This window comes from Gigantopelta aegis, chromosome 5 (assembly GCF_016097555.1).
Source record: "Gigantopelta aegis isolate Gae_Host chromosome 5, Gae_host_genome, whole genome shotgun sequence".
Lineage (NCBI taxonomy): Eukaryota > Metazoa > Mollusca > Gastropoda > Neomphalida > Peltospiridae > Gigantopelta > Gigantopelta aegis.
This window is the reverse complement of record NC_054703.1, coordinates 25,789,587-25,861,675: the sequence shown is the minus strand read 5'-3', so window position 1 is coordinate 25,861,675 and position 72,089 is coordinate 25,789,587. Positions and strand designations below refer to the sequence as shown.

At 38.4% G+C, this 72,089-nt stretch overlaps 3 protein-coding genes across 6 annotated transcripts in view; 1 reads left to right on the top strand and 2 right to left on the bottom strand.

Annotated features, from left to right (window-relative positions):
• The window catches only part of LOC121373518 (kielin/chordin-like protein), a 94,750-nt gene extending 89,083 nt beyond the window's left edge, over window positions 1–5,667 (bottom strand). For all 3 annotated transcript variants that reach the window (XM_041500191.1, XM_041500193.1, XM_041500192.1), the window contains exon 1: window positions 5,544–5,667. In XM_041500191.1, coding sequence (XP_041356125.1) covers window positions 5,544–5,646 — 103 coding nt within the window. In that variant the 5' untranslated portion in view covers window positions 5,647–5,667. The remainder of the gene's footprint in view (window positions 1–5,543) is intronic.
• Window positions 5,668–17,628: 11,961 nt separating this feature from the next.
• LOC121372896 (WAP four-disulfide core domain protein 18-like) lies at window positions 17,629–23,490 on the top strand. Of its 2 annotated transcripts, none has more exons than XM_041499332.1 (3): window positions 17,629–17,736; window positions 19,588–19,740; window positions 23,319–23,490. In XM_041499332.1, exons 1-3 carry the CDS (start codon window positions 17,703–17,705, stop codon window positions 23,432–23,434), a joined length of 303 nt encoding a protein of 100 aa, XP_041355266.1. In that variant the 5' UTR covers window positions 17,629–17,702; the 3' UTR covers window positions 23,435–23,490. The 2 variants fall into 2 exon arrangements, with proteins under 2 accessions (XP_041355266.1, XP_041355267.1); XM_041499333.1 differs by lacking the exon at window positions 23,319–23,490 and adding an exon at window positions 20,861–20,997.
• Window positions 23,491–31,596: 8,106 nt separating this feature from the next.
• Window positions 31,597–69,805, bottom strand: LOC121373517. The gene is made up of 14 exons (XM_041500189.1): window positions 69,708–69,805; window positions 66,812–66,913; window positions 58,278–58,443; window positions 56,670–56,771; window positions 51,609–52,668; window positions 47,926–47,990; window positions 46,647–46,936; window positions 45,145–45,337; window positions 43,460–43,853; window positions 42,628–42,754; window positions 40,400–40,510; window positions 39,263–39,352; window positions 37,579–37,667; window positions 31,597–35,389 (listed from the first exon to the last, which is right to left on the bottom strand). Exons 2-14 carry the CDS (start codon window positions 66,902–66,904, stop codon window positions 35,263–35,265), a joined length of 2,907 nt encoding a protein of 968 aa, XP_041356123.1. The 5' UTR covers window positions 66,905–66,913; window positions 69,708–69,805; the 3' UTR covers window positions 31,597–35,262.
• Window positions 69,806–72,089: the final 2,284 nt, after the last annotated feature.

Genomic DNA, 72,089 nt, shown 5'->3' with positions numbered 1-72,089 from the left:
AAAGACAGACAGAGAGATAGATAGAGAGACGGACATACAGAGAGACATATAGAGAGAGACAGAGAAAGACAGATACACATAGAGAGAGAGAGAGAGAGAGAGAGAGAGAGAGAGAGAGAGAGAGAGAGAGAGAGAGAGAGAGAGAGAGAGAGAGAGAGAGAGAGAGAGACAGAGAGACAGAGAGAGAATATTCTGAAATGGGGAAAAAAAGAAAAGGAATGTTTTATTTAACGACGCACTCAGCACATTTTATTTACGGTTCTCAACAGGATGGCCGCAGGCACTGGTTGGATTATCCGAAATAAATCGTATAACTTTATGTCCAATCAGGTCGCTAATATTTATGGAAATAATGAGTAACGAATGTCTAGTGTTTATTGATATCTGTTCCCTAGTTTACCTCCTGAAGGGAAAGAGGAATCAGAAATAGGTTTGCTCAAAAAGGAAGGAAGGAAATGGTTTATTTAACGACGCACTCAACACATTTTATTTACGGTTATATGGCGTCAGACATATCGTTAAGGACCACACAGATATTGAGAGAGGAAACCCGCTGTCGCCACGCAATGAGCTACTCTTTCCGATTAGCAGCAAGGGATCTTTTATATACACCATCCCATAGACAGGATAGCACATACCACGGCCTTTGATATACCAGTCGTGGTGCACTGGCTGGAACGAGAAATAGCCCAATGGGCCAAACGACGGGAATTGAGCGAGCGCTGTACAGGTTTGTTCAACTTCTATATCCATGTAAGTGATCGGCATCAAGCTATGGGGGTCGGGACGTAGCCCAGTGGTAAAGCGTTCGCTTGATACGCGGTCGGTCTAGGGTCGATCCCCGTCGGTGGACCCATTGGGCTATTTCTCGTTCCAGCCAGTGCTCCACAACTGGTGTAACAAAAGCCGTGGTATGTGATATACTGTCTGCAGGATGATGCATATAAAAGATCCCTTGCTGCTAATCGAAAAGAGTAGCCCATGAAGTGGCGACATCGGGTTTCCTTTCTCAATATCTGTGTGGTCCTTAACCATATGTCTGACGCCATATAACCGTAAATAAAATGTGTTGAGTGCGTCGTTAAATAAAACATTTCCTTCCTTCAAGCAATGGATATTAACAATATTGTGCAACTGTTTTAGGTAAGTTTTCAGATAGATAACCCGGAGTCATTATTTTACAGAGTCAATACATCATACATAAATAGTGGAATTTTCTTTTGTAATGGGATGAAATCAGTTTCTAAACCAAATAACTTCCGGCTGGGTCAAAGTTCGAGCTGCAGCGAACTTTTGATAGAGAAGTTAACACCACAAGTTCTGTGATTGGTGATAAATATGAGTGTGTTGGTTGTAAGAAAAAATAGTTTCATCTGGGCAAAAAATGTATGTAATGTTAGTTTTAGTTTTATTTGTATTTTTTTTTTACAGGAACTAACGGATAAAGAATGTCTAGTGTTTATTGATAATCTGTTCCCTAGTTTACCTCCTGAAGGGAAAGGGGAATCAGAAATAGGCTTGTTCAAAAAAGAAGGAAGGAAATGGTTTATTTAACGACGCACTCAACACATTTTATATACGGTTATATGGCGTCGGACATATGGTTATTGACCACACAGATATTGAGGGAGGAAACCCGCTGCCGCCACGCAATGGGCTACTCTTTCCGATTAGCAGCAAGGGATCTTTTATATGCACCATCCCATAGACAGGATAGCACATACCACGGCCTTTGATATACCAGAGTAACCCATGAAGTGACGACAGCGGGTTTCCTCCCTCGATATCTGTGTGGTCCTTAACCATATGTCTGACGCCATATAACCGTAAATAAAATGTGTTGAGTGTGTCGTTAAATAAAACATTTCCTTCCTTCAAGCAATAGATATCAATAATATTGTGTTCTAGTTGTGTCGTTAAACAAAACAAACTTTTTTCCATATATTATATTTAAGAGAGCGAAGACAACAGGTCATTTTACTTGTATTGTCAATAATAGTTTGCACGCGGGATCGCCATTCCCCAGGTTCTTTGGACACTAGACCAAAATGTTTATGTAAATAACTTCTACAATTTCCTCATTGACATGGTACAAAGTGGGCTTAATTAAGGGAGATGTCTTCTGCTTGAGGGACCCCGCCCTCTACCGACTTCGGTCGGGCGGCTAGTGCTCCCTTGCATTTGCCAGCGCGGGCGGCCCCCTCTCCCTCCCACCCCTACCCTTTTCCTGTCCTGGACATGACAGACGCGCTACAACAGGTTGTTCTGAAATGTGCACGTACAACCCTATGACCTGACCTGACCTGACCTGCTTGAGGGTGATAGTTTTAGTTTTAACAGTACTGAATTTGACACGACTCTTTTTGGCCCAGCTATTTATAAAGTTTTAGATCAGAATTTAACGTGTTACTAGCGGCTTATGGTTCATCTACTTTAGTGTGTGTGTGTGTGTGTGTGTGTGTGTGTGTGTGTGTGTGTGTGTGTGTGTGTGTGTGTGTGTGTGAGAGAGTGTAAAGAGAGAGAGAGAGAGAGAGAGAGAGAGAGAGAGAGAGAGAGAGAGAGAGAGAGAGAGAGAGAGAGAGACGGAATGGATTGTCAAAATTTGTTAAAACATTTCCTTGCAACTATAAAGAGTTGATCCATTTTAAACATTTCCTTTATTATCATAATTTGAATTTTCAAATAAAAGTATTTTGTAATTTAGTTTAGGTAGGGTACTGAAATAACAAATGTTCAGAATTCTAAACAGGAAAAAAGAAGAAAAAAATGTTTTATTTAACGACGCACTCAACACATTTTATTTACGGTTCTCAACAGGATGACCGCAGGCACTGGTTGGATTATCCGAAATAAATTGTATAACTTCATGTCCAATTAGGTCGCTAATATTTATGCGAAGACGACAGTGTAGTATTTCTCATCTTCTCATGTATATACATGTGTAAAAATAAAGTGGAGTGTTAGTTTAGTTTTATTTGTATTTAAATGCTTTTACAGGAACTAACGGATAAAGAATGTTTAGTGTTTATTGATAGTCTGTTCCCTAGTTTACCTCCAGAAGGGAAAGGCGAATCAGACTTCTACTTCTATATCCATGTAAATGATCGGCATCAAGCACTGGAGGTCGGGACGTAGCCCAGTGGTAAAGCGTTCGCCTGATACGCGGTCGGTCTAGGATCGATCCCCGTCGGTGGACCCATTGGGCTATTTCTCGTTCCAGCCAGTGCTCCACAACTGGTGTAACAAATGGCGTGGTATGTGATATACTGTCTGTGGGATGATGCACATAAAAGATCCCTTGCTGCTAATCGAACAGAGTAGCCCATGAAGTAGCGACAGCGGGTTTCCTCTCTCAATATCTGTGTGGTCCTTAACCATATGTCTGACGCCATATAACCGTAAATAAAACGTGTTGAGTGCGTCGTTAAATAAAACATTTCCTTCCTTCAAGCAATGGATATTAACAATATTGTGCAACTGTTTTAGGTAATTTTTCAGATAGATAACCTAGAGTCATTATTTTACAGAGTCAATACAGCATACATAAATAGTGGAATTTTCTTTTCTCTTGTAAAGGGATGAAACCAGTTTTCTAAACCAAATAACTTCCGGCTGGGTCAAAGTTCGAGCTACAGCGAACTTTTGATAGAGAAGTTAACACCACAAGTCCCGTGATTGGTGATAAATATGAGTGTGTTGCTTGTTCAAAAAATAGTTTTATCTAGGCAAAACTATTTATCTAATTTTATTTTATCTAGTACCACTGTGTCAAGTAGCCTTGTGCTTGAAACATGTATGGGATACCTTTAAAACAAGTACTAAAATTTTATGCGGAATTAGGGTTATCTCAGAAATGAGCAGCTTGACCTCCAATTTTTTTCTGATTCACTTTAAGGGGGAGGGTGGTAGTATATATATCCGTGGTGTTTATGTCGATTGATATGCTGAAGGTAGGAGTTTTAGCCACATATGTTACTATTGTCGTCTATGGAATTTGATTTGGTAGTATACACCTTGTACATAGATTGAAATTATGTTCAACGAACAGCACCATAAATTGTCCGAACAGTATCGACTTGAATATTTTCAAGCTGCTGAGTTTGTTTAACGACACCACTAGAGCACATTGATTTATTAATCATAGGCAATTGGATGTCATTCATTTGGTAATTTTGACATATAGTCAGCATTACCTTGCGGAGCACTCACTCAGGGTTTTGAGTCGGTATCTGGATTAAAAATCCCATGCCTCGACTGGGATCCGAACCCAGTACCTACCAGCCTGTAGACCGATGACCTACCACGACGCCGGTCTGTTTATGTAAATAACTTTTACAATTTCCTCATTGACATGACACAAAGTGGGCTTAATTAAGGGAGATGACTTTTGCTTGAGGGACCCCTCCCTCTACCGACTTCGGTCCGACGGCTAGTGCTCCCTTGCATTTGCCAGCGCGGGCGATCCCCTCTCTCACCCACCCCTACCCTTTTCCTGTCCTGGACATGACATGCTTGCGCTACAACAGCTTGTTCTGAATGTGTACGTACAACCTTATGACCTGACCTGACCTGACCTGACCTGACCTGCTTGAGGGTGATAGCTTTAGAGAGAGAGAGAGAGAGAGAGAGAGAGAGAGAGAGAGAGAGAGAGAGAGAGAGAGAGAGAGAGAGAGAGAGAGAGAGAGAGAGAGAGAGAGAGGGAGAGAGAGAGAGAGCTATCGTCAGCGAACAATGGTATGTTTGATTCTATTCCATTCACTATATTGTTGATCTATATCAAAAATAGCATTGGACCGGAGCCTTGGTGAATGCCTGCAGGGAATCGTTTTAGTACTTGAGAGATGTCCATTGATAACTACACGCTGTTTGCGGCAAGACATAATTTATATACATGTGTATAGTATATATATACTTTGATATCTATCTATCTATCTATATATCTATATATATATATATATATCTATATATATATATATATATATATATATATATATATATATAGATAGATAGATAGATAGATAGATAGATATCAAAGTAACTTTTTTTTTCATCCAGTCGCTGTCATCATTAGAGCTACGAGCTATTTAAGGAAAATCTTATTATAATAGTAAATAATATAATTTACCGCTAATTATAACTGAATGTTAGTAGATAAATACTACAAAATATTTAATAAATATATTGGCAATTATATCACATATTGTACGGCTGATTATTATTGAATGTATAATTAGTAGAAATTCTACAGGATATTTAATAAACAGATTGGCAATACGTCATATATTTTTACCGCTAATTATTACTGAATATTTAATTAGTAGACTGGCTAAAAACGTCATACTTTTAATTCTTACTATATATTTAATAAACAGATTGACAATACACCATGTATCATGCATTAATTTCGCTTGCATACATTCGCTTGCACAGATTGACAATACACCATATATACACCATACATTAACACCTCAAACATACATTAACACCTGTTATTATTATGTAATACTTAATTTGTAGACTGGTAAAAAACAACAACATCATACCTTTGATGGTTATCACAAGAAGCGTAAATAACGCGATCACCGGTGCAGGCTCCATGCCTCGTTCAAAATAGTATCCCTTAATGCCTCGCGCGATGAGGAACATCCGTTTTATACTGTCACTTAGTTGCTGTCAACTCGGAGTCTCTGAGGGTTTTTTTCTGATACCTGTGTCAAGTCAGTTATAAATGACATGGTAGACCATGTTATGGAGTGTATGACGGATCCGTCGTGTCGACCCAGCCGTGTAGAATTAAATTCTTCATAAATTACAAACACAGATACGAGTAGTAGTAGTAATACACTGAAGAACCAGTTAACAGTACTTTGAACCTGGCGATGGAGGGAGAATGGGTGGAGGAGGGGGTGCAGGAAAGTCACTGACTCTAGGGCCGTACCTGACTTAAAAGAATTAGAGGGAAGTAAAAAAAAAAAACAAAATTTAAAAAAAACTGGACATAGTGAGAAAGGCTTTTCTTAGCTAGATAAAAATAGCATTTTAGAACTAAATAAGACATTTTTAATTTAGGCCTATTAAGGCACGTTAAACTAAAAAGGGCACTTTTCAACTGGGGAGGACAGTCATAAACTAAACAGAGTACCTTTAAACTAAAGAAGGCACTTTTAAATAGAGTACCTTTAAACTAAAGAAGGCACTTTTAAAGTAAACAGAGTGCCTATAAATTAAAAATGTCACTTTTAAACTAAACAGAGTACATTTAAGCTAAAAACGGCACTTTTAAACTAAACAGAGTACATGTACCTTTAAACTAAACAAAAGCACTTTTAAAGTAAATAAAGTGCCTTTAAACTAAAAAGGGCATTTTAAACTATTCAGAGAACCTTTAAACTAAAGAAACCACTTTTAAAGTAGAGAAAGTTTAAAGTTTATTTTGTTTAACGACATCACTAGCGCACATTCATTCATTAATCATCGACTGTCGGATGCCGACACGTAGTCATTAGAGGAAACCCGCTACATTTGTTTTCTAATGCAGACAGGAAAGCACATACCACAGCCTTTGACCAGTTATGGTGCACTGATTGGAACTAGAATTTAAAGTAAAGAGGACACTTTTAAATAAAGGAAGGCATTTTGCGTATTTCACCACCAGATACATAAAGTTAAATAATTATTAAAGGCATATTGTTACAGACAACTGACCTATTTAATAGTCTAACCTGAACAAAAATAATTTGATTTGTCCCTAAATGTACGTTATTCAACCATCTTCATAACCACCATACTCCATTTATTAATGACATTTTGGCAATGGTCCATAATTCAAAAACTAAAATTCCCGAGAGGGATGACATGGATTTCACTTCATCATGGTTCAGTTACTGTGATGCAATAGCTAGATTTGTTTTCCAACAATTAATGCTATTTTTATTTATTATTAATTTTTTAGAGAAATGTGGTCCTTAAATCCGTGACAGTATGCCTTTAAATCCGTGTCAGTATGCCTTTAAATCCGTGACAATATGCCTTTAAAATCACCGACCTTAATTCTTGAAGTACCAATCTAATTAAAATTAGCTCCACTATTACATGTGGATCTAACACCAGCCAGTTGGAGCTCATGTCCACCAATCAAAACCTTACTTGCAGAATCCTGCCAGTGATTTAAAACTAACAACACTGCGTAGTCCCCAATGTCCAGGTAACATTTCGTCTGTAAATAATAATTTAAATATTGACCAATCACACTTCGCCTTTTATAACGTTATTTGGGAGCATACAAATTCTAAAAATATCGGGCGAGTCTATTTTAGTGGCCGCAGTACAGCGAACCATACCAATACGTACCGGGTGGGTTATCAGTCTTCAATTTTACATTACAAATTATTTATTTATTTATAAATTAAAAAAAAGTAAATCAGTCTTCAGTTTTACATTACAAATTATTTATTTTATAAAATAAAACATGTTTTAAGGCATTCGTAATTCACACGAAACATGTCGTATACCCTCAGGATAATTCAAATTATTTTTAAATCACTGGCAGGATTCTGCAAGTAAGGTTTTGACTGGTGGACATGAGCTCCAACTGGCTGGTGTTAGATCCACATGTAATAGTGGAGCTAATTTTAATTAGATTGTTGAAGTACGTACTTTGTTGATAGTGTTCGTGGAAGCAATCATGAATTTACCGGCCTCGGTGGTGTCGTTGTTAAACCATCGGTCTACAGGCTGGTAGGTACTGGGTTCGGATCCCAGTCGAGGCATGGGATTTTTTATCCAGATACTGACTACAAACCCTGAGTGAGTACTCCACAAGGCTCAATGGGTAGGTGTAAACCACTTGCACCGACCAGTGATCCATAACTGGTTCAACAAAGGCCATGGTTTGTGCTATCCTGCCTGTGGGAAGCGCAAATAAAAGATCCCTTGCTGCCTGTCGTAAAAGAGTAGACTATGTGGCGACAGCGGGTTTCCTCTAAAAAAAAAAAACAGTGTCAGAATCACCATATGTTTGACGTCCAATAGCCGATGATGAAAAAAAAAAATCAATGTGCTCTAGTGGCGTCGTTAAATAAAACAAACTTTACTTTGACTTTCAGTCATGAATTTACCAAAATATCCTACTAAATCACCAGAGTGACAAGGATATTTGCAATTAATTTATTATATTCAGTAGTGGATTCGGGGGTGGGGAGGGGGGTGTCCAGGGGTCCGGATCCCCTCCCTCCCCCCTTTAAAAACCGACCATGACCTTTAAGGGAAAACGTGATTATATTAACTGTTGTAAATGCTTAAATAGGAAAAAATATCACATTTGGACACCCCCCCCCCCCCTCCCCTTTCAGAAATCCTGCATCCGTGATATAATTATATACATTCTAACAAACTTTGATATGACTAGACGTCAACAAAATGTAGCTTTCGTTGATCTCGCCGGAATATGGCTGAAGATGGGCCTGGCGCTGTTAAAATATGGCCACACATCACAGTTATCTTCCCATTTGATTTCCCAAAATCCGGAAGTATATCCGCGCAAGTAGTCAGCTGTTTGACTGTGATTATCTCATGTCAGACAGTTTTGAAGAGACAACTATGCAAACGCTAACCCTAGCCCTGACCCTGACCCTAACCCTGACTCTAACCCTAACCCTAACCCTAACCCTAACCCTAACCCCTACCCCTAACCCTGACCCTGACCCTGACCCTAACCCTAACCCTGACCCTGACACTAACCTTAACCCTAACCCTAACCCTAACCCTAACCCCTAACCCTAACCCTAACCCTAACCCTAACCCTAACCCTAACCCTAACCCTAATCCTAACCCACTGAAGTTGACAGGGGAGAACATGTAGTTTGGAAACATGTGTAACTTGTAAAATGGCTGTACTCCGGCCAGATTTAGAGGGAGTGTTTGTTCATCCTGGAAGAAAGAGCTGGACAACAGGAGCTGTCCTTTTCAGGGTACGCAGGACAAAGTGTATACAAAAGCCATGGTCCTACTGATATTAATAATATAATAATAATATTAATACTAGTATATAGAAACATATAGCGTGAATAAGTGTGGTCTGTGGCCATATAACATATGTTCCATGTCGTCTTGTGCCAGATCTGTAGGTGGTGGTACGCCAAATAGTATCTGCGCGGGTCAAAGTTCGAGGTGCTGTTGAAACTGTTTATGGTTTCCAGTTCTGCCATTGGTAATAAATGTGACAGGGTTGGTTGTCGTAAAATGTTTCATCTGACCAGCAAATGACTTTACTTTAATTGGAACTAGTACCAGTGTATCAGAAAGAAAGAAAGAAAGAAAGAAAGAAAGAAAGAAAGAAAGAAAGACAGAAAGAAAGACAGACAGAAAGAAAGAAAGAAAGAAAAAAAGAAAAAAGAAAGAAAAGAAAGAAAGAAAAAGAAAGAAAGAAAGAAAGAAAGAAAAGAAAAAAGAAAGAAAAGAAAGAAAGAAAAAAAAGAAAGAAAGAAAGAAAAGAAAGAAAGAAAGAAATATTTTATTTAACGACGCACTCAACACATTTTATTTACGGTTATATGGCATCGGACATATGGTTAAGGACCACACACAGATATTGAGAGAGGAAACCCGCTGTCGCCACTTCATGGGCTACTCTTGTCTCATACATTTTTTTCATACATTATATTTTAGAAAGCGAAGACAACTGGTCATTTTACTTGTATGATTAATAATAGTTTGCAGCCGGGATCGCCATTCTCCAGATTCTTTGGACACTAGACCAAACTGTTTATGTAAAAAAAAAAAAAAAAAAAAAAAAAATATTTAACGACGCACTCAACACATTTTATTTACGGTTATGTGGCGTCAGACATATGGTTAAGGACCACACAGATTTTGAAACCCGCTGTCGCCACTACATGGGCTACTCTTCCGATTAGCAGCAAGGGATCTTTTATTTGCGCTTCCCACAGGCAGGATAGCACAAATCATGGCCTTTGTTGAACCAGTTATGGATCACTGGTCGGTGCAAGTGGTTTACACCTACCCAATGATTAGGGGGGGGAGACGTAGCCCAGTGGTATAGCGCTCGCTCGATGCGCGGTCGGCGTGCGATCGATCCTCGTCGGTGGGCCCATTGGGCTATTTCTCGTTCCAGCCAGTGCACCACGACTGGTATATCAAAGGCCGTGGTATGTACTACCTTGTCTGTGGGATGGTGCATATAAAATGAGAGCGTATTTATGTCCAAATGTCTGCCTAGGTCTCTTGCAGTCAGAGTACTCGGACTAGATAACAACATTTATTCATGTTAGCATTACTGCCAAACGGCTATATAGGGGTGCAAACGAATCACTACGCATTTTTACACGGATGACAACTAATTCTGAGGGTAGAGTGATAAGAAATACATGGTAAAAAGGTCTCAGCTTAACACATTTTGCCCCAATATCTGTATAATTTTTACCCGTTTTTTAGGTTTTGCTTCAGCACTGCCCCATTCCCCCCCTCCCCGCACCCCTGTCTTGTACGCTTATGCCTATAGCAGTATTAAGGTACAGTGAAACCTGTCAAAACCGGCTCCTCTGTACACCAGAATTCCCTAAACACCGGACGTTTTTTGTGGTCCCTTTTTAAATATCTGTACATAAGAGAACGTCTCTAAACCGGATACCTCTTAAAACCAGACTATTTACTTGGTATGGAGGGTGTCCGGTTTAGAAGAGGTTCACTGTATTAGCCACATATTGTCGTCTAAGGGATTTGATTTGGTGGTATACACCCTAATGCTCGGGATAGTAAAGACGCGATGTGGTTGTGTCACATTTGATTCAGTGCGATTCGTTTTTGGTTAGTACCATACTCGTCACACCCAGACACAGCTATGGAGTATGGCGGGCCTTAGACCTACAAATGTTTATGTTCACACTCCAGGCACGGCGGGAATAGACAGACATTGGGGGGGGGGGGGGGGGGTGGGGCTGAGTGAGATCGAGGGCGCAAAGCAAAGTTTTAGGGGGTTCGGGGTTATACTCTTCAATAAAACTTTGAACATTAGATGTCCTGAAGGAAGGAAGGAAGAGAGGAAGGAAGGAAATGTTTTATTTAACAACGCACTCAACACATTTTATTTACGGTTATATGGAGTTGGACATATGGTTACGGGCCAGACAGATATTGAGAGAGGAAACCCGATGTCGCTACTTTATGGGCTACTCTTTTTGATTAGCAGTAAGGGATCTTTTATATGCACCATCCCACACCAGGATAACACATACCACGGCCTTTGATATACCTGTCGTGGTGCACTGGCCGAAGATAGAAATAGCCCAATGGGTCCACCGACGGGGATCGATCTCAGACCGACCGCGCACCAAGCGAACGCTTTACCACTGGACTACGTCCCGCCCCTAAATGTCCTGAAATGAAATTTCCTGCATTCGACAAGTAAAATTCATCTCTGCCGTAAGATTTACTACTACTAATATTTTTTATTCAGAATTAGAGCCCCCCCCCCCCCCCCCCCCCCCAGTCCCAGGTCCGCCGTGCCTGCACTCTTTCCATACCAAGTCTCTCTTAACATTGTATACTAATTCAAACAAGAAACTAAATTTTAGCGAAAATTGTCTTGTTATATTTAATTAGAATTATGTTAGATATAATCATTCTGACACACAGTGAGGGCCCCTGCGCGTGCTGTAACCTCACCGTGGTGCAGGGGTGTAACATTCTCTTTGAGAATGGCCAATACAGCACACAATGGAAGTTTTGAGTAAAATTCAGTATCCGTAAAATTCTGTGATATTTGTGTTTTTGCACAGTTCTTTACACTGTTTTTGTTTAAGTCTTGAATTTTTATATTGATGTTGATCATCACTTTATTTATTTGCATTACCATAGTTTGACACCCAATAGCCGATGTATTTTTCGTGCTGGGGTGTCGTTAAACATTCATTCATTCATTCACAGTGAGGGCGTGACGTACCCCAGAGGTAAGGTCCCAGTCGGTGGACCTATTGGGCTATTTCTCATTCCAACCAGGGCTCCACAACTAGTGTAGCAAAGGTCTTGGTATGCAATGTCCTCTCTGTGGGGTGCTACAACTAAAAGATCCCTTGCTGCTAATCGGAAAGCCCTGTTGGGCTATTTCTTGTTCCAGCCAGTGCACCACGACTGGTATATCAAAGGCCGTGGTCTGTGGGATAGTGTATATAAAAGATCTCTTTCTGCTAATGGAAAAATATATCGGGTTTCCTCTCTATGACTGTGTCAAAATGACCATATGTTTAACATCCAATAGCCGATGATTAATAAATCAATGTGCTCTAGTGGTGTCGTTAAAAAACACTTTAAACAAAATATTCCTTCCTTCCCTTTCTGACACAGTCGTCAAAAGAAATCCGCAACAATCACATAAGCAGAAAGTGATCTTTGTAACGCACTTTCCGACAGACATGACAGGACATACCACGGCCTTTGATATACCAGTCGTGGACTTCTGGTTGGAATGGGGAAAACATCTAAACAAAATCTCGCCTCCAAACAGTATTTTAAAAAGTGTGTTTTCTTTAACGACACTAGAGCACATTGATGTATTAATCATCGGCTATTGGATGTCAAATATTTGGTAATTTTGACATAGTCATAGAGAGGAAACCCGCTAATTTTTCCATTAGTAGCAAGGGATCGTTTATATGCACCATCCCACAGACTGTATAGCACATACCACGACCTTTGATACACCAGTCGTGGTGCACTGGCTGGAACGAGAAATAACCTAATGGGCCCATCGACGGGGATCGATCCCAAACTGACCGCTCACCACTGGGCTACGTTCCGCCTCCTGTAAGTGGACCAAGTATTTTACCATAACGATTTATTTTTAGAGTTATCATTTCTAACGCCTTTACTTCATATATACTGATAGAAAAAAAAAGGATCACACCAACACACACAGAGAAAAAACCCTCATTCACAGTGTCAGGACTCAGTTTCACAAATCCATCATCCATTAGTGTCAGGGCCCAGTTTCACAAAACATCGTAAGCATATGCGTACGAGACGAGGGCAGGAGCGGCAACTCCTTCACACCCCATACTCCCCAGTGCTGGAGCAAAACCTCAAATTCGGGCAAAACTTATACAGATATTCGGGGAAAATGTGCTAACCAGAGATCTTCTTATCATGTATTTCCATCATTCTACCCTCAAACTTAGTGGTAATCCATGCAAAAATGCGTAGAGATTCGTTTGCAACCCTATATAGCTGTTTGGTAGTAATGCTAACATGAATAAATGTTATTATGCAGATTCGGGCATTTTCTTTTAATTCGGGCAAAAACCAGCCTGACCCTTACAAAAATGGAAGCCCGTACGCCTATGATCGTAATCCTAGTTTTTCACGTAAACGTATGACTAAACCACAATTCTTATACTACTAACACTACAACAAATATGGTTTGAATTACACATATTTCATATTATCTTGTTCTTCCGTATTGGTGTCAGTTTCTGCATGAAACAGATGTCAAACATATGTAAACATATGACCGGTGTAACTTATAGTCGCTGACGTAAAGTTACGATGTTTTGTGAAATTGGCTACAGGAAGTTAACCGTGTTACTAACATTCAGTCTGACATTACTGACATTCATTCTCATATTACTGACATTCAGTCTGACATTACTGACATTCATTCTCATATTACTGACATTCAGTCTCACATTACTGACATTCAGTCTCACATTACTGACATTCATTTTCATATTACTGACATTCAGTCTCACATTACCGACATTCATTCTCATATTACTGACATTATGTCGCAAATTACTGTCATTCAGTCTCACATTACTGACACTCAGTCTGACATTACTGTCATTCAGTCTTACATTACTGACATTCAATTTCACATTACTGATATTCAATCTGACATTACTGACATTTAATCTCACACTGTCATTCAGTCTCACATTAGTGACATTCAGTGCCACATTACTGACATTCAATCTCACATTACTGACATTCAATCTCAAATGATTGACATTCAGTCTCATATTACTGGCATTCAGTCTCACGTTACTGCATTCAATCCCACATTATTGACATTCAATCACATATTACTGGCATTCAGTCTCACATTACTGACATTCAGTCTCACATTACTGACATTCAGTCTCACATTACTGACATTCAATCCCATATTACATCACTGTACTTTACATTACATATCCATTTAATCTTTCTGTAGTAATAAAGACCATTCTAACTGTGCAATATCACAATATGACCGGCCTCGGTGGCGTCGTGGCAGGCCATCGGTCTACAGGCTGGTAGGTACTGGGTTCGGATCCCAGTCGAGGCATGGGATTTTTAATCCAGATACCGACTCCAAACCCTGAGTGAGTGCTCCGCAAGGCTCAATGGGTAGGTGTAAACCACTTGCACCGACCAGTGATCCATAACTGGTTCAACAAAGGCCATGGTTTGTGCTATCCTGCCTGTGGGAAGCGCAAATAAAAGATCCCTTGCTGCCTGTCGTAAAGAAGAGTAGCCTATGTGGCGACAGCGGGTTTCCTCTAAAAACAGTGTCAGAATGACCATATGTTTGACGTCCAATAGCCGATGATAAGATTAAAAATCAATGTGCTCTAGTGGCGTCGTTAAATAAAACAAACTTTACTTTACTTTATATCACAATATTGTATTGAACATACGTGTTATACAAAATCTCGCGTGTGTTCGTGACGTCATGTCTCCAGTCAGAACGCTCAGCGTTCTATTCATTCCCCAAAATCCAACTGACCTTTAGACGAAGTAAGTTGTGTTATTTAATTAAACTTCTTTTAGCCATAATATATAAAGGACATTAGGTGGTATGTAATAAATACAGGACTTCATACCAGTTGGTTTTCCATGTTATTAAATATTTATTGAACTCGTTTATAGTGCGTAAGATTTATACCACTTGACCGCTAGCTACGCATTCTCGTGGTATAATATTCTTGCGCACTGTAAATAAAGGAAAGAAGAAGGAACTGTTTTAACATTTAACGACGCACTCAACACATTTTATGTACGGTTATATGGCGTCAGACATCTGGTTAAGGACCACACAGATATTGAGAGAGGAAACCCGTTGTCGCCACTTCATTGGCTACTATTTTCGATTAACAGCAAGGGTTCTTTTATATGCACCATCCCACAGACAAGGTAGTACATACCACGGCCTTTGATATACCAGTCGTGGTGCACTGGCTGAACACTGTAAACGAGTGCAATGAACAACAAGAAAAACAAGTGGTATATGGTCCTGTATATTTGTTTCACTCGTTTATAGTCCACATTTATCCCACTCGTGGAATAATAATCTTGCGCACTATAAACTCGTGCAATAAACAACATGAGGAAAACGGACCGGCCTCGGTGGCGTCGTGGCAGGCCATCGGTCTACAGGCTGGTAGGTACTGGGTTTGGATCCCAGTCGAGGCATGGGATTTTTAATCCAGATACCGACTCCAAACCCTGAGTGAGTGCTCAGCAAGGCTCAGTGGGTAGGTGTAAACCACTTGCACCGACCAGTGATCCATAACTGGTTCAACAAAGGCCATGGTTTGTGCTATCCTGCCTGTGGGAAGCGCAAATAAAAGATCCCTTGCTGCTAATCGGAAGAGTAGCCCATGTAGTGGCGACAGCGGGTTTCCTCTCAAAATCTGTGTGGTCCTTAACCATATGTCTGACGCCATATAACCGTGAATAAAATGTGTTGGGTGCGTCGTTAAATAAAACATTTCTTTCTTTCTTTACATGAGGAAAACAACTAATATGCGGTTCTGTATCTTTTTTCTCCCAGTATATTAATTATATCGCAATAACTTATATACTTCTGGTACTTTCTCATGGTGGTAACAGCCAATCCTCTGTTAGTGGGCTCAACCTAGACTTTCAAAATTAACAAGTCGGGAAAAGAAAATAACTTTAGCACATTGCAAATTATGAACAGGGCTGTTCCTAGCTTAAAATAAGGGGGGAGGGAGAAACAAAGCACAGTAATAGAAGGTGTTATGCAGGCAGGCAAAAAGTCACTCTTGAATTGAAAATGGTACTTTCTCGTTTTTTGCTGCTTTGTAGATGTGGAACTGTTACAATGTTAGCTAAGGACAATAACCTTAGAACTCTAACCGGATAGGCAAAGACGCCCGCTCTAATACACCAACAACCCTATGTTTGACGTTAAATACCTTTACATCGATTATTTTGCAGTTCGCTTATAACAAATATTTGACATATTAATGACTAATACACACATTACAGGAAGAAACCCGTCAGGACAGAACTCAGGATCGCCATTCCCCAGACTCTTTGGTGATACATGGAGGGCAGCACTAACGTATTTAACAGGAACATAATTGAAACGGGGCGTTGTCGGCTTTCTTCCTGTAGTGGGTGTATTAGTGGTTAATATGTGAAACATTTGTTATCGGCGAACTCGAAAAAAGTATTTAACGTCAAACAAAGGGTTATTGTTGTATTAGATCCGATCCGAAAATAACTATTTATATGACTTTGGACACTTTTTAAATCGGGCATTTGTAAATTTAAAAAAATCCACTTTAGCCCTAAATTTAGTCATGGAGGAGGGGGTTTCTCCACTAGGAGATTGGGGCACCCGCCACAGAAAGTTTATTTAGTGGGTGGGACGAAATTAAGGGGTGGCATCAGTCATATCGGGAGTTTCAGTGTGACCGAAACTTGGGGGGGGGGACCGAGGGGGAGGGGGCAGGCCCCCGGACAAACCTAACTCCCCCTACGGCCGAAACCGCCTACGCCCTACGGCACCTATCCTATTACCTACATACACATACAAACACACACACACACACACAAACACACACACACAAACACACACACAAACGTACACACACACGCACACACACATACCACACACACACATACACACACGTACACACATACGCACACACACACAGACACACACCACACACACACACACACATCACACCATACCACACACGTATACCACACCATACCACACACACACACACACACACACAAACACACACACGTACACACACACGCACACACACACATACCACACACACACATACACACACGTACACACATACGCACACACACACAGACACACACCACACACACACATCACACCATACCACACGTATACCACACCACACACACACACATACACACACTCACACTCACACACACTCACACTCACACACACACACACACTCACACACACTCACACACACATACACACACACACACACTCACACACACTCACACACACACACACATACACACACACATACACACACACACACACACACTCACACTCACACACACACACTCACACACACACACACACTCACACTCACACACACACATACACACACACTCACACACACACATCACACCATACCACACACGTATACCACACCATACCACACACACACACACACACACACCACACCGCACAACACACACACACACACACCACACACACACACACCACACCGCACAACACCCAGTGAAAAGTTATAGATCCCAAGCCTGATTATGGTATTCTTAATAATTTGATTTTTGAACTGTTGACAGTCTAGGTTTGTTAGTGAACCACACAACCCAATAAATAGACATACAACGTGTCAGTTCCGTGCTTCCTTATCGACTGTGAGAAGTGTTTTGGAGTCATGAAAGTTCTTCTGTTAGCCGCGTGTATTGCAGGTAAACTACAGAGATAAGACGTTACAGTTTTGTTTTGTTTTGTTTAACGACACCATTGGAGCACATTGAATGATTAATCATCGGCTATTGGATGTTAAACATTAGGTAATTTCGACATATAGTCTTAGAGAGGAAAACCGCGACGAGAAGGAGAAATAGCCCCATGGACCCACCGACGGGGATCGATCCCAGACCGACCGCACATCAAGCGGACGTTTTACCACTGGGCTACGCCCCCCCCCCCCCCCCCCCCCCCCCCCCCCCTTAAGACATAACAGATAAACTGCCTTTCTTAGACATCAGTTACGAAAGAAAAGGAATATGTGTTTATTTAAGGCCCAAAACACATCAGGTCTGGATCTGGGTCTGGGTCTGGCGAGTGTGGAGTATTTTGACGTCTTGGTCTGTAACTGTTACGTGTTATCAATATATATTAATGCGTTCAAGGGACATACCCTAGTTTTTAAACACTAACGTATATTTTTTTTTTAATTATAATAATCGTTTTTGATAACTTAAATCATAGTTTACTTAGATTTTATTGTTTAGATTCTCAGTTTCCTTACATTCGAAGTGTTATGGGTCATCCTGGTGTTTTTAATATCACAAAATGCATTTCTCATATTTTTAAAAACGCACGTGCGTCTGAGAAGTAACAGTTATGGAGTCAAGTTTTAGTCTGTTTTCAGAGGGTATTTCGCCATTTCAAAGTCACAGGCTCGTGTTTCACTCAATTGTATCTTTATCCAAATGTGTTACAGATTTGTAGATTAAATATACTTAGTGTTAATTTTCACGGGTTGAAACTAGGGTATGTCCCTTTCATATCTTTAGATAAATTTACTTCTTTAAACATCGACAATATTATAAGTATGAGAAATTCACATTGATTAATATGTACCTTTCCTGATGGTTATTAAGAAACATTAATTAGTAAGGTTCGAACATTGTTCAGCTGCCAGTCTGGCAGTGTGAAAATGTAGCGCTTGGTCTATGACGTCTGTTGCCAGATCTGTAGTTGATGTCAGCACAGACGACGTGGTGTGTTTTGTCAGAGAGAGAGAGAGAGAGAGAGAGAGAGAGAGAGAGAGAGAGAGAGAGAGAGAGAGAGAGAGAGAGAGAGAGAGAGAGAGAGAGAGAGAGAGAGAGAGAGAGAGAGAGAGAGAGAGAGATAAACAGTCAAGAGAGAGAGAGAGAGAGAGATAAACAGAGTCAAAGAGAGAGAGAGAGAGAGAGAGAGAGAGAGAGAGAGAGAGAGGGAGAGAGAGAGAGAGACAGACAGAGACAGACACTGAGAGAGAGAGAGAGAGAGAGAGAGAGAGAGAGAGAGAGAGAGAGAAAACATGCAAAGTAGCAATGGATCGTTTATATGCACCATCCCATAGACAGGACAGCACATACCACCGCCACTGATATACCAATCGTAGTGCACTGGCTGGAATGAGAAATAGCTCAATGGGCCCACCGACGGGGATCGATCCCATACATAGATAATATACACACACAAACGCACACACATCAGGCACGGTAGACACTAGGAGCTGACTGAGATCGAGGGCTCAAAGAAAAGTTTCTAGAGGGGTCACTGTAACATTTCGAAAACTAAATGTCCTGAAATGCAATTTCCTGCATTCTACAAATAAAATTCATCTCTGCCTTAAAATTTACTACCATTAATATTTTTATTCGAAATTATTAGGCCTACTACCCCCCCCCCCTCCCGCTCCGCCGTGCCTGCACACACATGAAAATATTTTTAATCAATCGTCATTCCTCGATACCTTTTCTGTTTCAATATCTTTGTTTTTGCTTGTTTTTAAATGATTAATTTTTGTCTTCTTTTTTTTTCAGTTGCGTGTGCCGCACCACGTGAGAGGGCAGTTTTCGGTATCTGTGTTGAAATGTGTACCAGCAACTCCTGCCCGGCGGGACAGAGCTGTCGATCAAATGGGTGTGGCCATACCTGTCAATCAGATTCCACATTCGCCATTAACCACCTTCCTCGTAAGTATGCGATCACTTTAAGACACCCCCATCCCCCGCTAAAAACACCCAAAATATTTAACACAGAGTATGGATCTCTTGACAGGGCCGTGCCCCAAGCTTGCTGTCAGTTGAGCTATCTCAGTATCACCCGAGCTCGGGGTACATGGAACGTGCAGTGTATGCCGGGTAATCATTCCCTATCTGGGGTCATAACCCCGGCGTAATTAATCCAACCGCTATTGCTTTATCCGTATGACCAGCGTGCATTCTCACACTGGTGAAGAGGGTGAAAATTGGTGCATGTGGCTTTAAACCTTTCCATTGATGCACTCAGTCTTGGGTTGGAAAAGGTAGTAGAATGAAATATCCCCTATTATCTCAGGTGGGACACGAACCCATTACCTACCAGCCTTAAATTAAAAAAATGTTTAGTGTAAAACCCTGCGTTACAGAAGATACCGAGATGCGAATAATATATCCAGAAGTCTTAAGCGACAAGTCAAGTCAGATCGGGTCGGGTCAGGTCATAGGGCATAACGTGCACATTTAGAGCAAGCTGTTGTAGCGCACGCCTGTCATGGGCACAGGTGTCGACCCATGCTGGCTCCTCCGTCCAGGACAGAAATGGGTTTGGGTGAGTGAAAGGAAGTGAGTACCAGCAGCCCGAACTGAGGCCGATTTCACTAAACATCGTAAGTTTACGTCTACTACTAGCAGTTACATACCGGGCGTACATTTACAAGTATTGGGCATCTATTTCACGAAGAAAAATTACATTACGGAAGCTGGAGCATTTTAATGACAAAAGAAAATGAAATATGTGTTCTTCTAACTATATTTGTTGTACTATAATAGTAATAAGATATAGAATAATACATGAGTGGCCGTTAGATACCATTTATATAACAACGAGTTGTTTTAAAAGTTATCTAATGAGCATTTGTCGTGCTATCGAATTTTGAATGTCCAGTAGGATTAAGTCCAAAATATAAAAATTGCGCAGTTTTCCTGGCGCATAACTTGGAACGATTTATCTAAGGAATGGAGCTGTTTGAATAATTTTGACTCAGTTTGCCGAATTGTAGCTGACTTTTAAAGCGGCCGGTCTACTAGCTTTAAATATTTTTTCTTTTCGCAGAATGTGGGCTAGTGATGTGCGCCCTCTATTGTCCAAACGGGTTCGCCACTGGAAAAGACGGATGCCCCACCTGTTCTTGCAATCCTCCCTTAAACATTCTGTCGCTTTAATGCGTGAATAAACATACTTTAATCAATGACAAGTGTTTAAGTGAAATTGAAGTTGCACCTTATTTAGCCCGAGTACTCTGACTGTAAGAGAGCTAGACGGACATTTGGGACATTTGGACGGTTATCAGCCCGAGTACTCCGACTGTAAGAGAGCTAGACGGACATTTGGACGGTTATCAGCCCTCTCTTACAGTCAGAGTATTCAGGGAACATCTCATTTAGTCAGTCTTCAATGTGGAATCGGTACAGGTGCGTGTGCAAGGGGAGGGTTTCGACACAAAACCCTCCCTGCTCAAGCAAATTTTCGTTATTTTCAGTATATTTTCATGGGAAGTATGACTTTTAAAGAGACATACCCTAGTTTTTAAACACTAAGGCATATTTTTTTCCTATTAGAGCCGTTTTTGATAGCTGAAATCATACTTAGATTTATTGTTTAAGATTGTTCCGTATATTTGAAGTGTTTTTGGTCATCCTAGTGTTTTTAATATCACAAAATGCATTTCTCATATTTTTAAAAACGCACGTGCGTCTGAGAGGTAACAGTTATGGAGTCGAGTTTTAGTCTATTTTTAGAAAATGGGCAGAATTTTGAAAATAGCAATTAGTAAAAAAGTTAATAGAATAATAAAAAAAATAAAAAAAAGGTTACAAGCCAAAAATAAAAAGAATTGACTGCTCGGCCGAATATTTATATAATTTGGAGCATTTTAGAAGGACAGTCCAAAATTAAATAAGAGAAAAAATTGAGGATCGGACTATTTAATAATATTTTTAAAAAAGAAGTAATTTCGACATAAAATTTTGAACGCAGATCTAAAAGTTTAAAGTCCGATCGATATGTTCACGCGAGTGGCCTCGTTAAGGCCGTTTGGGTGCACAGCTTAAAGGGACGAGATGGGTTGCATCCCGTCAAGAAAACCCCTAGATTGACAGTCGACAGACGTTGAAGGCGTAGTGCTGTGCTGAAATACAGATCTTGAGAAGCCGGATCCGTCTGAACGAGAGAGAGTATCAGACTAGGGTATAGTCCAGTCGTCATGGTTTGGTATAGTGGTGCGGACGGGCCCGACTCCGGAGGATACGAGATGGTATTACTATAAAGCAAGGTAAAGTCTAGAAAAAGAGTAGTAGGGGCCGACCCCGCTTCCTATTTCTTCTTAGAGTGGGGCGGTCAATCTTCCAGTGCTGTTAGGACAGGCTCGGACATGTAGAGACTAAACGCGAACAACCGTGGCGTTCTGCAGAATGGCCGTCATACGAGTCACGAAAATAAAAACTAGTCGACAGTCAGACGGAGAAATGACGTGGAGGCAAGGAATCTCGCTAAAAAAGAATCCAACCTGGTGGTGCAGACTGTCGAAACGAGAAGCGTTCCAGCGTTCAATCAGTTCCAATAGCCGCATACATCCCAGTAGAAAACTTCATTTCGCTGACAAAAACATCGAAATGAAGGACCCCCAAGTCGAGCACACGAAAGCACGTGCAGTGTGCACAAGCGAAACAAACACGTCTTACCGCATGGAGCTCCAGACTGGGAATCAAAAAAACAACTTTAAGCTAATATTGATAAAAGCACTAAACCTAGTACATGGGTGTTTTGATTTGATAGGTACTAGTATTCAATAACATTAGAAGTGGACTACAACAAAATTCGACTTTTAAAAGATGTGGCGACATTTTTGACGGGTGCGCTTAGATTAACAACTAATCTGCCGTAGGAGTCGTATACGACGAGAATCGAGTTGTAAGACAAATAACTGGATTAGTCGTTGACGTCGGGAGATCGGCGAGTTGGACAACTCCGTTGTGACAGTTGGTAGTCTGAACCTAGCACAACGTTAAATGAATGTGATATGATAGAACACGATGACACAAGTCAAATAATGGAAAGAAACTGAACTGCAGTGCTCTGAAAAGCTTACTAATACCAAAAAACTTTAGTTTTGTGTAACGACACCACTAGTTCATATTCATTTATTATTGTAAACTGACTGCGAGTGTGTTCTCTATTGTGATTGGTTAATTACATGCCCTTCGGTCAAAAATGACATTTGCGGGATCAAATAGACAATAACACCCGCAAATCTAAAAAACTCTATATGGTTATCTCCTAAATCATCAGCTGTTGGATGTCAAACATATGGTCATTTTAACACAGTCATAGAGAGGAAACCCGCTACATTGTTGCATTAGTAGCAAGAGATCTTTTTTATGCATCATCCCACAGACAGAATAGCACATACCACGGCATTTGATATACCAGTCGTGGTGCACTGGCTAGAACGAGAAATAGTTCCAATGGAGACTTATTAATACATGTATCATTTAATATTTTCTTTTCACAGAATGCAGTCTGATGTTGTGCGATCTCTACTGCCCGAACGGGTTCGCTACTGGAAAAGACGGGTGCCCAACCTGTACTTGCAATCACGGTTCGCCCTTTCACATTCTGCCGATTTAACGAGTGTATAAACATAATTTTTAAAAACGACAAATGATTAAATGGAAATAAAATTATACTTGAATTAGTTGTCAACGAGGAACGAGTGCTAAATTGTTCTACCTGTGTGGCGGGACAAGAGGCCAGGCGCGTGTGCAGGAATTTTAACAGGGGTGGGGTGGGGGGTGGGGGTCTAGACTGTGAATCACAGTGTGATAAGGGAAATTTATATAGGAGGGTCGAGTCATGCTTCCCCGAAAAATTATTTTTTAAAAATGGAAATTTACTCGGGGGTGGGGGGTGGGGGGTGGGGGGGGGGTCATCCCTCAAAACCCTCCCCTGCAGAACGCGCTTGGAGAAATATAATCTAGGCCCCTCTCTCTCTCTCTCTCTTCTGTCTCTCTCTCTCTCTCTCTCTCTCTCTCTCTCTCTCTCTCTCTCTCTCTCTCTCTCTCTCTCTCTCTCTCTCTCTCTCTCTCTCTCTCTCTCTCTCTCTCTCTCTCTCACTTTCTCTCTGTCTATCTGTCTCTGTCTCTGTCTATGTCACCGGCCTCGGTGGCGTCGTGGTTAGGCCATCGGTCTACAGGCTGGTAGGTACTGGGTTCGGATCTCAGTCGAGGCATGGAATTTTTAATCCAGATACCGACTCCAAACCCTGAGTGAGTGCTCTGCAAGGCTCAATGGGTAGGTGTAAACCACTTGCACCGACCAGTGATCCATAACTGGTTCAACAAAGGCCATGGTTTGTGCTATCCTGCCTGTGGGAAGCCTGTCTGTGTAAAAGAGTAGCATATGTGGCGACAGCGGGTTTTCTCTAAAAAAACAGTGTCAGAATGACCATATGTTTGACGTCCAATAGCCGATGATAAGATAAAATATCAATGTGCTCTAGTGGCGTCGTCAAATAAAACAAACTTCTTCTTCTTCTGTCTCTGTCACTTTCTGTCTGTCTCTCTCTTTGTCTGTCACTTTCTGTATCTCTCTCTCTCTCTCTCTCTCTCTCTCTCTCTCTCTCTCTCTCTCTCCTCTCTCCTCTCTCTCTCTCTCTCTCTCTCTCTCTCTCTCTCTCTCTCTCTCTCAGCTGCCTCTCAGAATTGTTTGTATAGGTTAGGTGAAAAAGAAAGGAATGTTTGTTTAGGAATGCTGTCCGTGTTGGTGCCCTAAGGACTTGAGGCTGGTAGGTACTGGGTTCGCAACCTGGTACCGGCTGCCTCAGAATTTTGAATTCTTTGTATAGGTTAGGTGAGAAAGAAAGGAATGTTTATTTAAGAACGCTGTCCTTGTTGGTGGTGTAGAGACACATGGACTACTACCAAAAGAGCAACAAGATCTCTTCTATATGCAGAGGCGGGATGTAGCCCAGTGGTAAAGCGTTTGCTTGATGCGCGGTCGGTCTAGGATCGATCCCCGTCAGTGGACCCATTGGCTATTTCTCGTTCCAGCTAGTGCTCCACAACTGGTTTAACAAAGGCTGTGGTATGTACTGTCCTGTCTGTGAGATGGTGCATATAAAAGATCCCTTGCTGCTAATCGAAAAAGAGTAGCCTATGAAGTGGTGACTGCAGGTGTCCTCTCAATATCTGTGCGGTCCATAACCATATGCCTGACGCCATATAACCGTAAATAAAATGTGTTGTGTCGTTAAATAAAATATTTCCTTCTTTTCTTCTTCTATACACCATGCCTCAATAGCCTCTATTGGAAACACACTTATCTGCCCTTGATTTGCATGTGTGCTAAGCGGCCTGAACATCCATTAAATTACTTCCAGCGCATCATCTTGTCTCAATCAGCATCATGCTCACCCGATACTAAACAAGCCTTTTTTTCTTTAATTAATTCTAAAACTGCCTTTATAAAACACTCCAAAGGCAAGTATCAAATAGCTAGGGAAAACACAAGTATGATATACAAGTTGTGGTACACAGGTTTTAAGACCGAAAACCATTTGCAGTTTAATCAGAAGCAAAAAAAAGAAGTTTGTTTTAACGCCACTAGAGCATATTGATTTTTATCTTATCATCGGCTATTGGATGTCAAACATATGGTCATTCTGACACTGTTTTTAGAGGAAACCCGCTGTCGCCACATAGGCTACTCTTTTACGACAGGCAACAAGGGATCTTTTATTTGCACTTCCCACAGGCAGGATAGCACAAACCATGGCCTTTGTTGAACCAGTTATGGAACAGTGGTCGATGCAAGTGGTTTACACCTACCCACTGAGCCTTGCGGAGTACTCACTCAGGGTTTGGAGTCGGTATCTGGATTAAAAATCCCCCGTCTCGACTGGGATCCGAACCCAGTTCCTACCAGCCTGCAGACCGATGGCCTAACCACGACGCCACCGAGACCGGTCAGAAGCAAAAAACAACGAGAACACTTTAAAATAGCTTTCCGATATCTAGTAGTTTATTCCCATGCAGCAATAATGGGGACAATACAATGAGGTACAATTGTTGACGAAGTAGAACTTAAATATTCTGAACAAAACAAGAAAACTGTATATAATCACACTTAACATCACATAATATTAAAACCCTGAAACCCTTAAAAAAACAAACAATAATAATAATAATAATTTAAAAACATAATTAAAATTAAGCATGTAAAAAAAAAAAAAAAAAAAAATTAAATCACATTAGGCTGGCCAGACATAATTAGAACTTACGAGTAGAATTTATTTTATTAGAATTCAAATCACTGAAAAAAAGTAATAATGATTAAAATAGACACTTGGGGATATTTGATGAGCAAACCTCTGCGAGTCCGTTTGGAAAGGTTACCTTACACCAAATTAACAACCAATTTAAAAGAAGATTATCATTATTTTTTTTTATTTTTTTATTTTAATGAAAGCAAAAACCCCAAAGGAGTGGCGATTTACATTTTACCCTTTCTGAAAGTAACTAGTGTGTCAGATATTTTAAAAGATTTTAAATGTTATAGTAGCACCCCCATTTTCACAGTACTCGGCCAAATGACAAATGTTTGAGAACGTCACTAGCCCTCACAGAAGCTTCGACTAGTGCCCTATGTATTACAGCTATACAGTTGTTAATTTCCACTATCCCAGACCAAAAATGCACTAGCCAAGATCAATGGCTAGTGGATTTGTCGAACCCAGAGTACCGACACCCTCATACCTGCCTTGGGAGAAAATATTACATGAGATACTTGATATCACACTGCGATATCACATGCATGTGAGATAACAATTTAAAGACATCCCATGTTGTTCCATGGTGATGATCTACATGCTGAAGCCACACCGGCTAATGAAATTAATACCAAAATCAGTTTGTGATGTACAAGTTAAAAATGTGCAAGCAGCAGCACGGTAAATTTTAGCTGCAAAAAGATGTTTAAATTATTTTACTACGCTCGCGTCCGTTACATACCATTTACCTTGATAAAGTATTAAATAAAAACGTATCTCCACTAACATTTAGTCATTAGGTACTTTTTTAAACGAGCTGTAAGGTAATTGGTATCTGACGGAACTTCATCTAGATCCCTCAGTATAGAGATATTGGACATATACACACATGAAGTGCAACCTCTTGTTTGTGGATACCTTAACATAAAGGACAACCAGTCCTTTGATTAATTAAAATCATTAAAGAAAGCAATATCAAAATATTGGACTCCATACTTGCTGGATGCCAATACAAAAGCATAACAAACATCGTAAACCCGCAATCATTTCATCTGAAGTTGATTTACATATGGCAAGTAAATTAAAGTTCAAGCACGCTGTCCTGGGTAGACACCTCAGCTATTTGGGCTGTCTGTCCAGGTACCCGAAGCAATCTTAGCACTAAGATGACATTAGCTGCATAGCTACCATATGGACTTAAGACGATCTTAGTGCAAACGTAGCTTCGTAAAACGGGACACAGGGCCCCGAAACAATTTTGGCATTAAGATCACCTTACTAGCAATTGCTTAACTACCGTATATACTAAAAGTGATCTTAGCACTGTTTTTTTTCTTTCTTTAAACTTATTTTCGTGCTTATATCCAATTAAGGTTCAAGCACGCTGTCCTGAGCACACACCTCAGCTATCTGGGCTGTCTATCCAGGACAGGTTAATTGTTAGTGGTTAGAGAGAGAGAAGACAATATAGTGGTCTTGCACCTACCCATTTGGTTGTTAAAACTCGCTCTGGGTAGGAGCCGGTACCGGGCTGCGAACCCTGTACCTATCGGCCTTATGTCCGATGGCTTAACCACAACACCACCGAGACTGGTTATATCTTAGCACTAAGATCGCTTCATGGAACGGGACCCAGGACAGTGGGTTAATGATTACGAGAGAGAGAGAGAGAGAGAGAGAGAGAGAGAGAGAGAGAGAGAGAGAGAGAGAGAGAGTGAGTGAGTGAGAGATTGAGTGAGTCTTTATAGTGGCCTTAACACTAGAAATAAAGTTTTGATTCACGTAAAGCTACATAGACAAACAGCTGAAAAGTAATTAAAACTCAACTGACCAATCAGGAGGGTTTCCAACATAACCAGGAACCAACAAACTGAATGACACAACAGATTAACCAATCACAAAGCTCAACAACAGAAAAACCCAACAACATAAAAGTATAAAGATAAAAATTCAAAAAGCAGGTTAAAAAAAAAGACCGTATTGCAACTCGGTAGCGGACATTCAACGGCCGTCCAAATAGTGTAAAATTATTACTATTTCGATGGCCTCACTCTTCGAAGTTGAAATGACCGTGACTTTGTATTTATAAAAAACACCTGCCTTTGATTCATTTACAATTCTTTCCATGCCTGACATTTTCGACTTTCCCAATACAGTCCGATGGACTAAAACATTTCTTGTATCGATTCTTTCCAAGTTACCAAAGGTCAAAGGTTACAACTGAGAACTAAAGGACATTACACACACATCTTTCTGCATTTAACAAACATTTTACAGTTTTAGACCTCTGCAGAGACAGAACAGAACAATTTATCTACTGCATATTGTTTAACACACATTATTGATAAAAAGTGGATAAAATATACAACAGTACAGATTTTTTTTATGACAGATTACTGTTAAAAAATATGAAACTTGTCCAAAAATACTATATCTAAAAAATACCACCACACAAAAATATTATATTTATATTGGAAATTCACACAAGAAATTTGGAAGTGACTGGACAATATGCATGTATGTGAAAGTGAAAATTAAAATATTAAGTAAAGTTTGAAAAAAATTATTAAAAGAAAAGAAATGAGAGAAAACTTATAGTTAAAGTCAATTATTTTATAAGAATACAATAAAAGATTTTATTCTGAAGAAAATAAAACTGGGGAAACCATGTCAACATCTACACCAACATTTTCAATGACTACACATTGCTCAGCTCTGAAAAGTAGAAATGTATGTTGAAAGACAAAAAGATTTATTTTTTTAATTACGTTAATGCTCAGTTTAGCCAATCCAAACTACATCTACAGTACAATTACATATCACCTGTAAGATTCTTTTAAGCCGTGATGCATTCAAATTTCTTTTAAGCCGTGATGCATTCAAATTTATTTTGTCGATCGCTATAAATTATTAAACATTACTTTATGGCTGGATATTAAAAAACCACAAACAAACAAACAAACAAACAAACAAAAACAAGAACCAAAAAACCCCTTGTTCATACGACCTGCATATTCAACTATTTCTTGCAAGGTCTTTAAGAAGCAGGGACCATATTTTCAAAACTATCTTTGCACTTAGAAATAGTAAAATCATTGTAAGCTATGAAAAAAAAGTAGTTTGTTTTATTTAACGACGCCATTAGAGCACATTGATTTTTTTATCTTATCATGGACTATAGGACGTCTGACAGTTTTTTTAGAGGAAACCCGCTGTTCCCACATAGGCTACTCTTTTACGACACTCAGCAAGGGATCTTTATTTGCGCTTTCCACAGGCAGGATAGCACAAACCATGGCCTTTGTTGAACCAGTTATGGAACAGTGGTCGGTGCAAGTGGTTTACACCTACCCACTGAGCCTTGCGGAGTACTCACTCAGGGTTTGGAGTCGGTATCTGGATTAAAAATCCCATGCCTCGACTGGGATCCAAACCCTGTACCTACCAGCCTGTATACCGATGGCCTAACCACGACGCCACCGAGGCCGGCTTGTAGGCTATGATGTCACTATGGCGTGTGCTGTAGTCACATCATAGCCTGCTGCAGTCACATCATAGCCTACGATGGTTCTATTATTTTTTTAGCGCTTCGAAAATATGGGCCCAATATTTTTAACAAATACATGTACAACCTTGGCCGACGGTTCAATACATACTGTAAAATACTATGGATTAAAGGCATACTGTCACAGATTTAAGGACCTTATTTCTCCAAAAGTAGATAATAAATGAAAATTACATCAATGTTTAGAAACCAAATCTGGCTACTGAATCACCGTAACTAAACCATGATGGAGTGAAATCCATGTCAATGCTCTTGGTAATATTAATTTTTAAATTATGGACCATTGCCATAATTCAATTATTTTTTTACAAAATATCATTAATAAGTGGAGTATGATGGTTACATAGATTGTTGAATAAAGTACATTTAGGGACAAATGAAATACATATGTTTCACATAATACTTTGTTAGGCCAGTTAATAGGTCAGTGGTCTTTGACAATATGCCTTTAATTTCATATGACTTCAAAGAAAGTTTTGTTATCCCTACAGCACAGAAAGTTTATATGTCATGATTCAACTCTAGAATAATCAAACAAAAGGTTCTGAGGCATCAAATTTAGGAATAAAAAAATTATTCTTGACACAGTAGCTGATGACTATCTGGCTCAAGGTTATAAAACATTTAGTGAAATATCTTAAAATACCAGTGAAATAAAAGTGTTATCAGTCACTCAGTGACAGTCATTATAAGAATTGTTGTAATTTTTTGCTAATTTATTGACGTATAACTTGTATAAAATTGCATAGCGCAGTGAAGCAATTTTACACTAAATTTGTGACTGTTATAAATCTTAACAACTTATTTAGTTAAAAATACAGTCACAAACTGTATAAAATTGCATTTAATTAAAAATACACAACACGCAGATTCTACCGACCTTTCCAGTTTTATGTAATGACATCTGACTGATGTAATGATGTCATTTTCTGAGGTATATCAAAAGATAACATTCAGGGTTTTTTAAGAGACGTCGTTCAATCGGAATAATGTAAACTACATAAAAGCAGGAAGTTCATTATTATATTTAAATGGTTAGCAGCCACACAAAGTAGCTAATACATTTACCAATCAAATAATGAATAACAACATAAAACTACATTGATGGTACTGCTATAAATATTATATATACAAGTTAAAGGCACATTCCTGAGTTTGCTACATTGTAAGGTGTTTCCGACTAATAAAATATTTCAACGATTAAACTTACATATTAAATATATTTTCTTGTTTAGAATATCACAAAAAAAATATTTTAGGAAATAGAATGAAATTTAACCTAGTACAAATATTAGAACGATCAGAAACACGTTTAATATACAGCCACTAATATATTATGTAATTACAATCGTTAAAAAGTCTGTTAGTCGATAACATCTTAAATAGTGCAGCAAACTCAGGAATGTCCCTTTAAATAAATATTGCTGTACAATTCATGTTTATTAAATATTTTCAACTTACGTCAATGAAACTGCAGAGAGTTAATTGTTAAGTTAAGAAATGCATCTTGATTTATAAATAATCCGCTTTATTAACCAAAAGAAAACTGGTAACAATACATGATCATATACTGTGTATACAGTATACTGAATATTTTAAGCAAAGAACTTCTGCAAATCTATGTCTTATATGTACTACAATCATCGAAGACGCAAAAACCAAAATATTATGTACCTTGTTCACACAGATATAATAATTGTCCATATTAAAGAAATGAAAATTCATAAAAAATATATAATTCAGAACGTTGCAAATTGTTTTTTAAATGTATATAACTATACCACACGTGTGTTCAAATTAAATATAAAACAATATACGTTAAGCTGTTTCTCAGATTTATAACTGACAATATTAAACAAGTGAAAAGTGGAAAAATTAAAGCTGGGAATATACTCTATCAGGGTTTCTGCCAGAGGGTAAAATGGGTATGGCGCCATACCCAAATTTTTATTTTTTTAAGTTAACATTTTGACAAAATTAATGACTCTTGATCATTACTGTATGAATTTCTTAAGCCTAACCCTAAATGTAACCCACTTTCTTTGTGGAGGAGGACTCCCTGTTGACTGTGGTTGCATTCAATAACATAGCGCCATACCCAAACATTTCTTTCTGGCAGAAACACTGTCTATATACCGGTAATAAGAATTTTAAACTTTGATTAATTTTCTTTAAAAAACAAAAACAGACAACCTTACAAGTATGTGTGCCAGAATAAAAATGCAAAAAGCTTAGAATTACGAAGTCTATTCACAGATCTGTCAAGAATTGGCTATGTTAAATAAAATTTAATTGAAATGGCAAAAATACAAAGTTGGTGATATAAATATAAATATATACTTAGAATTTTAAACTTTACAGAGTTACTCCCAAAGACGATGTATTGTATTATATGCACTATGAGGAAAATGCAACCAAAAAAAAAGAGCTTGTAATCACATAATCTTCTTGCGTATCTGCAAATAATTTACCAAAATTACACAATTTAAAATATTTTTAAAAATACAAACTGTAATGTATGCTTAGAATGTTAAACCTTAAAAATTTTAATATTGCAATTAAGAAGATGCATCATAAAAAGATGCTATTAGATAGGCCCCCCCCCCCCCCCAAAAAAGTAGCTTCAAGTTACATTTTGATATAGACAAAGATAAAGTTTGTTTTGTTTAACGACACCACTAGAGCACAGTTTGATATAGAGGTCACTAGCTACAAGTATCATTCCCGACACTCAAACCCACAGCTACATTTGGACTAAAGGCTGTCAACTGCATATTATATGGAACAATGACTAACAGATAGGACCAAACCAATGACTGCCATGCTTACATCTGGACCATTAGCTATCAACATTACATCTGTATCCAATGACTAGCATGCTTGTATCTAGGTCCAGACCAATGATTATCATGCTTACATTTGGAGACCAATCGCTAACAACATATTTGGAGACCAATCGCTAACAACATTACATCTGAAATAAACCACAGGCAAACCAATGGTCATCATGCTTACATTTAACCCAATGTCCAGCTGGCATTGTGGTGTAAATAACAAAGATTTAACTTTAAAAAGGTTGAAAGTAAAAAAAACAAAAAATTGAGGTGACAAATATGTCCAGCATAAACTGTATGTAACACTGAATATAACTGGAGGTTTTGAAATACAGTAAACAGTCCCACACAGCCTAAGCAATTATTTCCCCCGATTACAGACAATACTTAAATACAACCACGACAAAAGTTTAAATAGGGTAACAAAGCTATATATTTATTAATCAAGGACCTTAGTCTCAACAAATCTTTTACTGTCAAAACAGTATTTCACTTCAAACATGTAGATAGGCACAAAAACAACTGAAGCTGAATAGCTCTTGACCAAACTCGACTGATGATAGCCACATTGGCATTGAATTTCCAAATATTGTTTTCGGAGAATCCGCCGGAATTGTAAAAAGGACGTAAACGTTGTAATATTTTGCAATTCCATCTCAATCTTTTACATCCAATTAAAAATGTGTGATTTCCAGAAGCAAGGAATCCAGTTCCAGCCATGACAGCAATTAGGGACGGAAACTGGCATCAGTACCTTCACACAACATCAGCAACTTTCGAGTTTAAATAGTACATGCATAAACGAATGACAGGTTATGGGGGAAGGGGAAGGAGGTAGTTAATATAAAAAGCTGTGAATTTATCACTTCAAAATCGGGCAAGAATAAACATATGATACAGCCTTAATGTAGAATTGCAGGAAAGTTACAGTTTGTTTTGTTTAACGACACCACTAGAGCACATTGATTTTTAATCACTGGCTATTGCAGGAAAGACGCTGAATATGAGGCATTTAGAGAGAATATCAATAAAACTCCAGCATATACTAACAATATATGTCAGACCAATAAAATGGAAGTCTTTGTCTTCAATGTGAAGCATACACCTACACTAAAAAAAAAAAACAAAAAAAAACAATCCTTAATAATAGGATTTTGTAAATTTTAATATTAATTTTTTTTATAACTTGATTTGATTTCAATATTTTGAGAGAAAAAACAACAAAACAAACGTATAAGAAATTACATCCATAATCCATTAAGACTTGATTTTCTTTCAAAAAGAAAACAAACAGAAAACCAATTTCATTCTGGGTAACCCACAAAAATCATAAGAGGAATACGAAAACCTAGTCCACACTGAACAAACAAAAGAAACGAAAATACCAATTTAGTTTTCCTTATTTAAATTAATTCTATTTGAATATCATTATTTCTTCGACTCAATGTCTCGTGAACATTTTACATCCACTTTGACAAGTCCATTTATCAAATTAACTGAATTGAGTTTTTGAATTGAAAATATCCAGGAAACATTTTGCAATGCAAGTTTCAAAGATTGCTAAACAATTTTCTATTTATAAAATTAACTTAATTAATTTATCAAATAAATTGAAAATATCCAGGGAACATTTTGCAATGCAAGTTTCAAAGATTGGTAAACAATTTTAAAACATTAAACAGTAGTTGCTAATCAATTTTCAATCGACTAGAAAAATCGCTAATCAAGATTTAGAAAAATAAAATGTTTCCTGGTATCGGCGTTTCATTTGCTGTTCTGTATTAACTAGATGGACACTGAAGCGCAGACCAGATAAAATTGGATGGACGCTGAAGCGCAGACCAGACAAAAACCTATCGTAAATATATAGCAAGTAAACCAGACAAAACGTATCGTAAATATACAGCAAGTAGGTGCAGCAAACTAAATATCGCCCTGCCCACTCCCTCACACAAATATTTCTATTACGAGAACAAAGCAACCCACTACGCTGAGCACTAGCAATCTGGCCTTTTTAAAAAATAAATAATCTGTATACGAGGAGACCGTCTGGAGTTTGGTGCCAACGTTTAAGATGTTTCCAACCAACGGAGCCCTTTTAATGACTGAAAATGTAGACACCTTGGAGGAGAGGGCTCAATGGAAGATTTTAAGCAATACATCTGTTGGGGTGTTTAGACCACACCACTGTTAGTCGGCTATGCCATCACTGCAGTGTTTGACAAAATATTTCAAGAAAATCTCTAGTCTTTACAGAAACATTGGCTAATGCCCTATGTATTATAGTAATGCAGCCGATAAGCTTTAATGACTGAAAATGTAGAAAACTTGAAAGTAAATGACTGGCTGGAAAATCTTAAGCCATACATCTGTTGGGATGTTTGGATCACACCACTGTTCGTCGGCTGTGCCATCACTGCAGTGTTTGACAAACTATTTCGAGAAAATCTCTAGTCCTTACAGAGACCCCAGACCAAAAATTAACTATCCGGCAGTCGACCGAGGGGCTAGTGCATTTGTGATACTTGCAATAGGCTACAACAGTTTTACGCTATCGTAGCACTAAGACTCTGCGAAAGGAAAATATAAGTCATTGGATAGTACTAATATTATTAGGCCATATGGGTAATAAGTAATTGTGATTTGGTTTGTTTAAATAAAAAAGGCTTTATCGGTCGGAAACATCTCACAAGGCTACGGAACTCTGCTCAGCCTCTGTAACTCTGTAAATCTACTCTGTAGATAATATATAAATAAGAGGTTTGAAAATACTCCGCGGATATATAAATAGCTATTCTGACACGAGCTGTTCCTTCGACCCCGCCTGTATGTCAACCCGACAGATGGGGCACTTCTTGTTTGTCGACAGCCACTGGTCGACGCATTCGATGTGGAACAGGTGCATGCAAGGAAGACGTCTAGAAAGAAAAAGTAAATCAAAACAAAATTAATAAAAGAATGGGATTATAATCATTGGCCATATGGATACATTTTGTACCAAGTACAATGTCCGGTTTAAAGAGGTATCCCGTTTATAGAGGTTAATTACTGTACTGATTATTAAAAAAGGACCGTGAAAAATGTTCGGTTTTGGGGGAATTCTGGTTTACAGAGGGTCCGGTTTTGTGAGGTTTCACTGTATATGCCCCATTTTTAGCAGAGTTATGGCCCTTGAACTTGGGAGATAAGAAAATTGTTGGACCCGGCTTTCACCTGTAGGGGACATGTATTGCTTTAGCAGCACACTCAGAATGCTTGTTACAATACAGTACTGTATTGTAACAAGCATTCCGAGAGTGCTGCTAAACCAATACATATCCCCTACCGGTGAAAGCCGGGCCCAACAATTTTCTTATCTCCCAAGTTCAAGGGCCATAACTCTGGTAAAAATGGGGATATCTCTATTAAATTCAAACCTGATCTGTAATAGTACATGATAGATCTATACATAAAATTTCAATATCTTGAAGCATTCCGGAAAAAAGTTTTCATATCTCCTAAGTTCAAGGGTCATAACTCTGTCAAAAATGAGTAAATCGCCATGATAGTGAAACATGATCTGTAACTACTTGATAAAGTTGTCAGGGCTTCTAGATTATGGTAGCTCCACTCCCATGGCTAGTAATATTCAATGTTGGACTAGTAAATAACTACTGTTGCCATGCCAGACAGGACTTCTAGATTATGGTAGCTCCACTCCCATGGCTAGTAATATTCAATGTTGGACTAGTAAATAACTACTGTTGCCATGCCAGACAGGGCTTCTAGATTATGGTAGCCCCACTCCCATGGCTAGTGATATTTAATGTTGGGCTAGTAAATAACTACTATTACCATGCCAGACAGGGCTTCTAGATTATGGTAGCCCTACTCCCATGGCTAGTGATATTCAATGTTGGGCTAGTAAATAACTACTATTGCCATGCCCGACAGGACTTCTAGATTATGGTAGCCCCACTCCCATGGCTAGTGATATTTAATGTTGGGCTAGTAAATAACTACTGTTGCCATGCCAGACAGGGCTTCTAGATTATGGTAGCCCCACTCCCATGGCTAGTAATATTCAATGTTGGACTAGTAAATAACTACTATTACCATGCCAGACAGGGCTTCTAGATTATGGTAGCTCCACTCCCATGGCTAGTAATATTCAATGTTGGGCTAGTAAATAACTACTATTGCCATGCCAGACAGGGCTTCTAGATTATGGTAGCCCCACTCCCATGGCTAGTAATATTCAATGTTGGACTAGTATATAACTACTACTGCCATGCCCGACGGCTAACAGGGCTTCTAGATTATGGTAGCCCCACTCCCATGGCTAGTAATATTCAACGTTGGGCTAGTAAATAACTATTACCGCCATGCCCGACGGCTAGTAAAAATCAAAGTTGTCAAATGCTGCATTTAAGTCGTATTTTGTAAATGTGAATATCTTGTCCCCACACCCAAACCCCAATGTTAGTGTTTTAAAGATCTATCTCCCTCTTTAGGTGTCATATCTGATTATTACTATTATTGAGTAAAATTGTAATTGTGGGGTTTTGGTGGGGACAGGATATTCATACTTACAAAATAGACTTAACTGCAACATTTGACCAAAATAAATTTCACTAGCAGTCAGACATGGCAATAGTAGTTACTTACAAGCCCAACACTGAATACACTAGCCATGGGAGTGGGGCTACAATAATCTAGAAGCCCTGTAAAAATACTACCACCCCTCACCCTTAAAGTGAATGAGAAAAAATTAGGGGTCAAGATGCTCATTTCAGTGGTAATGGGTAGTGTCTATGACAACCGTAGTTCCGCACAAAATTTGAGTACTTTTTTTTTTTAAATTACCCCATACATGTTTCAAGCACAAGGCTACTTGACACAGTGATACTAGATGAAATAAAATTGCATACATTTTTTGCCCAGATGAAACTAATTCTTTTTACAACCAACACACTCACATTTATCACCAATCACAGGACTTGTGGAATTAACTGCTCTATCAAAAGTTTGGTGCACGCCGAACTCTGACCCAGCCGGAAGTTATTTGGTGTAGTATTACCCATAGTGATTTTTAGGACATCTGTAGCTGGTGACAACTAAAACGTACCTGACATCTTCTCCGTCTTCGAACTCGCAGAGACAAATTGTACATTTCTCCATGTGATACGGGTCATCAACATCAGTACACCGCTTCGTCTACACAGAGAGGAAGGAAGAAACATTTTATTTAACATCACACTCGAACACGTTTTAATTAGTTATATAAAATGAATATTCCAAACAATAAAATATATTTTATGATCATGTTTGGTCCGTAAAGTTTTGATTTCATTTCAACTTATTTCCGTGCTTATATCCAATTAAGGTTCAAGCACGCTGTCCTGGGCACACACCTCAGCTATCTGTCTAGGACAGAGTGTTAGTGGTTAAGTTTTAAGTTTGCTAAGCATCAGTGATGGAGAAGAGGGTGTAGTGGTCTTACACCTACCCACCATGTCATTAAAACTCGCTCTGGGTAGGAGCCAGTACCGGGCTGTGAACCCTGTACCTACCAGCCTTTTGTCCGATGGCCTAACTACGACACCACTGAGGCCAATCAGTTTTGATTTGGTCCAGGAGAATTTGTAGCTTGCCTGACATTTTTTCCAGCTGGGATTTTAGCCAATTTCAACCCTGTACATATTATACTGTAGATCATAATATTAATGCGAAAAATGTGAGTTCGCATTGATATTATGCATTTATTTCTCTGTTTACCGGCCTCGGTGGCGTCGTGGCAGGCCATCGGTCTACAGGCTGGTAGGTACTGGGTTCGGATCCCAGTCGAGGCATGGGATTTTTAATCCAGATACCGACTCCAAACCCTGAGTGAGTGCTCCGCAAGGCTCAATGGGTAGGTGTAAACCACTTGCACCGACCAGTGATCCGTAATTGGTTCAACAAAGGCCATGGTTTGTGCTATCCTGCCTGTGGGAAGTGCAAATAAAAGATCCCTTGCTGCCTGTCGTAAAAAGAGTAGCCTATGTGGCGACAGCAGGTTTCCTCTAAAAACAGTGTCAGAATGACCATATGTTTGACGTCCAATAGCCGATGATAAGATAAAAAATCAATGTGCTCTAGCGGCGTCGTTAAATAAAACAAACTTTACTTTTATTTCTCTGTTTTGTCCAGCAAAAACACTAGGGACTAGACAGGTTAATCGATGTGTACACTGACATGTTAGCAAGTTTATCTCATTGAAGACACCTGCAACTTAAGATTTAACTGAAAAATGCACAGACATAATATTTCATATGGAGGCCACTCGCATTAATTTCATATCGCGTTTCAGTCTGCCCACCGCCACTCACATTAATTTAGGGAAAGAAAGAAAGAAATGTTTTATTTAACGACGCACTCAACCCATTTTATTTACGGTTATATGGCATCAGACATATAGTTAAGGACCACACAGATATATCGAGAGAGAAACCCGCTGTCGCCACTTCATCTGCTACTCTTTTTGATTAGCAGCAAGGGATCTTTTATATGCATTATCCCATAGACAGGGTAGTACATACCACAACCTTTAATGTACCAGTTGTGGTGCACTGGCTGGAGCGAGAATAGGGACTAAACAGGTTAACTGATGTGTACACTGACATGTTAGCGAGTTGATCTCATTGAAGACGCCTGTAACTTAAGTTTTAACTGAAAAATACACAGACGTAATATTTCACAAGGAGGCCACTCGCATTAATTTAGGGATGTGTTATTTTTGAGGACCTACATTAGTTCTGAACACGTCTCACCTTCTTGTACTTGTGGGGAAGAGTGTTTTGCTCTATCACCACCTGACTGGCCCCGATGTTCCCGTTGCCTCCTCTTCCGTCAAAATTGAACTGTGAAAACATAAAAACAAACACACGCTGAATACATGGGCTACCATGGAACATTGCTTATTTCGGGAACACGTTAAACAAACACCGTCTCGTCTCTTTGAAATGGTTATGAACATGTTCCCAGCACCAGAACAGTTTCGAAGGAAATAAATGGTTGATTTAACGACGCATTCAACACATTTTATTTATGGTTATATGGCGTCAGACATATGGTTAAGGACCACACAGATATTGAGAGAGGAAACCTGCTGTTGCAACTTCATGGGCTACTCTTTTCGATTTGCAGCAAGGGATCTTTTATATGCACCATCCCACAGACAGGGTAGTACATACCACGGCCTTTGATATACCAGTCGTGATGCACTGGCTGGAGCGAGAAATAGTCTAGTGGGGCCCATTGATGGGAATCGATCCCACACCGACCGCGCATCAAGCGAGTGCTGTACCACTGGGCTACGCCTCGTCCCTACGCTAAACGAACACATTCTCCTCTTTCATGGCAAGGATTACACCAAAAAGGAAAACGTGTCGCTCGGGTGCTAGAAAAATCTGTCTGACCCGAGGGCTAGACGATTTCTACATAAGCATTGACGTCCTAACTCATGCTTTACAACAACTGACGTCGTAACTCATGGTTTTCAAAATAATTTTCGAAATTTCACGTTGTATCATTATTTAAAAACATATTTAAACAAATTAATATTTTCAACTTTATAGTTATTGTTAAGCTGTTACATTTTTATGTTTTTATGTGGACTATATTTTTTCGCGTATGATTAAATGGGTTTGTTGGTGAAATGTTTACGAATCGTTCTACAATAAACAAACCGTAGCTTGCAAAATTAATGTTTTGTTACTGTAATTAAATGGGCAAGAAAAAGAATCAATCACTGTTGTGAGGTATACATAAGGCAATTCCAACCCGAGGTAAACCTCGGCCCTCACAAAAAACATTTTGTCCCTCGGGATGTAATTGCCTTATCCAAACCTCACAACGGTGACAGATTCTATTAATATGCAATACTGAATAGTTCAGAAATAACATACCTCAACTATTGGACCGTGATACACCATTCCACCGAGCCTCATTTGCATATTTCGTGGCAACCGTTGAAACGACGGAAATACGGGGAAAGGAGGCATGTCTGGCATTGGGGGCTGCAAGAAACATTGTTAATAAATCAAACATTCTGACTGGTTGTTACTTTTTTCAGTTTAATAATTAAATAATAAAAAAATAAAAACCTAGAGGATTAATGCACCAAGTTCGAGAACAATTCAATCAAAACTATAGAAGAAGATAAGTCTTGAGAGAAAAATACTGATGGATGGACGGATAGAAAAATACTGGCCATATCATTATTAGCAAAACTCTGCTAATAAACGTCAAAGTGAAGATACAAATCAGTTTATCATTTCTCCCATCAGTTTTTCACTTTTTCTGCTGAAATTAATATTTTCTTTTCTTAAGTAATAATAATAATATGTAGAGAGACACTTAGTATGACGTCAATTCGGACGTACATGTGTATATCTATTATTTCATTTTTACTTTTCTCCTTTCAATCTTCTTTTTATTTCCACTTTTGTCACTGCTTCTTCTTTTTATATATTAGTACGTATATTATTTGTAGATTAACATTTAGTAATGATTGTTTACTAAGTACTTTGCAGTGTTCGAGATTAACGGTATCCCGATATACGTGGGATACCAGAATTTAATTTTGGATACCAGACTTCAATAACCCAGTATCCCACCAGGATACCATATAATGTTCTTGGTTTTATTAATCCTGCATTTTCATTCAGGCCATCCCATTGGCTGTTAAGATGTTCGGACCAGTCTACTAACCGTAGGGAATATGCACTAGTTTTGAGGACAGGTGATGTTGAAAAGAAATAGTTTTTTTTAATCCTGCGTTTTTATTTTTCGCTGAAACAATGAAAGTCGTCATTTACTGGTGACACAAGTAACAGTATTTTCAAGTTTGTACCCAGTCTAATGCTATGCCATAATAATATCTGCCCCAACTCATACCCAGTCTAATGCTACACTGGAGCAATAGCGGCTTAGCAACAGACTGGGAACCGCTAAGTCGCTATTGTTTCTGTTGGATGTTTCCTCCCTTCAAATTTTATTTGAGATATTGTTTCCACATATGCAGAAAATTGATACATAGAGGTTATTACCCTCATGTATTTCGGTATCGTCAATATCATATATTAGGAATAAAAATTGTATTATGCTCGCCAGAGGCTCGCATAATACATTATTTTTATTCCTAATATATGATATTGACGATACCGAAATACACGAGGGTAATAATCTCTTTATCATATAAGCTCAAGCTTAATACGTGTTTTTATAAACTGTACACGGAACTTTAATTCCAGTCCGCCATTACTAGATGTAAGAATATGTTGCATGGTGTATTTTTGAATGGAAATGACGTCAAACACGAATGACATCATTTTGGATGTCCTTGCATCAAAATAAAGTTATGCCTAATGTTTTTTGTTTTCTGAACGCTGGACAGCTTTCAGTGTCAAATTGTCATTGAAATGTTTTTATTTGATGACTGTGAATGCATACATCAATCATGGAGTGTCACCCAAGTACGTTTGCTTAAATGTCAATAAACCTTGTGCCGAGACCTCAACTAATTTACATCTAATTTGCAAAGTTATCAAATTCTTAATGTATGTTATCTTAAAAATATCACATATTTTGATTGCACTGAAAATGTAAGATATTATATGATAAAGATAGGTTTATCATTAGTAATGTCAGAAACACTTATAGATTACTGCTAAATATTAATTTATGTCAGCATTACTAAAAAATAGATGCAGCAAATCTTTTTGCCAATTCTGTTTGATTGCGAATTTCGTGATTTCCGTGATTTCGATTGCAGCTTAGCAATAGACTGGGAACAAGAACAGTGTCGTCCAAGTTTGTTACGATGTTATTTATGAATTTTATTTAAGTGGGATACCAAATTTTCAGGTAGGATACCAGATTTGAAATGTTAGTATCCAACTGAAATACTGCCCAAAATTTTTAATCTCAACTACTTCTTTGTGAGGTAGTGAATTCAGGCCCCAACCCTGACACTATCATAACATATTTCTGGGGCAATAAACTATTTTTAAAAATAATAAATAAATAAATAAATAAATATAAATATATTAAATTTAAAAAAATAAAATAAAAATTATTAATGAATTGATAATACAAACAAGACATTATAAAATGCACAGTACAAATGACTTACCATTAGGAATGACGGCATATGTAGAGGTGGCCACGGGTGGATGCGTGACGCAGGGTTCAGGTGGTAGTGGTGCAGGTGATGGTGTAGATGCTGCTGAGGCTGACCGGGCATCGCCTGGCTCACAGAGCTGAGACAGAGAGAGAGAGAAAAACGATAATGAAATGAAATGGTTATTTAATGACGCACTCAACACATTTTATTTACAGTTATATGGCATCGGACATATGGTAAAGGACCACACAGATACTGAGGGAGGAAATCCGCTGTCGCCACTTCTTAAGCTACTCTTTTCGATTAGCAGCAAGGGATATTTTATATGCACCATCCCAATAGACAGGATAGCACATACCATGGCCTTTGATGTACCAGTCGTGGTGAAAAAAAAAATAATAATAATTTTATGGTAAAATTATTAACCTGTGAGATACGCCAGAGCTAGTTCAGGCTGGTCAGAATATTTCACCAAATTATTTATTAATCATTAAAAAGAATGGAAGTTTAGAAACCCAGCTATTTTCTAACAAAATTTCAATTATTACATAAAATTATTTCGGCAAATTATCTATTAAACATCAAAAACTGTAGAAACACAGTTTTTTTATAACAAAATTTCAATTATTACATACAATTATTTCACCAAATCAAACCTAAATGTGTTTCAAACTCTCAACTGGCAAATTTGGAAAGTACTAATTTCCTTGTATTTCCAACACTGTATTTCCAACACAAGTGTTATTTCATGTACAAATACAAATACCGATTAACACAGACTCGGTTGATATTTTCCATATTAAAAAACACTTGTGACGAATCCTTTATATATGTAACTTACTTAGGATTGCACTGTCCCATCTCACTACGCGGGGTCACCGACTGTGGTCCGGGGTTGCCCGCCCCGCACGTTCCTCCTCCTCTTCCCTGCGAGTGCATGGCCATGAGATCCGGCACCGACTGGGCATGTACGGGGGGAACCACCGGGATCGGACTGTGTGTGGCGGCCATAGAGTCGCGGGGCTGGTACACGCCCATGCTTCCCGGGTCGCCATGGTGACAGGACAGGTCCGGGTGCATCAGCCTCTGATGCGGGTGTGGGTGGGGTTGGGGCATGGTCATGGGGATGTTGTGAGGAACGGAGAACGGGGCGGGGTGGTAGTGGTGGTGGTGGATGTGCGCTCGTAGAGGCTGGGCCGTCGGCCGGTGAATGTGAGCAAGATGGTTACACGAGCCTGGAAGAGAACGACAGATGGAATTAAATTAGTGGACGAATAACACTGAAGTAATTACCAGGGTCTATATTTCCGAAGCAATCTTACTCTGGTAAATCGTAAAAAGCATTGTAAGGTACGACATCACTATAGCGTATGCTGTAGTGACATCACAACCTCCAATGGTTTTACGATTTCGTAGCTCTAATGTAACTATGAAAATCCTTAGCCAGGAATTTATCCAAAGGTACACCACAAAACTGTTCACTTTACTTAAGTAATCATACAATGTCAGAAAAATAAAGAGGAATAATGATTGATTACAGGATAAAGATAATAACCAGTTGATGTGAATGTGAGCAAGATGGTTACACGAGCCTGGAAGAGAACGACAGAGTGAATTAGTGGACGAATAACACTGATGTAATTACCAGGGTCCATATTTTTTAAGCAATCTCAGTCTATGAAATCATAAAACAATCGTAAGCTATGACATCACTGTGGCAAATGAATGAATGAATGAATGAAGAACACTGAAAGAAGGATCTGCCAGACTATGAATGAATGAATGAATGAATGAAGAACACTGAAAGGAGGATCTGCCAGACCATGAATGAATGAATGAAGAACACTGAAAGGAGGATCTGCCAGACCATGAATGAATGAATGAATGAATGAATGAATGAATGAATGAATGAATGAATGAATGAATGAATGAATGAATGAATGAATGAACAAATGAGTGGATAGAAAAAGAAATTGAAAGATAGAATCTGCCACATCATGGAATGAATGAATCAACAAATGAATCAGTGAATCAACAAACAAATGAGTGGAGAAAGTTGAAAGAAGGGTCTGCCAGATAAAGAATGAATGAACGAACGAACGAACGAACGAACGAACGAACGAACAAACAAATGAGTGGACAAAATAAGAAACTGAAAGATAGGATGTCATATTGAGAAATGAATGAATGAATAAATGAACAAATTAATGAATAAATTAATGAACAAAGAAACAAATGAATGAATGGAGAAAGTTGAAAGGAGGATCTGCCAGCTAATGAATAAATGAATGAACAAACCAACAAAAAAACCCAACAACGAATGAACGAACAAGCGAACAAATGAGTTGACAGAAAAGAAATTGAAAAATTGGATCTGCCAGATAGTGCCATATTTTATTTATGGTTGTATGGCGTCAGACCAGATAGTGGAATGAACAAATGAACGAATGAATGAATGAATGAAGGCAGCGGGATGACATTTTTTCTTTCTTTAAATATATAAAAACCCTCAACAACTATACTTACTAACACACGGACTGTTGTGCATCCGATGTGAGTGCGGGTGGTTGTGGGTTGCGTGGCTGTGACTGCTGTGCATGTGGGCTGCGTGCAGGTTATTGCTGTGGGTGTGGGGTGTCGACGTGTGCAGGCGACACGATGCCTGGTCGTGGTGGAACGAGCAGCCGAACGGGTCATTACAGTCCACAACTGGGGGGTGCTGTGGAAAGAAAACCAGTCTGTTAGAAATATGTTAGTTTACCGCTAACCTAAGCTAAAAACTAAGCTAAAACCAGTCTGTTAGAAATTTGTTACTTTACCACTAAGCTAAGCTAAAACTAGTCGGTTTGAAATGTTACTTTACCGCTAAACTAAGCTAAAACCAGTCTGTTAGAAATCTATTACTTTACTGCTTACCTAAGCTAAAACCAGTCTGTTAGAAATCTATTACTTTACTGCTTACCTAAGCTAAAACCAGTCTGTTAGAAATCTGTCACTTTACCGCTAACCTAAGCTAAAACCAGTCAGTTAGGAATATGTTATTTTATCGCTAACCTAAAACCAGTCTTTTAGAAATATGTTACTTTACCGGTAACCTAAGCTAAAACCAATCGGTTAGAAATCTGTCACTTTACCACTAACACCAGTCAGTTAGAAATATGTTACTTTACCACTAACCTAAAACCAGTCCGCTAGAAATCTGTTACTTTACCACTAAGCTAAGCTAAAACCAGTCAGTTAGAAATCTGTTACTTTACCGCTAACCTAAGCTAAAACCAGTCAGTTAGAAATATGTTACTTTACCGCTAACCTAAAACCAGTCTTTTAGAAATATGTTACTTTACTGGTAACCTAAGCTAAAACCAGTCAGTTAGAAATATGTTACTTTACCGCTAACCTAAAACCAGTCTTTTAGAAATATGTAACTTTACTGGTAACCTAAGCTAAAACCAATCGGTTAGAAATCTGTCACTTTACCGCTAACCTAAGCTAAAACCAGTCTATTAGAAATATGTTACTTAAATGCTAACCTAAGCTAAAAACAGTCCCATTAGAAATATGTTACTTTATTTGTAACCTAAGCAAAAATCAATTTTTAACTGACTAGAAATATCATTAATCTTGAGTTTAAAAATAAAATGTTCCCTGATTAGAAATATGTTATTTTATTTCTAACCTAAGCAAAAACCCTTCTATTAGAAATCACTTCATTGACTGCTAACCTAAGCTAAATCCAGTCTATTAGAAATCTGTTACTTAACGTCTGACCTAATTTAAAACCAGTCTATTAGAAATCTGTTGTTTCATGTCTAACCTAAGCTAAAACCAGTCTATTAGAAATCTGTCGTTTCACCTCTAACCTAAGCTAAAACCAGTCTATCAGAAATCTGCTGTTTCATGTCTTAACTTAAGCTAAAATCGGTCTATTAGAAACAGCAGCAACACAGTCCTCATCAAAACATTACAAAATTTCTGTAGCTAACAAACTGTTAATTTCGAGCCCTGCTACAAAGTAGTAGCATACTTACCCCACCACACGTGTAGCTGTGATCAGTACAGAAGGAGTGCCGTCCGCACGTGTGAGCCGGCGTCGGCTGGTGAAGTGGTTGAGAGTGGGCCGGCGGTGGCAGAGGGTGAAAGTGGTGGTGCCCGGCGAACGGCCGGGGGAGGTTGCCCGGGCCCGGGGCCGGGGAGGGGATCGGCATGGGCACGTGAAGACGAGTCTGCGAGTGGGTGGGCACCACGTGGGTGTCCGACAGGGAGGACGACGTTGTGACTGTCGTCGTTCTTGTTGGCTGAGAGTTTCTTAGAATGTGCTCTGAAAATAAAGACAAATAAATATTATTAAAGGAAGGAAATGGTTTTATTTAACCTTTAGACTACTGGATTAATTTTTAACAAAAACCACGTTGAGTGGGTACAAGTTTATAATTTTTACTCACATATATTCACTTAAATGTTTTATAAATAAATGAAATAAAGTTCATATATGAATCGGTAAGTATTATTTTCGTGTCTTTTTTTTGTAATTTTTATTATTTTAGATCGGCTAATGGTGATTAAAATAAGGCAAAAAATCGAAAAAGTTGCGTTTACTTACGGGCATTTGTGGCCAGCTGTCCAGTATTTATGTCCATTATTCCCGATAACAGTGGTTTTCTGACCAGAACTTTTTTTAAAAAACCGAACTAAGATTCATATTGCAATATTTGGTAATTTTCGTTGTTGGTAAAACGATCAAATTTATTATCAAATTAGCTGTCACAATCAGCTATCGATCCCTGAAAATGACCGCAACGTGCCACCATTGTTGTCAAGCGAAAATACTTGCCGAAAACCACTTTTTGAACTCAAAATTTCAAGGTATTTTCAATTGAAAAAATCAAAACAAAAGCCACTATTTTGAAAAAAAATCTTTTTTCTTTAATTATATTTCCGTTTCCGTTGAGTGTCGTGTGCAAAACGGCGGGAAATATGAATTGGGGAATGCACTGTATACAGTGTACAGTATATCGACTGACGTGACGTCGGGCGAGATATCTCGCCTGCAGTAGTCAGAAGGTTAACGACGCACTCCACGCATTTTATTTACGGTTATATGGCATCAGACATATGGTTAAGGACCACACAGATATTGAGAGAGGAAACCCGCTGTCGCCACTTCAGGAACTACTCTTTTCGATTAGCAGCAAGGGATCTTTTATATGCACCATTCCACAGAAAGGGTAGTACACTGGCTGGAACGAGAAATAGTGCAATGGGCCCACTGATGGGGATCGATGCCAATCATGAACCTGAAGTCCTTACCATCGTCCGACTCTGTAAGATCAACAACCACGGTTGCTCGCCCAGACGGTTCCATTCTTCTAGGCCTAAAAATAAAGAAGACAATTACAATGATGTAGGCTAGAAAGGAAGGGAATGGCTCAAAATCCATATTGCAGACTCAAAATCCATATTGCAGGCTCAAACTCCATATTGCAGGCTCAAACTCCATATTGCAGACTCAAAATGTTCTATCATACAAAAGCGCAGCGATTTCTTTGACTGGTCATCAGTCTCATATCGCGGTACACTGTCTACTGGTAAGCAACAGCCATTAAGAAAATGGTTTAGTGGAGGTGCAATAATTAAAAAACCCTGAAAATAAAGGGAAATGGGGTTTTTTTTTAATAAAAAACATTTTTATGGATTTATTTTACGATAAAATACTTTTTTTTAAAGCGGAATTCCGCAAAAAGCAGAAGAATCACATGCCTGATATTGTGGATTGCATAACAATTTTTGCTTTTAAAGGGACATTCCTGAGTTTGCTGCATTGTAAGATGTTTCCGACTAATAAAATACTTCTACGATTATACTTATATATTAAATATATTTTCTTGTTTAGAATATCAGTGTCTGTATATTCAATGTGTTTCTGATCGTCTTAATACTTGTAAAAAGCCCAAACTGGATTTTATCTTCAAATAATATTGTACGTACGAAAAAAACTATATTTTAGAAAATAAGATGAAAAGTATTGATCACACTACCTCTGTTATGTAATATTTGACTGCCTCCCCCCAAGCACTCTCGTAAAGCAGTGATCACACTACCTCTGTTATGTAATATTTGACTGACCCCCCCCCCTACAAGCACTCTCGTAAAGCATTGATCACACTACCTCTGTTATGTAATATTTGACTGACCCCCCCCCCCAAGCACTCTCGTAAAGCATTGATCACACTACCTCTGTTATGTAATATTTGACTGACCCCCCCCACAAGCACTCTCGTAAAGCATTGATCACACTACCTGTTATGTAATATTTGACTGCCCCCCCAGCCCCCACAAGCACTCTCGTAAAGCATTGATCCCACTACCTCTGTTATGTAATATTTGACGCCCCCCCACCCCAAGCACTCTCGTAAAGCATTGATCCCACTACCTCTTATGTAATATTTGACTGCCCCCCCCACCCCAAGCACTCGTAAAGCATTGATCACGCTACTTCTGTTATGTAATATTTGACGGCCCCCCCCAACCCCAAGCACTCTCGTAAAGCATTGATCACACTACCTCTGTTATGTAATATTTGACTGCCCCCCCCAAGCACTCTCGTAAAGCATTGATCACACTACCTCTGTTATGTAATATTTGACTGCCCCCCCCCCCACAAGCACTCTCGTAAAGCATTGATCACACTACCTGTTATGTAATATCTGAATGCCCCCCCCCCCCAAGCACTCTCGTAAAGCATTGATCACACTACCTCTGTTATGTAATATTTGACTGGCCCCCAAGCACTCTCGTAAAGCATTGATCACACTACCTCTGTTATGTAATATTTGACGCCCCCCCCCCCCCACCCCAAGCACTCTCGTAAAGCATTGATCACACTACCCAGGGCTTCTAGAATTTGTATAAAAATCCACTAGCCATGGAATCAGTGATTTTAAAAATTTACTAGCCACAATCGAAAATTAACAAGCCCTACTTTAAGTAAATACAATTTGACCGATAGTAATAATCGGATATATTATATGTTACCTAAAGACGGAGATAAGAGTTTACAAACCCTTAGATTGGGGTGGGTGGGTGTGGACAGGATATTCACATTTACAAAATAAGACTTAAATAATCAGCATTTGACAAAAAAACATTCACTAGCAGTCGGGCATCGCGATAGTAGTTATTTACTAGCCCAACATTGAATATCAGTAGCCATGGGAATGGGGCTACCATAATCTAGAAGGAAATGTTTTATTTAACAACACATTCAACATATTTTATTTACGGTTATATGGCATCAGACATATGGTTAAGGACCACACAGATATAGAGAGGGGAAACCCGCTGTCGCCACTTCATAGGCTACTCTTTTTCGATTAGCAGCAAAGGATCTTTTACATGCACCATCCCACAGATAGGATAGTACATACCACGGCCTTTGTTACACCAGTTTGGAGCATTGGCTGGAACAAGAAATAGCCCAATGGGCCCACCGACAGAGATCAATCCTGAACCATAATCTAGAAGGCCTGATTTAATGCAAGAAATTTAGAAGCAATTTTACAAAATAGTCTTAAAATTACTCTTTATGTAATGCTGTTAACTACACCCACTCACCCCTGCTACATAATGTTTGGACCTACACCCACTCACCCCTGCTACATAATGGTTGGACCTACACCCACCCACCCCTGCTACATAATGGTTGGTCCTACACCCACCCACCCCTGCTACATAATGGTTGGACCTACACCCACCCACCCCTGCTACATAATGGTTGGTCCTACACCCACCCACCCCTGCTACATAATGGTTGGACCTACACCCACCCACCCCTGCTACATAATGGTTGGACCTACACCCACCCACCCCTGCTACATAATGGTTGGTCCTAAACCCACCCACCCCTGCTACATAATGGTTGGTCCTACACCCACCCACCCCTGCTACATAATGGTTGGACCTACACCCACCCACCCCTGCTACATAATGGTTGGTCCTACACCCACCCACCCCTGCTACATAATGGTTGGACCTACACCCACCCACCCCTGCTACATAATGGTTGGTCCTACACCCACCCACCCCTGCTACATAATGGTTGGTCCTACACCCACCCACCCCTGCTACATAATGGTTGGTCCTACACCCACCCACCCGCAATTTTTGAAGCTCAATAGACAATTTGGCGAAATGTTTTTCTCACCTAGAGCTAGACCAGTAGGTTCAATTCTGAACAGTGTTTCTGCCAGAAAGAAAATTTTGGGTATGACGCTATGGAATTGAATGCAACCAGTCAACAGGGGGGTATGGGCCTCCCCCACAAAAGAAAGCGAGTTACATTTAGGTTTAAGGTCAAGAAAATCATACAATAATGTTAAGAGTCATTAATTTTATCAAAATGTTAACTTAAAAAAATAAAAATTTAGGTATGGCGCCATACCCTTTTCACCCTCTGGCAGAAACCCTGCAGAAAGATAATCCGTATTTCCAAAAAGCACTGCTTTAATGTCGAAACCTCTGTTATAAAAGAACATGGTTGGGCGAATATGATCATACAAAGGACAACAGAACAGAAAGTGGACTGTATCTTCAAAAGGATGGCCACAACGACAATAAGAATTATCATAAATGCGTCTTAAAAATCTGTGGGCATTTAGATCACTGCAATCTAAACGGAGTCTACAATGTATTATTTGGTTTGAGCGTGATCCAAAATCTAAAAAGTATTTATGTGGTGTTTGTTTTAGTGGAAATATTGCCTTGTTAAATTTGTTAAAAGAGTTTCAATTTCTAATATTAATATCGAGGGCATTCCAATCCCGAACAGCTGACGGCAAAAATGATTTCTTACACAGTTCTGTTCTAGCATGAATGTTTCTCAATTCATCAGCATTTCGAAGCGGATAATTCCTCACTGTCATTACTGATGGGGCACTAATGTTGATAAATAATTAGGAGTCATACCCCTAATCATTTTATAAAAAGTACACTACCTCTGTTCAATTTTCACCACTTCCACATCACTGTCATCCGAGGCCGACAGATGGACGTCCGGAACTATCGGCGACGTGGCTCTCAGCATGCTCGACCGATCTTCACTCTTGTATCTATGGTAACCCGTCGGATCGCTTTCATCGATGGCACCCACCTGACTGAACGGCGGGTCTCTCTCCGGAAACTGGGTTGCCGTTTCCCGGGAAACCTGAGACACGGCAACGTTACTGTTACAGTGCCGTTTTAATGGCCCCCACTTCCGTTTCCTCTGATCGGCCATGGCTCTCTGACAATCGCCCCCCGGCGTAATCCCGGTCTGCGAGATAACGGGCGAAGGAGCTACCCCCGACGGCGAAACTGTGACACTGTCGGGACTCCCCGACTTCGACGCCGACGAAACAAAAGCGTTTTTGTGCGTCACCTTCGAGATGTGACACTCTTCGTTCGGTGGAAGCTGACGGTGAGCATTCTCTGAGCTTGGCAATGACATAACATCCACGTCGGAATCGCCCTCGCTGATACTCCCCAACTCCGACAAACTGATATTCTGTCTCGCCGATCCCGAACTTCCCGTGTTCGGTCTGTCGCTATGTAAATTGAAAATATCGAACTTCTTCTTCCGGTTCTTCCTGTCTTTATACCGCTTCAGATTCTCTGGTGTCGGCAGATTGAACAATGAGTATGGATTCAGCGGTTCGTACAAACCATCATTCGCCGAAGGCGGCTGGAAAACCTCGTCCGATCCCGAGTCGTCCATGGTGGTGTCGCCGCAGTCGTAGAGCGGGAGGTGCCGGTGAACGGAATGGCCGACGCCGGTCGCCGACTTCTCCATGAGGCAGTGCGGGGGGGAGTGCGAGGCCAGGGGCATGCTGGTCCACACCTCACATGGGCTGTCTTCGCCCGAGGAGTACACATTGACGGCGGGCAACTGGTGGGTGTCCCGGTTCGTCCACAGCGGGTGGCCAGCAGGTGCCTCGTCCGTCAGCTGTGACAGGTGACCCATGTAGCTGCGGAAGTCGTCCGTGAGGCTTGCGTCCAGCGAAGATCGCCGAGTCAGACCTGAAGGAAATATAAAGGACACCAAGTTAGGAGCATGTACATGTGTGTGGTGTATATGTGCATGTTTTGTGTATGTGTGCATGAGCGCATTTTTTGTAGACGTGTGTGTGTATGCAGGGCTTCTAGAATTTGATAAAAATCCACTAGCCATGGGATCAGTGATTTTAAAAATGTACTAGCCATGATTAAAAATTCACTAGCCCTACTTTAAATAAATACAATTTTACTAATAGTAATAACCAGATATGTCACCTAAAGAGGGAGATAGAGCTTAAAAATCCTTAGATTGGGGTGGAATGAGGGGGTAGGAGAATCATATTTACAAAATAGTGATTTCCCTAGAAATTAGGCAAGGCATGGTAGACCAGACTTTTGGGGCATTTTCACCATTTTCGGGGCACTTGTTTTTCATTAAAAATACACAAAAATTAATTGAAATAAACATGAATGTAATTTATGTGCTTGCGTTAATAAATGAATGGCAAAAGATATAAAATGCATATTTTATTAATTAATAATACCTTTTTGATGTTTTATAAAGGCAATTTTAGAATTAATTAGTGAAAAAGGCTTGTTTAATATCAAGGCAGCATGGTGCTGATTAAGGCAAAATGGTGCTAGACTATTGAAGCATGGTGCTGCACCATGCTAAAACAAGCTAGGGAAAACACTATGTTTTGTGTATGTGCATGAGCGAGTTTTCTGTAGAAGTGTGTGTGTGTGTGTGTGTGTTTTTGTGTGTTTGCATGTCTGTATTTTGTGTGGGAATGTGTGCACGTCTGGGGTTTTTATGTGTATGAATGAACGTGTGTGAGTGCATGTATGTGTACATGTGCATGAGTTGTGTATGTGTGCATTAGAGCTGAAACGAATACACTAAGTAACGAATACGACATGTATCATGAATATAGGGTCTCGAATACTAATAAATATTCATGAATACGAATAATTATGTGAGCTCCATGGTCTAGTGGATAAGCTGCTGGACAATCAAGCTGACGACAGTGGTTCAAATCCCGTCAAAGCTGGCTAACACATTCATTCATCTTTCTCATCTATCACCCTCTGCCTATCATTCTCATTATCTTAATATAAAAAACTTTCCAATTTCTCCCACGAGTTCAATGTGTTTCGACATGTCAGTTTCCTCCGACTCTGTCTTCTGAGCTGTCCACACCATCGCCTACCTGTCTCAACTTCCTCCTCTCTGTGTATTTCCCAGCACCCACCTGGCATCCTCGTCCTCTGCGGCTAATAAAGCTGGTCTGACCCACGGCACTAACTAACGACCGCTGGTAGTAGGGGAGCATAGTAGGTGGTTACAAGTGCCTCTTAACAATGCCAGAAGTAACTACTGAACACTCCCCGAAGTGGTCAGACTAAGCCCACAGCTAAAAGCTGATGGGGAACAGGTGTGTGGCACCGATAGCCACAAGAGACAAGCACCTGTCGCGGTTGGAGAGACAAGGACTGGGATGTGGAGGTGGACAGCGAAAGAAGTTGAAAGATAGGAGTTGCCAGATCGGGAAGAAATGAGACAGAATTAAAAGGAGAGAAAGGAAAGGGGGCACTGGGATAAAAAAAATAAAAAATAAAAAATAATAATAATAATAATAATTATGTGAATCTACCAATACTGTAGTACTGACTTTCTGAATGAAGCAATCCACTGGTGAACAAAAGTCAAAAATAGCATTTAAATAGTAGGATGTGTTTAACATTAAACATTGAAATAGGAGACGTTGGAAATTAAATAATTTACGTTGTTAATAATAATTAACTACATTATACAGAGGATGTACCAGTTTTTGTTATCGAATACATCGTGTGACTGATGTAATTTGGTCATCGTGAGTACTATACGTTGGTAATTAATGCAGCTTGCAAACTGTAGTCTTTCTAAATTCATATATTAATAATAATAAAGATTAAAATAACAAAAAAACACCCCAAAAAACCACACACACACATACGAATATATTCGGTTCTTTGAATACGTATCGCATATAGCCTGTATTCGGTGCAGAATACGAGTGAATCATTGCAGCTCTAGTGTGCATGTATATGCCTATGTATCTGTGTATGTGTTTATGCTTGGCAGCTTGCCTGTGTATGTGTGTGTAGTGATGTTCCAATGAATGATTATAACTAAATATTAATTGGTTCAACTCTAACAATGATCAATTACAAAAATACAGAGCTTTTAAAAAAAAATTAAAATCCACTAGCCATGGGATCAGTGATTTAAAAAATTTACTAGCCACTATTAAAAATTCAGTAGCCCAACTTTACTTTAAGTTAATATAATTTTACTAAAAAACAGTAAAAATCTGATATGTCACCTAAAGAGAGAGATATAGCTTAAAAACACATTGAGGGTGGGGGTGGGGCAGGATATTCTTATTTGCAAAATAGACTTAATTGCAACATTTGATGGGTGTTTTTTCACTAGCCATCAGGCATGGCAATAGTATTTATTTACTAGCCCAACACTGAATATCACTAGCCATGGGAGTGGGGCTACCATATTATTGCCCATATGGGCTCAAATATACGGGGTAATATTTTTTCGATCTCTGCACAGTGTGCAGATTGCTTCTACAGTCACTGATTGGCTGGCTTTAAAAAGACAAGATTTGATTGGCAATTACATACTGCCGGGACTACGTTTTGTTCATTCATGATTCCATTTATCGGTCAAACTATTACTACGAACTTCAAATATTTTTATACGATACGAACATTTACGGAATTAAAAATCAAAATATATGTACAAATTTTTAAAAATATGTTTATTTTATTATTTTGACTGGGTTTTTTTTTGAAACTATTCTTTGGTGGATACTGTTGGGTGTGCACCGGTAACGGCGTGTATGAATATATTGTTATGGCTGGTAGAGCTTGTTAGTTGTTACATCAGCGAGAACGTAAATATACTTTTAAAATCGTTAAAGATTGACAATGGGTAATAAAGAGAATAACCAACTCACTACGAGGAATTACGGATTATCTGTCCCTCGTGAATTAATGCTGTAAAACAACATTAATTCACTCGGGACAGATAATCCGTAATTCCTCGTAGCTCGTTAGTTATTCTCTAAATCTTGAAGCCCTGAAAATCCACAAACAGGGAGTGGGAAAGTTTAAACAGTAAACAGTGCTAGTGATCCTCTATTTAGATGAAAGAAAAAAGAAAGAAAGAAATGTTTTATTTAACGACACACTCAACATATTTTATTTACGGTTATATGGCATCAGAAATATGGTTAAGGACAACACAGATTGGAGAGGAAACCCGCTGTCACCACTACATGGACTACTCTTTCCAATTAGCAGCAAGGGATCTTTTATTTTTTGCGCTTCCCACAGGCAGGATAGCATAAACCATGGCCTTTGTTGAACTAGTTATGGATCACTGGTCAGTGCAAGTGGTTTACACCTACCCATTGAGCCTTGTGGAGCACTCACTCTGGGTTTGGAGTCGGTATCCGGATTAAAAATCCCATGCCTCGACTGGGATCCGAACCCAGTACCTACCAGCCTGTAGACCGATGGCCTAACCACGACACCACCGAGGCCGGTACCATTTAGATGATGCCACTGATCTACATCCCAGGGCTTCTAGATTATGGTAGCCCCACTCCCATGGCTAGTGATATTCAGTGTTGGGCTAGTAAATAATTACTATAACTAGCCCAACGGCTAGTGGGGAAAACCCCATGTCAAATGCTGCAGTTACATATTTTGTAAATATGAATATCCTGCCCCCTCTTTCCACCCCGATCTAAGGATTTTAAAGCTCAATCTCCCTCTTTAGGTGACATTTTTAATCATGGCTAGTACATTTTTAAAATCACTGATCCCATGGCTAGTGGATTTTTATCAAATTATAGAAGCCATGAAACAGTGCTACTGATCCTCCATTTAGATGAGGTCCCACCGATCTACATCCCACCCCTTTGTTTGGCTAAAAAGACACCAGTAACTTGACACCAACATACCAGACGTGGACCGACCCACGGCCGCCCCGGCCGAGTCGAGCGAAACCACATCAACATCTTCATCCGCTGAGTGCCACATCTCCTCCTCGACGCTCGCCAGGCCTACAACCACACAAAGAAGAAAGGAAGAATTAATCAGGGTTAGCTCTGAGTGAACAAAACTATTCGCCAAAATTGTTTATTAACCGTAAAAAAAATTGCAGAAATTGTCAGTTATTTTCTAAATAATGTCAATTATTACATGAAATTATTTCGCCAAACTAAAATAAAATTCGCCAACTGCTTTCAAAATTCGCAATTGGTGAATTTGGTGAGTGCCAGAGTTTAATTAACATATAGGGCTAGCTCGATAAGACTTTCTGTGAGAAAATAATTTGAGGGTATGTAGTAAAACCAAAACTCCTTAAGTGCCCCTACTAGGCGGTTATGCATGGTTTATGCTGTCAATCGACAGATGTGAATTTAAGCTGAAGTTGCCGAATATATATTCATTTTCATTAGTAATTCGCAAAAAAAAGTTAATTAAAAAATCCCCACTTTTGCCGTTTGGCTAACAGAGACTTGAATTTGCAACCCCTGCAATTGCCCATGGCAATCGGCAATTTCATGGAGGTTTTAGTTCTACACGGCACTTTTTTCGCCTTGGACTATTCAGCGTTCTTTTTTTCAACATTGGCATGTTTTTTGCAGTGGACATTTTCTTAATTACAGGGGTTGAATTTGGCAGCAGATTTTCTTACCAAATTTGCAAAATTGCTAATATTATTTCAAGGGCTTCAGCCTAAATCGTGGTTATGGGTTTGAAATCTTTTTGAAATTGAACACTATTTCACGTGCTTCGACAAATTTTAAACAGCAGCCCTCTTACTATAAATTTTCAAAAAAATTATAAAAATGCATCCATTAAGTTCTAAGATTTTAATGTACATAATATTACCGTCCTTACCCTCTGGCAGAAACGCTGTTCAGTCACTCGCCAATTGTATATTTTAACAGACAGGATAGCACATAGCACAGCCTATGTAGGGCTCAAACTGCCATATAAACTGCCATAGGCAGAGAGCATCACCAATGGCAGTTTTGTGCCGTCGGTAAAGCTCCTCTGCACTTGGAAGGAAGGAAATGTTTTATTTAATGACACACTGAACACATTTTATTTATGGTTATATGGCGTCAGACATATGGTTAAGAACCACAGATATTGAGAGGAAACCCGCTGTCGATTCTCGATTAGCAGCAAGGGATCTTTTATATGCACCATCCTACAGACAGGATAGCACATACCACGGCCTTTGATATACCGGTTGTGGTGCACTGGCTGGAGCGAGAAATAGCCTAATGGGCCCGGTGGGGACAGCACACAGTGTACATTATTTGCCAATATTTAACATTTGCAATGGGTCTACACAGCAAAATCACCATTCAGTTATCTTTATTTGCTGAAAATGGCCACAGGCAGGCTCAGAAATGCTGTTGATGAGGCTTTTTCACCCAAAGCAATTCTTTTAAAAATTGACATGGGCACTTTACCACTGTGCTACTCCCCCCCCCCCCCCACTCCCCCACCTAAAAAAAACCCCAAAATCCCCTAATTCAATGCCTGCTTACCCATGGTATGTTCAACAATAGCCTCTGCCCTGGCATTCAGTTCGGTGACGAAATCTGGCGAAGTAGCAGCTGAGGGGCCAGCCGACGCTTGCTGGTCGTGTAAGATGATACTCAGAGACTTATCGGCCGCGTCCACAACAATCTCCTCATCAGCGTCATCGGACTCCTAAACAAAAAATAATTGAAATTCCACAAATAAAATAAAAATTAAAGGGACATTCCCGAGTTTGCCGCATTGTAAGATGTTTCCGACTAATAAAATATTTCTACGATTAAACTTACATATTAAATATATTTTCTTGTTTAGAATATCAGTGTCTGTATATTCAATGTCTTTCTGGTCGTCTTAATATTTGTAAGAAGCCCAAACTGGATTTTGTCTTCAAATAATTTCGTATGTACGGGTAAAAAAAAAAAAATTAGGAAATAAAATGAAATTTAACCTAGTACGAATAATAGAATGACCAAAAACATGTTTAATATACAGCCACTAATACTGTATGCAGAAATATATATTTGATACGTAATTACAATCGTTAAAAAGTCTCTGTTAGTCAATAACATCTTAAAAATTGCAGCAAACTCAGGAATGTCCCTTTAAAGACATTTCAAGGCTACCTCTGACACTCGCCAAATTCGCCAATTACGAATTTCAAAAACAATCAGCAAATTTTATTTCAATTTGACGAAATAATTTTATGAAATAATTGATATTTTGATACAAAATAACTGGAGTTTTGTCATTTTTGAAGTTTAACAGAAAATTTGGCTAAATTTTCTGCTGCCCCAGAGCTAGTCCTGCATTTCCAGGTGTCGGAATGGGACAATACTCCAGTAGTTTGCACACAAGAGGCTATTTCCAGGTGTCGGAATGGGACAATACTCCAGTAGTTTGCACACAAGAGGCCATTTCCAGGTGTCGGAATGGGACAATACTCCAGTAGTTTGCACACAAGAGGCCATTTCCAGGTGTCGGAACGGGACAATACTCCAGTAGTTTGCACACAAGAGGCTATTTCCAGGTGTCGGAATGGGACAATACTCCAGTAGTTTGCACACAAGAGGCTATTTCCAGGTGTCGGAATGGGACAATACTCCAGTAGTTTGCACACAAGAGGCTATTTCCAGGTGTCGGAATGGGACAATACTCCAGTAGTTTGCACACAAGAGGCTATTTCCAGGTGTCGGAATGGGACAATACTTCAGTAGTTTGCACACAAGAGGCTGTCATTCGTTAATCAATATATTCTACTTCCGTTTTCATTATCAGGGTTTAAATCACTTTGTGCAGATAATATATATATTAGTGGTACACTGTAATGTTATGTCTGAATCATAAAACACTGAATTCTGGAGTTAAAAATTCGCAATCTGAATGTAAATAATTCCCATTTTTATTATTATATAAAGACATATATAATTCTGAAAACGATATGCAACACATGACACAAAAAAAAAATCCCTCCCTCATAACATTTTGTAATTATGCAAAATAGATACATTAATTTGAATAAATATAAGTCCATACATGTATAGTATTTTAAATTCTAACATTTCGTAATGCAAAATAGATACATTAATTTGAATAAATATAAGTCCATACATGTATAGTATTTTAAATTCTAACATTTCGTAATGCAAAATAGATACATTAATTTGAATAAATATAAGTCCATACATGTATAGTATTTTAAATTCTAACATTTCGTAATGCAAAATAGATACATTAATTTGAATAAATATAAGTCCATACATGTATAGTATTTTAAATTCTAACATTTCGTAATGCAAAATAGATACATTAATTTGAATAAATATAAGTCCATACATGTATAGTATTTTAAATTCTAACATTTCGTAATGCAAAATAGATACATTAATTTGAATAAATATAAGTCCATACATGTATAGTATTTTAAATTCTAACATTTCGTAATGCAAAATAGATACATTAATTTGAATAAATATAAGTCCATACATGTATAGTATTTTAAATTCTAACATTTCGTAATGCAAAATAGATACATTAATTTGAATAAATATAAGTCCATACATGTATAGTATTTTAAATTCTAACATTTCGTAATGCAAAATAGATACATTAATTTGAATAAATATAAGTCCATACATGTATAGTATTTTAAATTCTAACATTTCGTAATGCAAAATAGATACATTAATTTGAATAAATATAAGTCCATACATGTATAGTATTTTAAATTCTAACATTTCGTAATGCAAAATAGATACATTAATTTGAATAAATATAAGTCCATACATGTATAGTATTTTAAATTCTAACATTTCGTAATGCAAAATAGATACATTAATTTGAATAAATATAAGTCCATACATGTATAGTATTTTAAATTCTAACATTTCGTAATGCAAAATAGATACATTAATTTGAATAAATATAAGTCCATACATGTATAGTATTTTAAATTCTAACATTTCGTAATGCAAAATAGATACATTAATTTGAATAAATATAAGTCCATACATGTATAGTATTTTAAATTCTAACATTTCGTAATGCAAAATAGATACATTAATTTGAATAAATATAAGTCCATACATGTATAGTATTTTAAATTCTAACATTTCGTAATGCAAAATAGATACATTAATTTGAATAACTATAAGTCCATACATGTATAGTATTTTAAATTCTAACATTTCGTAATGCAAAATAGATACATTAATTTGAATAAATATAAGTCCATACATGTATAGTATTTTAAATTCTAACATTTCGTAATGCAAAATAGATACATTAATTTGAATAAATATAAGTCCATACATGTATAGTATTTTAAATTCTAACATTTCGTAATGCAAAATAGATACATTAATTTGAATAAATATAAGTCCATACATGTATAGTATTTTAAATTCTAACATTTCGTAATGCAAAATAGATACATTAATTTGAATAAATATAAGTCCATACATGTATAGTATTTTAAATTCTAACATTTCGTAATGCAAAATAGATACATTAATTTGAATAAATATAAGTCCATACATGTATAGTATTTTAAATTCTAACATTTCGTAATGCAAAATAGATACATTAATTTGAATAAATATAAGTCCATACATGTATAGTATTTTAAATTCTAACATTTCGTAATGCAAAATAGATACATTAATTTGAATAAATATAAGTCCATACATGTATAGTATTTTAAATTCTAACATTTCGTAATGCAAAATAGATACATTAATTTGAATAACTATAAGTCCATACATGTATAGTATTTTAAATTCTAACATTTCGTAATGCAAAATAGATACATTAATTTGAATAAATATAAGTCCATACATGTATAGTATTTTAAATTCTAACATTTCGTAATACAAAATAGATACATTAATTTGAATAAATATAAGTCCATACATGTATAGTATTTTAAATTCTAACATTTCGTAATGCAAAATAGATACATTAATTTGAATAAATATAAGTCCATACATGTATAGTATTTTAAATTCTAACATTTCGTAATGCAAAATAGATACATTAATTTGAATAAATACAACTTCATTAGTGATTTCCCTAGAAATTTGGTAAGGCATGGTAGACCAAAGACTTTTGGGGCATTTTCACCCTTTTCGGGGACTTGTTTTTCATTAAAAATAAAAAAAAATTAATTGAAATAAACATTAATGTAATTTATGTGCTTGCTTTAATAAATAAATGGCAAAGATATAAAAGGCATATTTTACTAATTAATAGTACCTTTTTGGGTGTTTTATAAAGGCAATTTTAGAATTAGTGAAAAAGGTATGTTTAATCTCAGGGCAGCATGGTGCTGATTAAGGCAAGATGGTGCTAGACAATTGAGGCTTTAAATAAGATGATTTTGAAATAAAAATTCCCATTTGTGTGTAAAATGACACTGAAATTACCAAAAGTCCAGGAATTTATCCATGAGGAAAATTAGGGTGATTTAATCATAATTGGGATGTCGTTTAGGCCACCGACTGATGCGATGCACACCATTGCAGGCATTGAAATAAGTCGAGAACAGTGTTTCAGGTTACCGGGAGGTTACCACATGATGTAAGATAAATCGAGAATGTTGTTTCGTTTTTGAAAAAAAAATTGTTTACAAACGTAAACCAGGCAATGCATTCCGAACTTCCGCATTTCATTTTCTCGTAACAAATTGCATAAATTTACTGCCGCGTTTCATGTTCATGTAAGAAATTGCACTGATGTTCGTGCGCTTAAGCAGCGCCCACCAGATAAATGTACTTCCGGATTTCGTTTCTCGACCAATGTTTGCATGCACCGATACAATTTCAGAATGTCCGCGTTAAAAGCTGTAGTTCTTAACAGAAATTCAATTCTAACTTTTACATAGTTGTGGTCACCAGGCTATATTTTGTGGTAACCTGTAAATGGGTTACCAGAAACAATGCTCATTTCAATGCCTGCATTGTTAAATTAATTTATCAGAACAAACATAATTACAACAATATTTACACATCAAATTGGGAATGTTCGCTGCCACTTGCTTCTGGGAAGGAGCCCATGTTCAGTACTGCAGAATGCCTGGATAAATCCTTAATCGCCACAGCAGTAATTGAAAATGTAGCTGACCACACCCATGGCTGTTGACTTTCTAGTTCCAGAGCTCATATTTTCGAAGCCATCTTAGCGCTACGAAATCGTAAAACCATCATAGGTTGTGACGTCACTACAGCACATGCCTTAGTGATGTCATAGCTTACGATGGTTTTATGATTTCGTAGGCTAAGATTGATTCGAAAATATGAGCCCTGGCCTCTACATTAACTTTTCCATTTAGGAACCTGATGACGCCTACTTGTATTTTTATATAGATAGTATGAAATGTTTTAGACGCCAAATAATAAAAATGGTCGTTAAATGTAGAGTGCCGAGTTGGTTCATGCAATGTATTTCAAGCCCTCAAATTTCAAATAAATGATCATCAGTGTCGGTAAAATCACAGAACCGAAATTTCGGCCACAGGATTTTAAATTTCATGGGAACCACTTGTTCGGTTCCAAGTCTTGTGATCATTGGAACCCATCGGAAACTTTTTATTTGTTTTTAATTATACTTCTTCTTTTTCATTCCTTCTTGTAATATCACAGGGAGATGTTTGCTGCCAGGATGAATCTCACAGTGACACAGAGGGATTCCTGGTTTCCATAAAGTTTTTCTTCTGTGTTTTTCGGTGGGCCAATGAGCATCTCCGAGTTGGTCATGTTGTTGGCAGTATTGTAGGATGTGTTCAACAGTTCCTGCAGCTTGTTCACAGGGACAGATTGGAGAGGGGACAAGTTTAATCATTGAACAGTCGTACTCATATAATAATCATGAGAAACGAAATTTCGGTTCCGTGATTTGACCAACATATAATTACCAGAAACTTTCGTTTGTATGAAGTCCGAATCATGCAGAGCTAGCTCGGACAGTCGCCAAATTCGCCAATTACGAATTTTTAAAGCAGTTAGCGAATTTTATTTTAGTGAAATAATTTCATGTAATCATTAACACTTGTTTGAAAATAGCTGACAAGTTTAATAGACAATTTGGCGAACTGTTTTGCTCACTCAGAGTTAGCACTGGAATGCCTGCCATGATTATTACTCTCGAGTGTCTAATAAACATAGGGGCTGAATAAGCATAGGGGCTGGATAAGCATAGGGGCTGGATAAGCATAGGGGCTGGATAAGCATAGGGGCTGGATAAGCATAGGGGCTGGATAAGCATAGGGGCTGAATAAGCATAGGGTCTGAATAAGCATAGGGTCTGAATAAGCATAGGGTCTGAATAAGCATAGGGACTGAATAAGCATAGGGTCTGAATAAGCATAGGGTCTGAATAAGCATAGGGTCTGAATAAGCATAGGGTCTGAATAAGCATAGGGGCTGAATAAACATAGGGTCTGGAAATTTTTCTAAAATCAGTTAAAAGTAGGGTGCGGAATTAGCATAGGGTGTGGAAATCTTTTTAAAAACCAATAAGAGTAGAGTGCGGAATTAGCATAGGGTGTGGAAATTTAGCTAAATTGTAAAAATTGACTAGTAATGAAAACAATTTGGTTTGACGTAAAAAATAAAAATAAGTGTTTTGGAAATAACAAAAATATACTATTGTTGTGTGTACATGTGTACATGTAATTTAGAAAACAAGCGGCTCAGAAATAAATAACTTGTAGTAAATTCCATAGTATGAAAAAATGTGTTCACTATAAACATGTTTCTATTATCTAACTGTTACAACTGTGTTACTGTCACACACAATTAATTAAAACTGTAAGTGTGTTTGTACATTTAAATGAAATTATGATAATTAATGTGAGGCGAGATTGCAGCTTTGAAAAAAAATCCAAAAGTTCCATGCAAGAAAACCAAAACAATCAGGATGGATGACAGCTCGCTAGATTCATCTCCTATATTTAACACATGGTCAATTATAACATAACGTAATTTCATCAACTTAATGTTGACTTGTACCATTCTTTATTTTTAACTCAGCCTAATTTTTCTCGCTAATTTCTAATAAACTTTATTTGCAAGTGAAAATAAAAAGGTTGAGTGGAATTTGTAATTAAAATGAGTGGAATTTGTAATGTAAACAAATATATATATATATATATAAAGAGGAAAGAATGTAGATAAAGTTTGGGCCAGTTCCCCTTATCCTAAAGGAACTGTACTTTATGTACTCTAGTATACATAGCTTAAAAAAAGTCATATTTACCTTTAAGAATTCGGTACCCCCGTCTTCAATGTTTGGTGAAAAGATGAAGTGTTGAAGTGTAATTGATTAATTTATATAAAGTGCTTGCATGAACTGTTGCATTGATTTACAGGCAAGCACTCAATCGAACGCATCCTAGGAATTTACCCAACCGAATAAAACCGAACCGAGCCGAACGATAAAAACAAAATGGCGGCCAACAATGTTCAGAAACGTGTGTTTACATTTTGTCGTAGTGTAACATACTTTGTTGTGCCTTAATGGTTCAAATGATCAATTAAGCAGAAAAACAATGTATGTATATTAATAAATAAATAAATAAATATATTATTTGACAACAAAAGTGAGCAGTTTATTTGACAACTCGGAAAATTGTAAATTCCGTGATCGTGGAAAATAGGTACCCCTTATGATAACTTAAGAATTGTAATAAGCGTTGGGTGCCGAATTAGCGTAGGGGGTTACATTTTTAAAAGATGTAATTTAACGTAGGGTGCTGAATAAGCGTAGACACCAACATTTTTTCACAAATTTAATAAACGTAGGTGTACGTTTATTTGGCACTCGAGAGTATATCAAGTACGACTATTCAACGAAAATAACATATAGATATAATTATTTTTTAACCTTCAGAGTACTGCAGGCGAGATATCTCGCCCGACGTTACGTCAGTCGACATACTGTACACTGTATACATTCCCCAATTCATATTTCCCGCCGTTTTGCACACGACACTCACCGGAAATGGAAATATAATAAAAGAAAAGAAAGAAAAAATTCAAAATGGTGGCTTTTGCAATTGAAAATACCTTTAAATTTTGAGTTCAAAAAGGGGTTTTCGGCAAGTATTTTCGCTTGACAACAATGGCGGCATGTCGCGGTAATTTTCAGGGATCGATAGCTGATTGTGACAGCTAATTTGATAATAAATTTGATCGTTTTACCAACAACAAAAACTACCAAATATTGCAATATGAATCGTAGTTCGGGTTTTTAAAAAAAAATTCTGTTCAGAAAACCACTGTTATCGGGAATAATGGAAATAAATACTGGACAGCTGGCCACAAATGCCCGTAAGTAAACGCAACTTTTTCGATTTTTTGCCTAATTTTAATCACCATTAGCCGATCTAAAAATAATAAAAATTACAAAAAAGACACGAAAATAATACTTACCGATTCATATATGAACTTTATTTCATGTATTTATAAAACATTTAAGTGAATATATGTCAGTAAAAATTATAAACTTGTACCCACTCAACGTGGTTTTTGTTACAAATTAATCCAGTAGTCTAAAGGTTAAAAACAGTTTTTGGTGGGTTCCAGGGCTTCTAGATTATGGTAGCCCCACTCCCATGGCTGGTGATATTCTATGTTGGGCTAGTAAACAACTAATATTACCATGCCCAACGGCTAGTGAAAAAAAAAGTTGTTCAGTACTGCATTTTAGTCTTATTTTTAAAATATGAATATCCTGTAACCCACTCCCACCCCCACCCCCCCCCCCCCACCCCCACACATCCCCCAATCTTAATGTGTTTAAGCTCCATCTCCCTCTTTAGGTGACATATCCGATTATTACTATTAATTAGTAAAATTTTATTTACTTAAAGTAAAGTAGGGCTAGTGGATTTTTAAATCGTGGCTAGTAAATTTCTTAAATTACTGATCCCATGGCTAGTGAATTTTATAAAAAATTCTAGAAGCACAGGGTTCCCATAATCACAATGCATGGAACTGAAGAAGTGTTTCCCATGAAATTTGAAATCCTATGGCCTGGTACTCACCTCCTTGACTGCGACTGGCAGGGTGACACTCTGTGCTGACTGCCAGGCCATCGCACTGCTCTCCGCCGGCAGAGACAGCAATTTGTTCTCCATCGGGAAGACCTAAAATATAATTAGTAAGGTTATTTATGTAATTATTACATGTTGAAGATAAGGCCTAAAAAATAATAATGTATGCTTCAGGTTTCATTCTTGAAAAAAAATAGGGTAGGAACTTCTTTTTTTTCTTTTTTAAAATCGAATCAAACTGAGAAACCGTAATTGACCAAGGTGTTCCGAATCTAGTTTCCTGATTGCAAAAAAATCAGGGACCTTGATTATTTATTATTATTATTATTATTATTTTGCACTGCCAAATTTCAAGGGAAAACACTAGTTAAAGTTAGTTTTTTTAACAACATACCTGGAGCATACTGATTCATTTAAGATTGGAGTGGAAACCCACTACAGTTTGCCATTCATAGCAAGAAATCATTTATACACACCATAAATAATAGCGCATACCATTGATATATGCATACCAGTCGCGGTGTACTGGCTGGAATAAAAAAAAGCCTATGTGCCCACCAATGGGGATCGATTGTAGACCGACCATGCGTTCGGTTTGGCCAAACTCAAGCCATGTGTTTGCTGATCTATTTAGATAATTTTTGTAGGTTAACAGTCATACCAAGCTTGAAGTGACAAATCTTAGTTTTAAACACTTAAGCAGTTAAGGTGTAGTTCTCAATATTACAATATTAAAGCTATTTTTTTATAGTTGAAATCACACATTACCAGTGTTTTTGCCAGAAATAAATGTTTGGGTATGGGGGGCCTCCCCCCAGAAAGAAAATGGGTTAAGTTTAGGGTTAAGAAAATCATACAGTAATGATAATTTAAGTAATTAATTTTGTCAATGGTTAACTTAAGAAAAAGAAATCTGCAAAAATCTTTGAGTATGGCGCCATACCCGTTTTACCCTCTGGCAGATACCCTGAAATCTTACTTATATTTTATTGTGTAGAATATCCACTTCCACACATCCGAAATCTTTATGCCGATAATTTATGGCCATTTTCGTGATTCGGGTGCTTGTAATTCCATGAAATGTCTTATTTAAAATTCTAAAAATGCATACATATACCTCTGAGAAGTAAAGGTTATGGAGACGAGCTCGTCTATTATTTTAAGTTATTTAGATTAACTGTCCAAACCAAAATGTTAACAACTACGAAAAAGTACTCACCTACCTTTAATTACCGTTATGTAACCGGATGTTTTAAATTGCATATCACATACACTACAATTTTAAAACAGTTTACATATATTTTATTCTTTCTAACTCTAATAGTGCAAAGCTGTTTCTTATTTTGTTTCTATTGTTTTCCTGTGTCTTTGGTAGTGTCAGCTTGGGTTGTGTTCACCCTCAACTCAGTGTTCAGGCCAGGTAATCGTTCAGTAGTAAGCTCATCTATTGTTTCTTTTGTTACCTGGTGTTCTCTGGAGTCAGAGACTTTTAAACATTCAAGCAAGACAGGTGGTTTTCAGCATTGCGAGTTTTATAGTTGATCAAGTTCTGCACGGCACAGTTATTAACAGCACAGGTTATCAATGATGTAGCACAACCAGCATCATTATTCAAACGACCTGACCCACAGTCGGGTCTTTATAGAGATATATATTTGTGTGCGGATGTTTTTATAAACATCGGGATCTTCACATCCCTCCAGGTGATCCCTGAATAAAAACCTTAAACCCCAGCTGAAGTCTTCTTTGCTATATATAGAACCTTTGGTAACAGTTACATTTCCCGCAAAGTTTTCCACACACAAGTTGTGAAAAAACCATTACAGTGACACAGATTCCACATATGAGACTGTAAAGATGTCGCCAGTATCGACTTCGCTGAGATAGCATATATGGAAAAATACATGCAGTTTTCCAGCCTCATGCCATTTTGTTCATTTTATGGAATACTCTTCAAGAGGGGTGAAAGCCTCCAAAGTATGTGACATAATTAATATAAAATCAATGATCTCTAGTGGTATCATTAAAAAAAAAAAAAAAATTAAATAAGAAAGAAAATCAATATGACGTCATCACATTTGCTTTTATAATAATATCATAACGTTGTTAGATTAAGTCATATCCTTTCATCCCTCTTGCAGAATATTCCATAAAAAGTTAAAATGACAGCTGGCACAAAATTACATGCTTTTTGCCCTATGCGATCTCAGCGAAGTCAATATAGGTGACATGAAAAAATGATGGTTACCATCTAGTAATGTGGAATCTGTGTCATTGTAATGGGGTTTTTTCAAGATTTCTATTGGACAAAATTTGGGTACAATCTAACGAAAAATAAAGATAGGAGAAAAAAAAATTGTAGTTGTTAACATTTTGGTTCGGACTTTAGTTTTATATATTAATCGGTATAATATCCGCCCGGTTCCCCCCCCCCCCCCTTATTATTTTTAGTTAGGGTTATGGTTAGGGGTTAGGGATGGGGTTATGGTTTGGGTTAGGGGAGGGGGGGGACCAGGCGGATAGTTTTCCTATTAATCAACCTTAGTGTCTATTTTTACAGGTTCAAATAAAGGTCTGACTCTGTGACTTCAAAAAAACTAAAATATCAAAGCTGGGGATAGGGAGGGTGAAAAGAGAGTAAGGACTTGCCATATGATGCCATTTCCGTTGCACCAACGTTAATAAAACAAATATTTTTGGCACGTATATATCTAGACTCAAACTGATCCCATGACAAACATCTTGTTTGCAATTTGTCAACAAAAACAAAACTGCGTCAAATGTGGGTGCGTCAAGTGAAATAAAATCGACTTTATTCATAACAGTATTGCTTATATGTTCCGATCATGCTACTATTGACTACTTCTCTGATGTACATTGTACTTACCACCAAGAATGTTGGCCAAAAATATAAAATCGGTACTGTTTGGAAGAAAAGTGTGTAATTGTTTTTCTCCCATTTCAGCTAGTAACGTCCATTTTTACAAAGACTAGTCACGGGCAACTAGATGGATTGGATAAAAAGAAAACTACGTGATTTTCATTTGTTTGCCTAATATTTATATAGTTATTTCCATTAATGTTTTAATCAATTATAATAGCAAACATATTGTCGACAATAAGTATGGTTAAAATATTTGCTGTAAACATTAAATGCGGAATTACTTTTAGGTCTCACTAAACACTTTGCTACTGGGTCAAAGTTCAACGACAAATTATAATATATTAGAAAGTGCATATAGGATGTGGGTTTTTTGTGTGTGGGTTTTTTTGGGGGGTATCTTAAAGTTTCACTGTGTGCTTTGTTTAACGACACCACTAGAGCACATTGATTTATTAATCATCAGTTATTGGATGTCGAACATTTGATAATTTTGACATATAGTCTAAAAAAGGAAACCTGATACATTTTTCCATTAGAAGCAAGGTTTTTGGGGTGTTTTGGGTTTTGTTTTTATATGCACCATCCCAGAGATAGGATAAAACATACCAGTCATGGTGCACTTGCGGGTGCGAGAAATAGCCCAATGGGCCCACCGACAGGGATCGATTCCAGACCGACCGCGCATCAAGTGAACTGTTTACCTGGGCTACGTCCCGCCCACAAGATGTTTCCAATGGAAATAAACTAATTATAATGTATTTCATTTAAAAAAAAGGGTTTAAAACCAATAGAAGAATCGCTCTCTCTCTCTCGCTCGCTCTCTCTCTCTCTCTCTCTCTCTCTCTCTCTCTCTCTCTCTCTCTCTCTCTCTCTCTCTCTCTCTCTCTCTCTCTCTCTCTCTCTCTCTCTCTCCCTCCCTCCCTCCCTCTCCCTCCCTCCCTCTCTCGTTCTCTCTCCCCCCCTCTCTCTCTCTCTCTCTCTCTCTCTCTCTCTCTCTCTCTCTCTCTCTCTCTCTGTCTCTGTCTCTGTCTCTGTCTCTGTCTCTGTCTGTCTCTGTCTCTGTCTCTGTCTCTGTATGATATGATATGATTTTATAAAATTTAATACAGTAAAAAAGAGAGAAAGTTTCACTGAGGGACACCGCCCGCCCTACCCCTCTCTATTTCTTTTTCTGTCTGCCTGTCTTTCCGTTTGTCCGTCCGTCCGTCCGTCTGTCTGTCTGTCTCAGCTTTTCTTCGTTCGTGTATCTCAAACGTGTTAAGTATTAAAAACGGTAATTTTTCACATTTCCGACGACCAGTTAAAATGTTATCTATATAATTATTGGTCTAAACCACACAGCTTTGGGTTTTATTTATTTGTTTCTTTTAAAACGTAGAGTCAGCAAGCCGGTTTCGAATAGAGGTACCGGCTTTCTTCTTGTAATATTTGTTTTATTCATATATATAGACTTAATGTTATGAGTAAACTATCTAGAAAACAATCAAACTAAATGCGACTCAATCGGTAGGTTTAAGGCCATTACATCGGTTTCTGTCTTGCTAACGGGCGGGACGTAGCCCAGTGGTAAGGCGCTCGCTCGATGAGCGTTCGCTGTGGGATCGATCCCCGTCGGTGGGCCCATTGGGCTATTTCTCGTTCCAGCCAGTGCACCACGACTGGTGTATCAAAGGCCGTGGTATGTACTACCCTGCCTGTGGGATAGTGCATATAAAAGATCCCTTGCTGCTAATCGAAAAGAGTAGCCCATGAAGTGACGACAGCGGGTTTCCTCTCTCAATATCTGTGTGGTCCGTAACCATATGTCTGACGCCATATAGCCGTAAATAAAAAATGTTTTTAGTGCGTCGTTAAATAAAACATTTCTTCCTTCCTTCCTTTCTCCCTCCCTTCCTTCCTATCTTGCTAACCATTAACTGTTGACCAGCTAACCACTAAGCCACTGTTCTGGACAGACATTCCAGATAACAGGTATGTGCCCATTATAGCACGTTTGAATGAATGAATGTCAATAATATATGGAGATGTAATTTAGATTCAAAGTGTGACATCACCCTTATTGAATTTTGCAATATTGTAAATTTATAAAATAGCAGTGAATGAAATTATTTAGATGTATTATCATAGGCCATCGGTCTACAGGCTGGTAGGTACTGGGTTCGGATCCCAGTCGAGGCATGGGATTTTAATCCAGATACCGACTCCAAACCCTGAGTGAGTGCTCCGCAAGACTCAATGGGTAAACCACTTGCACCGACCAGTGATCCATAACTGGTTCAACAAAGGCCATGGTTTGTGCTATCCTGCCTGTGGGAAGCGCAAATAAAAGATCCCTTGCTGCCTGTCGTAAAAGAGTAGCCTATGTGGCGACAGCGGGTTTCCTCT

Excerpts from the sequence above, each read along its gene's own strand:
- LOC121373517 (XM_041500189.1), bottom strand. The coding sequence starts at position 66,904 with ATGGAGAACAAATTGCTGTCTCTGCCGGCGGAGAGCAGTGCGATGGCC. Across the intron at positions 46,937-47,925 it reads TCTTACAGAGTCGGACGATG|AGCACATTCTAAGAAACTCT; the intron begins GTAAGGACTTCA and ends CTTTATTTTCAG. Across the intron at positions 43,854-45,144 it reads GCACAACAGTCCGTGTGTTA|GCTCGTGTAACCATCTTGCT; the intron begins GTAAGTATAGTT and ends GTTCTCTTCCAG.
- LOC121372896 (XM_041499332.1), top strand. The coding sequence starts at position 17,703 with ATGAAAGTTCTTCTGTTAGCCGCGTGTATTGCAG. Across the intron at positions 17,737-19,587 it reads GTTAGCCGCGTGTATTGCAG|TTGCGTGTGCCGCACCACGT; the intron begins GTAAACTACAGA and ends TTTTTTTTTCAG. Across the intron at positions 19,741-23,318 it reads CGCCATTAACCACCTTCCTC|AATGCAGTCTGATGTTGTGC; the intron begins GTAAGTATGCGA and ends TTCTTTTCACAG.